Source organism: Puntigrus tetrazona, chromosome 5, assembly GCF_018831695.1.
Source record: "Puntigrus tetrazona isolate hp1 chromosome 5, ASM1883169v1, whole genome shotgun sequence".
Taxonomy (NCBI): Eukaryota; Metazoa; Chordata; class Actinopteri; order Cypriniformes; family Cyprinidae; genus Puntigrus; species Puntigrus tetrazona.
Window position 1 is genome coordinate 8,482,646 of NC_056703.1, and position 67,152 is coordinate 8,549,797.

Below are 67,152 nucleotides of genomic sequence, written 5' to 3' on the forward strand. Positions count from 1 at the left end.
AGAAAGGGAGAAAGGGGCTGATGAAGAAATGCATACTGTCTCAGTGAAATCAAACTGACTGATGCCTCTCATCCAACCAGAAAATCAGCACAGCACTGACAGAGAAAAGAAGAGGTGGTGGGGGGGTCGGATTTATGGCGTGTGCCAAAGTGGGGAAGGGGTTGGTTGTATATGGTGGTGAATATTTCAAAAGGATGCATCTTAAAGAGGGTCTCTGAGTGCATTATTCAACAGACATTTATCTTCAAAACCGCTAAAGCTGCAGGAAAACCTTTTTGGTTACATCTTCATTGAATTCTGAAAACTGTTGAATCGGTCTTTAAATCAGTGGAGACTGTGAGAGCTTTTATTCAGGGCTATTTCATCCTTTCGCTATACCACTGACATTATTATTGCACAATTATACACACAAGCGATTATTATGATTGTACCTGTGCTTTGGCGATAAATAACATAGCTTGAATTGAAATAAAAAGAAAATTGAGAGAAAAAGGGTTAGAGACAAACAGAGAGAGAGAGAGAGAGAGAGAGAGCCGAGTAGGTGGTTGCTGGGACTCAAGGGGACACAATCTACTAATTCATCTCATGCCAGTTCCTTTTCCAGGGGCTGTAAAAAAGATGTCTCAGTAAATTTTAATAATAATATAAAAGCCCCTCTGGCCTCAAACTTTGGCCTCCCTTCTCCCCTCTCTCTTTAGAGCCAGGGCTTGAGTTCAGCTCAGATTTGGAGAGAAAAAGACTTCAGGAATGCTCATTGTCTGAGGTAAGTGCCTCTCTCTGTTGCTTGCTTGCGTTCTTGCTCTCTCTAGTTCTGTTTTCCCTTGTCGCTTAACGTTTCCTTCTCTTTACCTTCTCTCTATAACACTGTAACTACCCTTTATCAGTGCCCCATCTCTCTTTTTTGGGCTCTCTCTTTCGATTTCTTTTGTCTGCGTCTCCGTCTCATCCTTCTCTCTCTTTCTCTCATTCTCTGTGTCATTCTCAGAAACGAACTCAGTTTCTCTCCATGCTCCTTTCCTCTTTAATTTACTCCGGAGGAGAGCAGAGGGGGCAGTGCCATGGTTACCTGGCGTCGTGCCATCTCATTACACCGCCAATTGATTCTGGAGCACCGCCACGTCCGTTACCCCTTTTCCCTCCCCTCCTTCGGCCCTCATTCACCACCTCCCCTCCTCTCCTCTCCCCCCAACAGTCAACCTCCCATTATGCTGCTGAGACTGTCTGCAGTGTGGTCTGAATACTGAGCACCATCTCACACAGACGCAGAAGCACATGCCCCGAAAGACGAGGCTATCGGACCACTTTTCTAATTGAAAATGTTCAAACATTGTCACGCACGTGTGGTGCCATGTACACATCTACCTGCCGCAATGCCGCACGGTGTTTGCTTCGAAACATGTTCTGCAAAGCCCATAGGCCACTTCATTTAGTCTAACGTTGGATTTTGCCGTCTCGTCCAATCAAAGAGAAGCTAACTGATCATGTGACCATTTTCTCTGTCTCAGGTACCACACAGTGTTTTGTCGGCTCTGGCAAAGCGGTATGACTAAACGGAAAATGTATTTGCAACATAAAACATTTTTTTCAGACTTATTTAAAATGTAAGCATTTTAACAATAACAATGAAATATAATAATTATGTCACACTGAAACAAGTAATTATAAATAATAATGAATATAAAAATACCTGAGAAAAAAAACACAAAAGCTAAAACATATTATATATTTATTACCCGTTGCATTGATGAAGAGACAGATAATTTATTCAACATGAGCAAAAATGCTTTATATTTTTTTACATGTATAGAAATGTATTCAGTATATAAATATTTAATATATAACAAACACTTTAAATATATAATACTATATCCAAATTTCCTAAGACTATAGATAGATAGTTTTTAATTTCTTAAGTTTAATTTAATGATTTGTTAAATAAGTAGCCACTCTAACATTCACAATCCCAAAAACACGTCTCAAAATCTTTCTGTATTGCATTGCTCCCATCAGAGGCCCTAAACTATATAACTATATTGTGGCTGCTCGGAGAGAAAGCAGTAGAGCTAAAGAGCCCGAGCTGAAGCTGAGGTGGGCCTCCCCCAGATCGTGGCCCCTTTCCTGTGCTCAGCTCGGGTTGTCTGAGGACACGGTGAACCGGGCCACCCGATATGAAGGAGAGGGCCCTGCTAAGGGGCCTATGAGGGACGCAACGCCGCATCTGGAACTCTAGGAATCCTGTTCGGTATGAAGAAAACGGGAGGGAGGAGGACGGGGCACTAGCTGGTGTCCAAAGGAGCAAGATTGGGCAGTTTGGATGGATGAAGCGGATTGGGGGGGGTGTGAGATGAGAAGGTGAAATAGAGCCGGAAAAACAATGAATTAGAAGGTAACATTACAATAAACAAGCTCATTTGAGGGTAAATAATAAAGGTACTATGTATTCCAACACATACTAAGCAGGGTACTGGGATGGCTGGATGGTAATTACACTTTTAATAGCAAGTCTGCAAAATCAGTCTGGGCTTAATTCACACCCATTTTTGCTGATTAGTCATTCATAACGGTAATATGAATGTTTGATGTTTAAGCCTCCACAATCTCAGTTTGATCCCCTGTGTCTCTCTCTCTCACTTTCCCTCCCTCCCTCTGTCTCTTTTGTCAATGCTAGGAGTATATGAATACCCTCACTGTGAGACTTTCTCTCTTTCTGTTCACACTGCTCTGCTCCGCACAGGGATGCCTGAGCGGTGAGGTAAGAGGGCACTATACCTCAGTGAGCCAGAACACACACTCACTTACACACACAAAATCGTACAATGCTTCTCATGGTAAATCACTTGCACACACAAAAAGATGTCTACATTTTCCCGTATTCAGCTCCAGGCCTATTATACATTGCGTCTAAAATGTCATCCCTGACACTTTAATAAACACCAAAACGAAACAAATTTTGGATATACATGATTGGGCATTTGAATACTATGCATGCGCGCACACACACACACACACACACAGACACAGACACACAAAGAATGAGTCATGCAGTGATGAAAAGGCAGTCTTTTCAGAATGAACCCTCTGACCCATTCTTCATGTCCAGGAGCCCATTCTCTTTTATCAGGCTCTGACAGATTTCCTTTTCAATAAAACCCATTTAGACACCCAGCACTGGCTCAACGTCCTCTATTACAATACAGCAAACTTCTTAAACGAAACTGCCTCTTTTGCGATGATCCTCGACCAGATGCCTTAACACAAATCTTAGCCTCAACCTTCAAGTTAGGCATATAAAATAAAAAGCTTAAATAAAAAAAGATTAAAAAAGACGTTGTTGCAGCAAGCAAGCTCTTGTGGTCTCATAAATGACAAGTTATGATTGACAAGTTAGTCCCAAAACAAAACATTCGACTGATTATGTGCATGTCTCGAAATCAACAGGCGCTTAAATGGAGAGAAAAGAGAAAACCCAATCATTTCATGTACTGGGGCAATGCACTGCTAACCCCAGAATAATAAACAAATTTTGACCTATTTCCAAAGAGTTTTCTCACTCACGATTAACTGGCTAAAAAGACATGCGCGAAAATGCTAACAATTCAGATCTTATCACAGCATCAAACAATGTAAATGAAATCATTTACAATGTGTTTTCCCTTTGGCAGACACACACTCTGTGTTACGGTTATTTAGCAAAGTCTCCCTGCCAGATATCGATAAATCTCTTTTAAATTTCTCTCCAGAAAAGGAAAAAAAAATTAAGAAAAGCACAAACGGAAACATCGAGTAAATGATTGAACAAATTGGAACATCTCCCAACATCTTAACAAACACCAGAGACTGTTGAAGTGCTGGAGAAAATGACCAATGCTCTCAAACATCTTAAAGGAGCCTTTCATCCAAAATGAAAATTCTGTCATTATTTACTCATCCTCGTGTCATTCCAAACCCGTATGCTGTTTTTCCATGGAGGACACAAAAGAGAGATTCATCAAGACCGCAATTGTCAAGGTTTAACAAAAAAATAAAATAAAAATACAAACGCAAAATACAATTTGCCTGTGACTCATACACTCATTAGATTAAATTTAGGCTACTGATGGTCTTGCCCTTCACAGATATCCTCATATCTCACTTCAATTAAGGAAGCACTAATGCTCTGCATGGACCAGTTGTATATTTTCATGACGTTTCATGTACTTTTCTGGATCTTGACAACCATTGAAAGGAGCTGTGTGAAGACAAAAAAATTCTCCTTTTGAGTTCAACTGAAAAACCCATGTTAAACAGCTTGTGGAAAACATGAGGGCGCATAAATAATATTTTGAAGTGAACTATCCCTTTGAAGTAGCCCTCAACATTGAGCACTACTCACAAGTGAGAGGACTTTACATCCTGAGAGGCTCAGCATTTACTACGGTAGGTGTTTTTGTGGCTCCAACGAAGAACAACTACAGAAAAGAACAAAACAGGATGACTGTATTGCACTACAAAGAGCTCAAGGAGCTACAAAGAGCAAAGAGTGAAAATAGAGGGCAGTGACACACCATTTCCCGACACTTTGGAATACATTAAGAAACCTATATTTGTAAACACATTTAACATTTCTGGGACGGTGATTAAATCACCAGTGTGGTCAGTGTTTACAGTACCACTCTGAGATCTTAGAGAGTAGGGGTGTTGACCAGAGAGAAGAGTCAACCTTAGAGTGTGTTTACACAGGCTAAAGAGCTGTAATGTTTCAGCTGAGAGCGAGCAGAAGTGCCTGCCGTTCCCCTAACGGGCCTCAGAATGATATCAGACAGAAAGGACCTAATAATGACAGAACCACGATCCCTCAGCAACAAGAAGAGGACAGGAAAAGACACGATAAAGGGGGGAACAAAAAGAACAAAAGAATTAAATAAATGGTTTTACTTATTTTATGTAAAACTTTGAATGAAACGTATTTTGCTATAAAACCTAAAAGCAGTGTGTCACCATCAATCGAAACATAAAAAGACAGAAAGCTGGTGTGCTCATTTTTTTGCTTTTGCATTGCATGGTAGAGCCTGAAACACTAATGAACTCCACTAGCTGATTCGGTTTGGGGGTGTCACACCTTCCACCATTTTTGCTGAATTCTCAGTCTCTTCTTCCAGGTCTGGCACATTCGCCAATTAAGAACGGAGGAGGGGTGACAGACTAAACAGCTGCACTAAATTGATGTACATTTTGGCAGCAAATCAACTCGAAGCTAGCTGAAATATGCAAAACGTGCATCCTGCAAAAAGTGAACAATAGATGACATTAGTTGCAATTCATGAGCAACTTTCCAGCGTAAGACTGAGTCACCAAGGGTAATGTTCTCAAACAGGTTTTCAGACCCTCCCTTCTTAAACTGGCATGGCAAACAGATAGTCCTGCCTAAAACTCGAGCCATTGACTGAGCCGTGTTGAGTCGGTCAACAAAGTCACGCTGTTTATACTTTTCAGTGAAATCAGCCCTCTGCAAACTACACTGTGAAAAGAAACAGTATGCTCTTCAGCTTTAATTAAAGGTTTCCACACTCTTTTACTAATGATTTTCTATGACTTTTTTTAACCCTGGAAAGTGCGATTTTCAAAATGCTCCGTTATTTTCATGACCATGGGAGAAAAATAACCATCATCTTTGAAAGTCTTAATAAATGTAGAAAAATCCAAAATCGTTTAGCGAGAGACATTTCACCACTTCACAGATGGCTTGTCCTGCTTTAATCTTATCTTGGCATGAATCTTATGTCTAAAAGCCACTTATGTTTCTGTTTTCAAGTGAAGTAGTCGAGAAATGTTGTAAGGTTCTACATTTTGGCACATTTTGGAACCTCAGAAAAAACTAATCCAGCCAAGAGTACTAAGTACTATTTAAACATTATCGCACATTACTATAAAGATTTATATCGCAACTGTCACCTATTTTAATGTCAGCTGTAAAATCATTTTATATAACTTTCTGAACAATGCTAGTTATAAAAAAAATGAAAAAAAGTATGCTTCATTGCAGTACTTACTGACAGTAATACCTAAAATTCTTGGCCAAATGAGAACATTTTAAACTCATGGGGCTGAAACCTAATACTAAAAATATTCTTTTTTTAATTAGTCTTTGAATAAATAACAATTTAAATATACTCGGTTCATATGTGTTTTTACAATGAAAAGGTACAAATAAAACAGTCTGCATAGATGATTAACCATATATAAACAAATGTGTCAGATACTTACTAGTTAATTACAAGTGTAATTTAAGCCCATTTAATACAAGCCCATCTGTTCCCTCCATGTATTACATTAAATTGTGGTTAGTCTCTGCATATAACAGAAGACAAGTACATGCTAAACTTTGTGAGAGAATGGTATCATTCAGAGAGAAATCTGCTCATTTTTAACCTCTGAATAATGCAAACGTTATTTGCATTATATTTAAGCTTTTGAATTGTGACAGCGTGTATGCACAATGAGGCAATGCAAATGTAAAATAAATTTGCAATCATGTCTGAATTTCGACAATATGCTAATACCTCCAGTCTTCAGACCGAGTGCTTGTTGCCCATCTGGATTTCTTTGTGTGCATCTCATCTCACGTATAGAGTCTCATCAACTGTAAATGCGAACGCTTTCTGGCAAGATATCATAAAATATAACTGAACTTAATGTTAAATAAAATTTTACGTGCATGTTTTTCCCAGATTCCTGTTATCAGATATGTTTTTTATTCTGACATTCCATCTTTCTCTTGTGAGTAAAAATGCTCTTTTATGGCTAGATTTGGGTACATATTTGCTTATTTAAATGGTCAAGTATGTCAGTAATTATCAAAAAACGTTGTCAGCTAATAGAAAAAACCCTGCTTAGTTCTGGGTTTGACACAAATGTCATAATTCAATATGGATTATATTGGATATATATCAGGTAGAGTACAGCACAAATTTTCTTAAGGAAAAAACTAACGCAGTTAAGATATGAGTCAGTTGGTACTACATTATTATAATATTGAAGGTTAAAAATGAACTTTTTTTATACAAATGCTTATTTTTTAATTACTCAGTTAAGTTACTACAATAATAAAGTAACAATTACATGATTATATATATATATATATATATATATATATATATATATATATATATATATATATATATTTATATAAACATTTAAATAGTGAATGTCATAAACACTTTACAGATTTAAAACATAAATTAAACACTCCAGTAGAGTAAATTATAATAAATGTGTTATATGGTGCATATATTTAGCAAAATGCTCGTCTCAAGATTATCGTCATTGAATTTTTCTGAGATTTTTTTAATTTCTGAGCAATTACATGAGACAGGATATGGATTTCAGTTGTATTTTCAGTTTTAAAGGTTCATGAACTGAGAAACTAAAATTCCCTAAATGTTTTGACATTTAAGTGGCCATTGTACTATAAAAACATTCTTTAAGTTTCAGAGCTCAAAACTTTGTCATTAGTCCAAAAACAGCTTTTATTACAAGCAGTCTGCCAAAATGACTTTTCTACTCTGTGATGTAACAGTGTGGATAAGCACATCCTCCAGAAGACTGACATCAGCCGGTTTAGCCCCACCCACAACCCACGCATGCAGATGAATGCACACGTCTGTGTAGAAATCAAATGATAAAGATGGCTCTAAAGACAACAAGATGCTGTGCAGTGCCGAGTTGCGGTGCCTTCCTTCTGATCCCAGCATTAGAAAAGATTGGATGAACATGACTGGATTAATAAAAAAAAAAAAAAAAAAAAAAACGGCTCATGGCTCCTTTAAAATACCTTCAGGTGTTTATACAATTATGTTCATGCAGCGCCAAAATGGGATTTATTGTTTCAATACTGTGAATTATTGAATGGTAGGCGTGCCACAATGTTCTGTACATTAACTGAAAACAGGCTAGACTAATTGATTCTTAAGATTTTACAGAACAGTACTGTTTCAGAAAAATAAAAAAGCAATTACAATTGATTAAAGATCATATAACTACATTAAACTTAAGCTTACTTTAATGTGAATAAAATGTAATAGAATAATGTTATGAATACAGTATATTACCATCTAAAACCAATGGAATAAAGAGGTTTTAAATAGTAATATTTCATAGCAATATTTTATCAACTACTTATTTAGTACAAATGCTTATTTTTTAATTACTCAGTTAAGTTACTACAATAATAAAGTAATAATTACATGATTTTATATATATATATATATATATATATATATATATATTTTTTTTTTTATATAAACATTTAAATAGTGATAGTATATTATATAGTATATATTTTTAATAGTAAATATATTTATTATAATATTTTATCAACTACTTATTTAATACAAATGCTTATTTTTAATTACTCAGTTCAGTTACAATAATAAAGTAACAATTACATGATTTTTTTATATATATATATATATATATATATATATATATATATATATATATATATATATATATATATATATATAAAACATTTAAATAGTGATAGTATAGTATATAGCATATATTTTTAAATAGTATATATTTTTATATAAACATTTAAATAGTGAATGTCATAAACACTTGAGGTCTCGGGGTTCACTAAAATAATTATATAATTATATTTTATGTATATACATAGCCAAAATGTTTTCATTACTTTGTTACAACATTTAGCATATGTTAGATATGAGTAGGTTTATGTTAGCATCTTTTGGGAATGAGTGGACCTGAACTTTAACTAACTCATTTCACAGATGAAAGAAACTATTTAGAAAAACAAACAATCACATTAGGCCTTTTCCCTCTGAATTATCTCATGTTTACAGCAAATTATCTTGCGTTCAGTGAATGACGGCCCTTGGGGTTATATTGTTTGCGTGTGTGTGTGTGTGTGCTTCCTCCTGCCTTTCTGTATGAGTCACAGAGCACTTTCGCTGCTGGCTCAGACTACTGAACAATGCGATTACTCCAGTTGTCATTAGATCGAGCGATTTACGCTGAACACCCAGTGCATGTCTCCTGAGTCACATCCTCTATTCGAACCCACACACATACCTCATGTCTGCTCATATCCGACACTGAGTCATACCTGCAGACCACACATTTTTACAAGAACCCACCCATACGATCTAAACCACGCACACATACATCGGTTAAAGAGTAACGCGATACTCGCTCACACACTTTTGCGGTATCATACCAATGTATCAAATCAGCACACACCTGTCGTTTATCACTTAAATCTCTTATCTTCCCACTCACATATGCTTGGAGTTACAGTACTGTCTCTTTCTATCAATTTCTATCACCACTTTTCCTTCGCTTTCGGTGAAAAAGAGATGGCAGAAAGTCAGTCGGAGGGATATAGCAGGGTGGAGGGTGAGGGATGTGCTGCATTCTTCAGCAGGCATTCTTCAGTGGGATAATGTGTTGGTATGAGCAGTATGTGGCAATCTGCCCGAGTGGCTTCCAGTGCTGCCTTAAAGAATCATAAAGCAATAATAAAAATGCTGATACAGATAAGAACAAAGATACAATTATATAAACATTCAGAACTATCCTAAAAAACACATGTGTGCCTAGTCCAACAGTAAATACAGTCTGCTTCGCTACTATGAATTATTGAGCATTACGTGATGACAGGAAAACAGTGCCCGGCATATAGAAGCATGACATTATAGACATACAAGATGAAACATTAAAAATATCATCAAAGGCAGTGCCTCAGCAAACCTCCACTTCCAGTAATTAAAATGTATTTTATTATTTAAAAATGTGAATACTATAACAAATTGAGATGTAAACATATAAATAGCATCTTTGTTTTGGATTTTTTTACTTTTGAAGCAAAGACAAAATCTGAATCTTTTATTTTAACAGAAAATTCTGAATTACATTTCTTTACATTTAAGACTTTATTTGTTACCTTAAGGTTGTAAATAAATCTAAACTACGAGTAGGTTATAGCTTTGCGAGCTACCGTTTTAAGGTGGCATCCCAACAGTGATATAATTTCCAAACAAAAATCAATCACTCAAATACTGAAAACAGTTACTATCAAAAACATTGCTTTTTCCTATGGTGTGTATTTTTTCCCAAGCCAAGTACTTTTACACCAACTCAATCATAAGCATCTGCTAATCCTATGATGCAGACAAACCTACTGAATTTACAGAAAGGCACACATTTTGAGTCACCTTGTTACTATGTTTTACTAAAGATTCAACATGCCATGAACTTCGTAAACTTTGACTGGAAGTTTTAGTGACGATGGTCACTAAAGACAATATGCCATGTCCATCTTAAGATCTTCTCATCATAGACAAGATGAAGATTGCAAAGTGCAATCAAAGCCTATACACAAAGCACATAACAGAAGGACAAAAATTCTGGGTTTCTCAAGAAGACAGAAAAATATTAGGCATGCTCTATGTTTAGGGGTGCAAAAACTTGTTACTGGGATGTTAACCTCAAGTGCTTTATTCACTTCTAAATGGTGCATATTAGTACCTTAAAGGCTGCATATTACTAAGGTGTCAATAAGTACGAAGTATAGAAAAGAAACAAAGGTGTACCCTTGAGGGTGCAGCTCCAGTGACAAGCTAAAGGTGCCATTCTTAATCTGTGAAACACTAGTGTACTTGACCTTCTGCTTCATATAATGTTGCACCAATAGATGCATTTGAAGTCTGTGTTCCTGAATGTTCTGTTTGTGTTCTGTCTGAGAGGACTCTTGAAGCGATGAAATAGTAGCCAGAGAGTGCAAGGAGGACAGAAGACAGAAGGATTTTGCCGTCATGAAGCAGAATGCAAAGCATTGCAGCTGAACTCATTCAATCACCCCTTCGCTTCCTCTATGGAAACAGACAGAAGGATAGATAGACTCTCAGTGTGTGTGGGAGCTCTACTCTCTGCCCATTCCTCCATCACCTCTGCTCTGCCTGGGTCATCCGTCTATTGATGGCTGAAAAAGGATGAGCGATATGAAGCGGAGGAGTCGGTCTGCTAAACTAACCAATTTCTCACTGCTGAGTGAACTTGGCGAATCTTGGCAGGAAGATGCATTGAGTGTGTCTGTCTCCTGCCCTGAGGTCCAGAAATCATAATGTGGGTGTTACTATTCAAAGAACAGTTACGATTGTTACAAAAATTGTATGTCTGCACAGCGTTTGAGTGAATCAGATAAAGGTCTCTGTGATTGTGCCAGACAAACAGCGTTTGAGAACGATCAATAAGTGCAGCAACAGTCGATACTCGTTGCTTCCTGTCTGACAAACTACATGTTCCTTTATCCCCTGACTACCTTGATTTCTATTTTTCTCCCTCGTGCCAAGTCAATCCCTCCATCTTCCGTTTCTTTTGTCTTTTGCCTTGTCTCTCTCTTTTGCACCCCCCACCCCCACCCCACCTGCTTGCTCTACTGCAGTGTGCTCTGATTGGATGAAAGCTTGCCTCGAACCACTTTAACTTTGTCCGAGTTGGTTATACCATTGGCTATCTCAACCAGGCCTGGGCGAGAGAAAAAGGGAGGGCAGGGGGCATTCCCCCTGGTCCCGTACCCACTGTGGGGAGGGCGCAGTGGGCATGACTTCGCAAGCTAGGCCCAGGCAGACTGGCGGCCTGCCTGGATAGGACTGGATGGAGCTGGACCAGCCTGTTTGGCCTGAAGGCCTTTAGCGATTAAGGTTTATTTGATCGGGCACATCCATGGACAGCTATACCACAACAAAGATGGGCCCTAAGAGGGTGCCAGGAGACCGCTGAGTCATGTTTTCTTTCTCTCGCTTCATGCACAGATGTGCCGAATCCTGACACGATTACTGTTGTCTCAGAAAGCAAATGCTTTGGCAGATTTATTAAACTCTGTCTGCAAAATATTGACTTTTTACCCCACTTTGCAAAATCTCACAATTGTAACTTCATTTTTTTTCATAAAGTCAACTTTATATGTAAAACATTTTCCTGAATACTTTGTAAATGCAACTTTCTTTGCCCCAAATTGTTTCTTGATATCACAATATGCCAAGCTGCATCTTGGCTTTCAATAACAGCAACTTTGTATTTCAAAATATTTTTTTGTTTCTACCAGTTGTGACGTTACATCACATAATGTTGGAACTGCAACTTTCCATTATATTTTGTAAAGTTACTCTGTATCTCACAATTTGCTATATCTTGCATTTTACAGTACCACAACTTTATTGCACTGTTGTTCTCCCAATGGGATGTCATCTGACATGTCTCGCAATTGTGGGACAAATAAAAACTTAAAAAAGAAAGAAAGTTGGATTTACAAAAAATATATTGTCCTATTGTGTTTTATAACATTTTATGCAATCTTGTCATCTGACTATATCTTATTTTAAATTTTTACTTTTTAGGAAACAAGCTTCCATAATATTTAGCCCATTTTTACGTACAGTAACTACATGTGCTGTGACGCCGACCTCCAAATATGTGGAGGCTTTTACATGTGGAACTCTACAATCTCACCGGACACTCAGAAATGAACAGCCGCTGTCCTTCTTCTCAAATTATGATGATGATATCTGGTTGACTCATGGATTGTGACTACAGAGGGGCGGTGCCACCAACCACTCCCTATAACACTGTTCTGCTGGGTCATGTTTTGAAGACTGTTGAACAGACAGCTATGAGATGCTGGTGTGACAGTCTGCCACCTGCAGGTTCACTTCAGCACTGCAACTATACATATGAATGGACACATCACTCTTACCTCCATGTGCGAAATATTCAATTCAGTTTTGAACGTGCAGATTCATCTGTAAGTAAAAATACAAACATACCTTAGTTGATACTACAGTCAAACCTTAAAAAGAAATGTAAAAGAAAAGTCACGCTTTAAGCAGCCTGTCTCATGTCTGAAAGCCTTCGCCTAATGTAAGCAAGTCATGATCTTTACTCTACCCCTTCCCCCAATCTCTTACTCTGCAATAATCTATCTCTATGCCTTCATTTATTTCTCTGTGTACTGTGGAATTATTCTTTTTTCTTGTTCTAAATCCACCTTAGTCCCTCCCCCTGCTTTTCTCCCTCCCACGTTGTCCTCAGATGCCCCGGCCTGGCGCCCTGTTTAGCTCATGCTGGTGCTTTTCCTGTCTGTCTGTCTGACTGTGTGTGTGTGTGTGTAAATGTTTCAGTGTTTCATTAAGCTTCATTGAATAACAAATATTTGCACATTTTCAAAGACAAAGAAAAAGTGGGTAAGGCGGTCATTATTACTCCAGAAAACATATAAAAGATAGGAAATAAGGAAGTAATATTTTCCCTCAGCTTGTAAAATGAAGGAGCAACTTCTGGTTTAATTATGTTGGACTTCTTTTCACGTACTTCATTCAACTTGTCGCAAACAGAAAAGAAATCCAGATTCGTCTCATTTCCGTTTTGTTTGCATTGTAGGCAAAGTCGAAACCTTTTATCTTGTAGAAGCCATGCTTTCTCCCCCCACTCCCCGGTTATTCCCTGCTTCCATTTTAATTAACGTTCTATCTCTCTCTCTCTCTCTCTCTTTCTCTCTATCTGATGAGGAAGGGGGTGGGAATTTGGGTGGATATCCGCATTGGTTGCCATGGCACCAGACAGCTCCATTTCTACCAATGCACATGAGTAAAGTGTGTGTGTGTGTGTGTGTTTGTGACTGTGAGACGCTGTGCAAAATTTTGTGTCTTAGACTGCCATTCAGCTCAGCTGTACTGTGGCTAATTCATGAGCTACATTTAGTTTTTTGTTTCCCAAAACAATCAAAAGTTCAGTCACAGATGCAAAATGGCAAACAAAAATTGTCAGTGCCTTGCAAGTGTGCAGAAGAGGGTGGGGAAGAGCTCAAATTTCGTGTTACTTTCCTGAAGATGGATTTCACCTATTTGGATTTCACTCTTTTGGTTGGGTGTGTTTCACTTCTATTAGAGGCTATAATAAGAGCACATCTGTTGCAAAGCTTTCTATTCCTCTTAAAGCATCTATCTGCTATTTTTCTCCTCTCTCTTTCCAGAAGAGGGCAGTATTGTTTTGCAGACTCCCCTCACCCAGAATTCTGAACTATGACCATGCATCCGAGGTCTTCAGGTTTAGCGTTATTGATCATGTGGTTTGTGTCACCGCGAGCTGAGAGTGATTATTACAGTAAGAAATGAAAAGGGTTTTTGGTTACTGACATGTGTGTTCAAGTCCTTTGCCAGAAGACACAAACAGTTTTTTGGTCTTTTGGGATGAAGAAACAAACTATGAAAAAATGTAAGAAGGTGGGCTAAAAAAAGCGGTGTTTGAAAATAACATGAAAATGAAATTGAAATGTACATGAAAAATATGCGGCATGGTTTTTTTATTGTGAGAAAATCAAATATGATCAAAACTCAGTCAAAAACTAGTCCTAGAAGCATCACGAAAGTCACATGTCTTTGCCTCAACAAATATGTGTAACTGTATAATTTGCTCAGAGATCAAAAAGAAAAGATGTTTCTCTGGTCATTCTGAAATGTTAGAGCGAATGGCTGTGTCAGAAAATGATTGCCAAACAGTTCTGAAAGGAAGCAGCCAATTTCCACAGAAGTGATGATTTTTTTTTTCTGAATGGAAACGTCTTTTCCCCACAAAATGTTTTTGCCACAATCCATTTTTTTCTGCCTAAATTAATTTCGCAACTTCCATGTAAACAGTTAATAACTGTAATAACTGAGCAGAGCCACTTCACTGCTCGCTGCTTCCTTGGAGTGTAGGCACTGAACAAACTCGCAGAGACGCATAGTAATATTCACACACACACACGTCTCATAAAAGCACATACATTGACTACACCACGGTGTAAACCTACTGTACTGTAAAGGCCTTTACTTTGAGGATGATCCTCTTCACTAAGTTAAACAAAAGGGCCTCTCCAGCAGCCTGTAAGACAAACACTCTTTCTAGAGAAAACACTGACACAGTTACACTGTAACCTATACTGCGTAAGAGGACGCCTGCGCATGTACACACACAGCTGTGCAAAGGCCCCACCGAGAGGTACAACTATGCGGATGTCTTAAGCCCAGAGCAAAATAAAGACAATAGAGCCTTTGACAGTTTGACTGTATCTGTATTTCGCTACACTCAAAATGTCTGTATTACTGTAGCTGTCCTTTTGTTTTTTCTTTGGTCTCAAACTTGCAAGTGATTCATCTTTTATAGAAGTTATTTTATACTTCATCAGTTTTCGGAACAATATGCATAGGGCAATTAGATTTAAGCTCAAAATCATTGGACAGACACTGAACAGTATTTTACTGATTCATTTGCTCGATCCTTTCAAATCCACATTAAAATAGTTTAAATAGTACGGCCACAATGCATAAACAATGGGTGTTAACATCATTTCAGTCTGAAACCTAAAAGGATATAAAAAATAAAAAGCTCAAATAAACTCAAACATCAACTAAAGGCTTTTATAAAGTTAAGCATTACCTTTTAAAATCTCAAACTATTGTTATAAGTTTCTAAATGTAAAAGTGGAATAACAGCTGAATTTTAATGTGATAATTAATTAGTGATTATTTAAAAAAAAACACTGTGATTGAAACAGCCTATTCTTTTAACTGGCCAACACAAGGAATCAAACCGCACAAAACAGCCACGGGTTGGTTTCCACCCTAAGAGGCCTCTCTGGGTAGGTGAGTGTGTTAATGTATGTCTTTCTGAATGTATGTGCATGAACACTGTAAACATACAGTGCTGCTCTGAAAACGCTGCACCCTGTGACCCTGGAAACTGCAGTGCAACAAGTTCATTCATATACATGCGTACACACATACGCTCAGCAGAGGCCTCTTTGGGAGGAAACACACATGCCTTCTTCATCTGACACCGCCAGCAAACACACACACACACGCACATGTTTGGCTCCTTCCTTTCTTTAGCGGCAGATAAATGCAGGGAAAACACTGACCCCCTGCTAATTATTGTGCTCGTAAACACATAATTTCTGTCCATTAGGATAAAGTCACATGTCCATTAACACTGATCGTGCTGTACATGGACTAGATGTGAATTTAGAACAAACGCACAAAATCATCTCAGCAAAGGATCTAAACGAAAACACATAAACAGTCCCAGACACTGCACTCGGGAATATTCATTTGGTCAAATGAGAGACATTCTGTGGCTCAAGATGACCAGTAAACAAAAAAGGAATGAAGAAAAATACCCCTCAATGAGTTGCTCAATGAATCCGAGGTCGGACTGTGGCCAGAAGTTCTGACGCTGTATCAACATACATGTTGCCTGTCAAGCTACATTCCAGACCTGTTCTTTCTCTTTCTGGCTTGAGAACGGACACCTCAGTCATTTACCTTTTCAGGGGAACTCATAGCTCTTTCATTGTTACTGGTATTCTGGCTTCTCGGTTTCCACTGAAATGGATGTCATAAGGGGAGTTGGGTTTCCAGTCACACATTTGTCTTCCTTTCCGACAAAGATACAAGCCGTTCCGAGATTTCTCTTTAACCACGCATTAAAGCTCTAAATTTGACCAGAACAGCATTTAAAGTCAATCAAAATGTTTTCTGTTTAGTGTCTTATTGCATGCTCCTGGTCTTCAATTTATCAACGCATGTTTTTCAAAAGAAAAAAGGTATGTTTTTGTAATATTTAACCAAAATGCAGCAACTTTCCACAACTCCCTTTCCGTACATGTCACTAGGGCCTAGCGGTTAATGTTAATAAACAACTTATGCAAGTCAGCTTAGGCATTGTTTTAGCAAACTTAACTGATGTAATTTGGATTCGTAACACCCACTTTTCATCATCCAGTCAATTTCGAACATACAATAATTTCCACTCCACATATTTCGGTTGAGTGTTATGTGTTTCCACACTGAAATACACGCTGTACTGAACTGTTAAAATAAACCTGAATTCTTGTTACTTCTATAATGAGACATACATTTGTAGAAGTAACATGTTGTGAACAGCACTTCATGTTGACTTTAACTGGTGAGTACAGTGTGTGTTTTGTGTGAGCGCTGGTCCATGATTTACCACACGCGTCTCTGGACTTCTACATAAGAAAGTATAATAAACACAGCGGTCACTTAGCTTTCTTCAACCGCCCTGGCCGACTTTCATACACACAGTCTCATTCTGTCATGTGTAATGTACACAGAGAGGCACTCTCATGTTTTCCTAAGACATGCTGGAAGTCTAATGATGTGTTAGGAGACATTTCTGCTGGATGAAGCGAACAAACACAAGGTGAGCGTTTCAGATCTGCAACACAAGTCCCTTCAGCTGCGTAACAAAGGGAGCACGAAAGACTTCGACAAGAATGTTATAAACAGATGTTTCTGAAAAACATTAGACCCTGATCTGACATTCAAGAGAGCGTTTACTTCATCGAAATGAATCTGTGAATTAACACTGGAATGTGATTTCTCTCTGCGGTTGGGTTTACTACTCAGAAAAACGCCTGGAACGTGTTCTGTGGCGCCTCCCTAAAGCAGTGCTGCAGGAAGCTGCAAGAAAAGTGTGTTATTTCTAATTCGGTTAGCTGCTCTCTTTTTGCGTTTTTCTCACAGGAAAGAAAAAATAAATTAGATCTCTCCGTTATGTACGTACACAGAACAGTGTATATAACAATATTACATAAGAATATAACAGATGTTTCTTATGAGACAGCAATCAGATTTAATTTTGTTGGATAAAATGTTCTCTTGATTTTACTCCTTTGAAAATACCCAGATAAACTCGTTATGAACCACTCTCATATTTTATAAAGCATAATTATCAATTATCTTCTTATTTTCCCTGAGATATAAACATGTACAGTGTACTTCTTAAATGTAAAAGTTGAGGTTTTAATGACACATCACAGATATTACAAATCTCTCTGATACGATAATAACCCTCTCGTTACAGACAATATTTTTTGGTGAAACTACCTAAAAACTATAATGAATACTTTTTAACACTACGTGTTCATTTAGACATCACATTAGACATTTAATAGTGTTTTTAAAGACAACTTTAAATGAGTGTTATACGACAGCACAGTTTATCCTAATGTTGAAACATGGAAAAATAAGCATGCATGACTCAATTATTTAAAAAATGTTAATAATTTACAAAAGTGCATTTATACCAATTGTTGTGACATTAAGTATTGAAAGGAACACAAATAAAGGGGAATGTTTTACAATACAAAATACTAATTTGCGTGACTGTCAGACTGCATTTTCATACGTGAGAATTTGCATCACTAACGCTTATAATGCACAACCATAAACATGCACAAGTTCTGTGAGCATAAGCGGTAGAGCAGAACTTGGTGTCCTTGTCACACCACTTGTCAAATGTCCCTCAAGAATCTGTGTGTACCAGAACAAGCTGCTCAGATTCTACTCCTCCAGTCTCTACTCACACATACAGTTGACCCTGCCTGACCCCTGCGACCGTGGAAACCCACTTCCTGTCATTCTTTGGATTATTCTGGGATGCACTACTCCAATCCCTGTAGCACCATTAACAACCATAAACTAGAACAATTGTCGCAGGAGCAAATCTTTTTGTCATGCTAGCAGCCCTCCTCTCCTGCTCGTATAATCTAATAAAAACCCAGCCAAAGCTATAAGAACACTGTCAAGACTCTATAGCGTAATTCACATCGCACTACTTCTGATCTATTTCTGGATGGAGAATTGTGTCCCTGTTTTGGTTGGAGGCACAGGGAGATAAACAGTATCTTTAATAGACGAGAGTGTGTGTGAGTGCATGAAGAAATAGATGGTATTTTTACACAGCTGGGTCAGACTTAGCCCTAGGCATCTCTGTCTCACTCTCTCTTTCTTCCTCTACCACACGGCTAACCGTGTCAGATTCGAATTCAGAGTCTCTCTCGCTGTTTATCTGTCCTGTTTTCTTCCGAATTCTCTTCTGATCTTACATCTGTCAGCTACTTGCGTCATTAATATTAGTCTTTAGCAAGTTATAATGAGCTCTACTTTCAGTCTAGTGCGTCAAATGCACACAGTCTGGAGATATCGTTAAAACGTTATGTTCTTATGGTAACTGATACTTAAAATGTTGTGCCAGTTTAGCTTTTGTTATAAGAATACTATTTTAGATTACCAGTACTAATTTAAGACACACTACTATTCAAAGTTAGTCAGCGCAATTTTTTATTTGCATGATTTTCTATATAGAGGAATGAATTTTTTATTTAGCAAGAATGCATAAATTGATCAGAAGTGACAGTAAAGACATTAATAATGATACAAAAGATTTCCTCTTCATGCTCTTCTTTTAAACAGTTTCCACAAAAATCTCAAGCTTTCAGTTGATCTCAACACTCATAATAAGAAAAAAAATGTTCATAATACAATGATTTCTGAAGGATTATGTAACATGGAAGACTCGAATAACGGCTGTTAAAAAATCAGCTTGCCATCACAGGAATAAATTACATTTGGAAAGATATTGAAAATTGTTTAAACTACAACAATATTAACTTCAAAAATTTACTGTTTTAATTTTTTTTATTCAATAAGTCACTTTTATGGTTTCAAGAGTCTTATTTCAAAAACATTTAACACTTTCAGCATTTAATCAACCCTAAGTTTTGAATGGTAGCGATCATATGAACATTTCGAAGCTGAACACATCTGGAAATCGTTCGTATTGGCAAATCGAAAACCAGATACAGTCCTCAATATATTTCCTGCATCGCTGCTATTCTAGCCACCACACACTATATTTAAATACAGACTGTCAGACTTCATCTAGCTCAAACAATCTTATATGCTCCTTTGCATATATCAACTGAGAACTGAATTTTAATGCTTAGGACAGTCAACTTTACACAAGCGGCTAGCTGAGCTTCAGTCGGCACATTCTTGTCTTCTGAATTTAGCATGCAAAATGCAAAGCACTTGCTAATTATGGATCGAGCAACTTGATGCTTGTTTTTTTCTTCATAAAGGCAAGTGGTAAAGCGCTTTGTATTCTTTCGCTAACATATGACAAAAGCAATTATAACGAGCAGTTTATTACTGCTATAATACAAATAAGAAAATAGCCTAATTCTACTATTATGCTACTAAACAAATTAAGAATACAGATCCTCAAGGGACTACAACAATGAATGAAAACATTAAATTGAGCTGACAATGACAAAAATGATATTTATTCTGTTTATCAAAGCAAATACAACTGGGAATACATGTGCCCACACAAAACAGCTTTGTCCACAGGTGCAATTCTTTTCTTTCTCTTCCTATAAACTAACAACAGAAAAAGAGTAAGAGAATACAAGTAAAAGTGAGAGAGGGAGGTGGGAAAAGGCACTTTCGGTCAGTTCCTATGGGGCATGACGGTTTTGGCAGTTGCTCTGGGCAACATGCCATTGTTTACATGTGGGAGGGATTATAGCAGATCTGAGCAACGCCATTGGCCGAGGTCAAGTTACACTCTATCAACAATGATTTTGAAATTTTGTGGTGAACCCAGCATTGCTTCCAATTCACCTCACAGCGACTGTGATGTAAATTAAATAACTTTACTAAATGAATGCTAGGGCCATGAAATAAACGAGTTCATACACCTCAGCAGATGTTCGTGTGTCGCTATGAAGATAGCAGCAGTTCATATATGCACCTTAGATGATTTCTCATTAATTATACACAAACGCTGTGGTCTAAATAATTTATTATTTTCAAGGCAGAGTGTGAAAACTTCAGACATTGCGTAACAGTGCAGGAAGACAGAAGTGGAGCAAAGGTAAGAAAGGGAGGAGAGCACCTACAAAAATCCCACGGACTGACTAACAACAAATAAAATGCACTCTCAAGAAACTTTCTGCAAACACACATCACTCGTTCATCAAAAAAAGGTAGGACATTCAGAGATGTGCGAGAAAAATAGTCATTCTAATCTAATCTGATGCGTTCTCTAGTTGTCATCTAATTCAGTTTACCCACCAAGAGCACAGGCTGCCCGTAATCTGAACTTTGACCTCTGAAAGACCAAAGTCCCTCATGACCTCATCGTCTCCTTTGACACGCACAATGGGAGTCATCATGACCTCTCGCTCCTCGGTTTGAGCCAGCTGAGCCAGCAGAGCAAAGACGTGAGAACTAATCAGATTAGAAAGAGGAGGAAAGGGAGGAGATCAGACTGAATCAGACACAACAAGAAACATTTTTTAATCACGGATGGCTCTTTGATTTTGGTCCACTTTTCTCATTTTGTCTTTATGAAACCAAATGAAGCTATGAACTCTTTCAGTTGGTGGTTTCATCAAGTGCTGACAAACAGGTTTGTGAGTGACACAAGTGTTGAAAGTCCACTATATGCCTAGTGGTGTGTGTGTGAGTGTGAGCGGTCAGCATGAGGGGAGGATGACGACTGGATGACCTTCACATGTGCCTGTTGTTATTTTCCATAGGGGTCAGCCACTAAGAATTCACGGCATGCAAAGACCGCATGAATCTCTTTTCCTAGTAAGCCCTTTTCTCTCCCTCATTCTCAATCTATATCACCACCTCCCTTTTCTTTCCCTCGTTTATCAGTTTCTCTGCCATGGATTCTTTCACTCTCCATAAACACAAAACTTGTGATATGAGATTGAAACCAAGTTCAAAAAGTGAGGCTATTTTGGGTGGTTTCCCCTCAGGATATCCTTTTGGACATGCTGTATTTTTTTCTAACTCTCATGCACCCTGCCACCCAAGAACTGCTAAACCTGCGCACTCTTGTGCAGAAAGTTACCTAACAACTTTTGCAGGCTGCGCACATACGACGCTAACGCAGCGTGAGCATGAACAATTCAGAGCCCTATAGCAAGTAACTGATGAGCGACTGTATGGATTAAGAGCAAAAAGAATGAATCTTACATTGCTTGGCTTATCAATCAACCGGCAGCACATGCAGACAGCTGTGAGGAACTGCTTTGATGCCGTCTGAAACTGTGTCTCTGTGTGTGTGTGTGTGTGTGTGTGTGTGTGCCCCCTCAAAACACTAGGGAGAGAAAGAGAGAAAGAAAGTCTCTATTTCGGGATGCAGTAGATGTCTGGATGTCTGAACAAAGGAGACACAGACCAGACAGAGGAAAAAGACGGCAGCTGAGTCCATCATACACTGCAGCAGTGAGCAGACCCTCCGTCAGGATTAATACAAATCCACTAACACACACAGGGATACTCCAGATGAGCATACTGACATGCACACACATGGGTGCATGCATACAGAATATTATACATACAGACATCCATACATACAAGTATTTAGTAATGCCACTGCATTGGACACAGTATTTTTCACTGGTTTTATAGCAGACATAATGTGAACAATACTTTTGTCAAATATGCATGTGCAAATCGAACACAACAGCGAAAAATGGTCCTCTAAACAGATTCTAAGCCCTGCAGAGTGGAAGATAAACATTTAAATCGACATGCATTTAGATGACGAAAACCTGTGTGCTAACTTTAGACCCTCCCATGAAGTGAAAAACTGTACTGAAAAAAACATGCTTATGGTACCCAAACTTAACCTCACAAACACTCTTGCACACACGACGCAGCCAGACTCCAAAAATCTACTTACCTACAACTCCACAACTTCAGCTGTTCATTCCGTGCAGTGACCGTTCTTTATATTCAGATAGAGATATCTAAAAAAGCATGTACAACACATACTCTGCTACGCTACTCTATTTCACTTTACTTTCTTTCTTTAAGCGTCAGTTAAATCCAGTTTCAATCTCCACCCAACAATGAGAGCGAGAGAGAGAGAGAGAGAGAGAGTGGTAAATGCTAGTGAACGCTCCAGACACGAAAGCTCAGTGAAAAGACCACTGCCACTTTTCTGCATACTCTTCCACCCCCAACCCTCCTCTGCTCCGCTCCGCTCTCCTGCCCTCCCCTCTCAGAGATTCAGTCCTGTAGCAGAGCAGAAGCCATCTGGTACGGTCCAAAGTCCACTTCAGCTCCAGCGTTTGTACGTGTGTGAAACAGAGGAAGAAATAAAAGTTACTGTTTGCACTGTATTGAGTTTGCATCTCCGCAGTGTGTCGAGTTATGTGAGTATATATCTGATATGTCTGTGTTTTTTTGATAAAGGGCCAACAGCAGTCCTGGTTTACTTGGTGCCATAGAAAAGAAAAGAAAAAAAAAAAGAAACTAAACTTTTTTTAAAATAGCTTTCATTTAATGTGCATGGGGCATGATACTTCTGCAGCTATTTATTAATCTTCTTACATGTTACATTACGTACATATTACATGTTAATCTTTTTTTCAGGCACAACTGACAGACATTAAAGTATAAAAATAGAATGGACCATTGAAAAACAGCAAAAGATCTAAAAAAGGAGAAAATCTGAGCTTTATTAAAATGAGCTTTATTCCAGTAAGACTGCTTTATTGGTTTATTCCACAAATATAAATTATATACAGTATACAACAGTCTACAGTATATACTACAGTTCATTTTAAAGTCCACTATAAAAAATCATATTCATGTTATGATTATGCTCTGCCTGACAGGATGATTTTAAATTAAACTTTCATTTAAAACTCCAAAAAGATTTACGAAAAGATTTTCAACTTTAATATATTCACAAGCAAACACAGCAACAAAAAAACAATTCTTTAAAGTTTTGGTCCGGCAGGTCACAAATGTCTGTATTACACTTTTAAATTTATGTAAGCAAAGGTAAATTTGTCAAAAGTTGTTTTTTCCCTCTTATCAAAGAAGTTCCCTTTTCAAAACAGATTTCAGACTTTTTAAAGACTTAAAGAAAAATGTTTTGTCAACATTAATAACCACAGTTATACAGAACCCATGAACCTGTGTTTTTATATTTAAGTTTTCATAAATGTTTCATACTTACCCCAATCAATCAAGGTCCATGTTGGTCATCAAATAGCATTATTATCTTCCCATCACATCCTCTCTGACCCAAATTATAATAGTTATGCCTAAACAAGAAAAACAGTCAAAAGTCTGTGTTGCTAAACATTCAATTAGTGAGAAGCAGTCATATGTTGGAGTGTTCAAGAACATTTTTTCAAAAGTTGGAACAGAGACCCCCCTCTCAAAAAATAAAAAGCTCAGAATACATGGAAACTCCTTGAATGCATTTGAAAAAAAAACATCCCAGGTGGTACCTTATGAAACTGGTTTAGCGAATGAATGTCCAGATTGCTCAAAACTTTAATTTATGCAAATTGTAGCTACTCTTAAGCAGCAAGCGCAAGCAATTCATTATACATGAAAATTATTATATTAGGTGGCTTCTCCTATTTTTCAGTTTATCAGGAAGTTATGATTTTGTTCTCTATGACACTTTGGATGGAATCAGTGCTTTCTTCACAAACGTTTAATGTGATATTAAAGTTTTGTGTATAAGTTAAATTTGATTCTTTGCATGGAAACATAGCTAGTGTGACCAATGCTTTAACTGATACTGTAGATTATTAAACTGCACCTGCACTATTATCAGGACTAAGCATCATTACACATATAGCAATGTAAGTGTGTTTCATATAGAAAATGAATGAGGGCATCCTGAACTCTGTGCGTGTGTGTGGTTGAGGGCAATCTGAATGTTCTCCGGTGTCTGTCCTAGAAATCCCTCAATCTAATATATCCCACAGCACTGACACCAAGAGCGGATCTGTCTGCACATAATCTCCTCTTTTTTTCCTGACCCACATTTACACATTTACATACTGTGCGAGTCTATATATACGCATATATAGCATACGGAGAGCAGATAAGGCACATAACATCGGATCCAGCACACAATAGAAATATTACAGCAATCTAGGATCTAAGAATCCATGCATCCCAAGACGGGCCAGCACTTCTGTATTTATAGACATATACGAAGCCATCATTGCTTTCACACATGAATGTATAGGAGCCATGGATCAGTGAGCCTCACTCAGAGAGGCACAGCTGTCCCCAGAGGCAGGCCGCCCTTAAAAACCTTGTATGTGTGTATGTGTGGCAGAAAGAAAACTACAGAGTGCTATCTGGAAATAGCTCCAGTAATCCAGTGAGCAGACAGAACATTCTGTCTGTGTTTTGTACTATGCTCTGCTGGCTTTGCTGATTCATAGCAATGAGCCGAACACTGAGGACAGCTGGGATGACACTCTATGGGTAATGCTAAAATATGGTCTAAAAAACAGTCGGCGGGACAAGCTGAGTCCATTGCGATGATTTGAGCATATATAGATGATCTATGGGTCTGTGTATGTATATGTCCACATGAACAGAATACACATCGCTGCTCAAACATTTGGGGTCAGTAAGTTCAGTTCAAGACTCTTAAGTTCAGCAAGGCTGCATTTACATGATTAAAATACAGTAAAGGTTAACAGTCTAGTAATATTTCATCATTACAGTTTAAAATAACTGTTTTGTATTTATTTTACAATGTTATTTATTCCTATAATTTTGAGCAGTCATTACTCCAGTCTTCAGTGTCACATGATCCTTCAAAAAATCATTTCATTACGCAGATTCAGAGCACATGTGACAAATCATGATATTAGTAATGTTGAAAACAGTTACTGTTTAGGATTCTTTATTCGAAATAGAAATACTTTGTAACATTACGAATGCCTTTACTGTTTTGATCAAATTAACGCATCCTTGCTGAACAAAAGTACCAAACATAAAATCAAAGAAAATATTACTATTAAATTTCAATATTATATTGATGCAAAAATAAACATAATATTGGATGACCATGTCACGCCCATTTTTTTCCCTCATAACTCACAAGAGAACATGAGGTTCATATAAGTATAGTGAAGGAAAACGAAATCCTGTCACTATGGAAAGCACTTGCTTGGTGATGTTTGCAGCCAGACAAGGTCGGATAGATCCAGGTCAGTAAGATTCTCACTTGAGGATAGTCTGTCTGCAACGTAAAACCCGCAGCCCACGCACAATGTTCCAGCCCACTAAAATGTCACTTTAATTTAAATTACAGATACTTTCATTTCTTTCCCAACAAAACATTTCTTCAGTTGCTGAATTGTTCAGAATCGTGTTTCATTTTAGACAACACAGGAAAAAGGAGATTAGTGTCAATAATTCTTTCAGGGAGTTTGCTATCTGTTCTTGCAATTTCTCTAGTTCTTTGTCAGGGTTTGTGCTTGCGAATAAGAGACATACACAGTAGGGAACACCTCTAAGACCCCAATGGGCACCCGACTGATACCTAAGGTCAGAGGTCATGAGAAACATAGCGAACAAAAGAGCTCTTGTGCGCGGTGTGAGGGAAGCAAGTGCTCCGAGATGGAGGATTGACAGAATTTCTGCACGGAGACACGGACTTAGACATGTTCCCTTCAGAAGAACAGCTGAACTAATGGAAAGTGGCAAAGAAGGACTAAGGTAAGGAACCATTTTCTGAAGGTAACTCTATCCTGCCTCCCTCAGGCCACTGACCCACAAAGAAATCACCATTTAATCATTTCCAACTCAAAAAGTGGCTGACGGAAAAAACGCTTGCGCTATATGAATAGAGATGGTCCTAGAAATGGGTCATTACTGATTAAACTTCAGGACGCATATATTATTGACTTTCGCAGCTGCAGTCCCCTTTTCACCCATAACTTTCCAAGAATCTTCCATGCATTTATGATCATTGCCCGCCAAATTGGTCTGAATAACCAATCATTTCACTATCAAATAAATCGAAATGTTTATTTTTTAAATGATCAGTGCTATTGAATTGATCATTAAAAAAATCATTTAAATTCGGGACACTAATTAATCATTCGAGCTCATCTGTGAATCAGCTCAACGTGATTTTTAGAAATAAATTCAAATCTGAATTGTGAATTATTTTTAAAAATAATAATTTCAAGGCTCAAAAGATCAACTCATTCAATAATAACAAATAAAACAGATTTTAACATTGCATTAATATTTAGATTATTACATTTTTTAAATCAACATAAACACAGATGATTTTTTTTTTCATTTTTAGTTCACGTTAATGTAGTTAGGTTGCTAAGTGTTAACAGCTTTACTATACAATTTTAGCCAATTAAATAATTTAGAGCAAATAAAAACTAGAAAATGCACATTCATACTAAAAATGTAATCATTATGAGATTTTAATAACTTTTTTTGTGTATGGGAAACACAAAAGTAGTCTCAGTGCAGCATGTTGACCCTGAGATGTCTCGAGGCAGCGGGGCTGCTTGAGCAATTGAGAGAAGTTCACCTTTGATTGGCTGAGCTACCCATAAACACAGGCGACTGCCACTGTGTCATTCACTCAGTGTTACCTGATGCTCTTGTATTGTTGAGATTTGTGTTAAGAACCTAACAGGAAGGGATTAAGTATGTCAGCCCTCTGTACCACCCCATCACCTTCACCCAGTCAATAAAGCGCTATATAAATGCCTCATTCATTCATCCATTCATTCATCCAGTTTTAGAAAGCTAACCACAAGTCCTTTTGTACTATAGCTGACCTGTATTACAGAACAACTCAACTTCCTGATGATAAAAAACAGAGTACATATACCATAAGCTTTCAATAAGATGGCCTATAAAAGCCTAAATACACATAAAGATTAACTAAAACAAGTTCTGTTAAATAGCAATTTTAGCTCTGTATTGAATGGCTTGTAAGCAGCTGCATTTTTCTACTTTTTTTCTAGCTTTATCAATCATCTTAGATGGATTTGTTTTAATGAGCTTGACTCAATGCACGGAATTAAAGAATTAAGCCGGGGGTAGTTTGTAGCATGCTAACTAATAAAAAAAAAAATCACAGGGCAAAATTTCCATCTTTGCCACTTCTTGTTTTATGTTATTAATTAGAAAGTGTCTAAAGCATACAAAATGTGTCATATCACCAGAAACTTAAAAAATATACCTGCAGAAGAAATCTAACTGGTAATTTTAGGTACCTCAGAACCTGGAGTCGCAGCGTGCCATCTAGTGGCTAAGACGGGTATTTCATTCGCCTCCAGCGTTAACGGAGGTTTGTCAAGTGGAAAATATCGCGCAAATATCTTCCATACTTTAAAACTCTATTTAATTATTTATTTGTTTGCAATTCAAATAAACATATTTAAAGAATTTTCACGCAGCCCATTCGATACAACTGCCTGTATCAAGGTGCAATAACAAAAAAAAAAAAAACACCAAAAAAAAAAAGTGTCCATGAGACCACTGTGTATATAATAGCAAGATACTGAATTAACTTTTTTTTTTTTAATAACAAGGCATTATGTATGAGTCATAGATAAAGTTGCACATTTCAGTTCAGCTTAGGTGCAAATGACAAGGCGTACATACATAATGGGTGCTGTTAGCAATACATTTCGACATTAATGCATTTCATAATCATATCATATTTATTATATTTTTGTGTATATCGTAGCACATTGTAAGAAAAGTAGGATTTACCTGTTTGATAGCGGAAGCGAATATTCGGATGCTAACCGTCGGTCAGTCGATGGCAAACCGAAAAAACTTTTCCACCATTTGCATTAATAAACTCCGAGTCGCAATAATAAACTATGCCAGCGTTATAGACTACAGCGAAAGTCCACTTTCTTGTCACGTTGTTTGTTTGACAAATTTTACACCGAAAGCTGACCGCGAACCGCCAAGTTCACGTTTGACGTTACTTCACGAACTCGCGCGCACAAACGTTGACGTTTACAGCTAACAGCCAATCACGTGTTAGAGTCCGCGATAATTATTATTTTTTTTAAATCTAAAAATAAAATATTTTAACAAAAATATGAAAAACCTTAGGAGTTGTTTTCACTCCGCACCTGTTAAAAACAAGCTACCTGTATAAAAAAAAATCAATTTTAATAGTTAGGCATATTGCTATTGTACTTAGTGATGTCATTGCAGTGAAAATTTTGCAGTGAAATGTAGTGCAGCACAAAGACAGAACTCTTCACAATGCAGGATGACAAAAGATTTATTTGCAAACATGCTTTACGAACATTACGCATTAAAATAAATTTTTAAAATAAAAGTCAACAATCGTACTTAAAAAGGTAGCTTTGTGGAGGAATGTCACATATGCTTTTGGAATCTCTATTCAAATTTTTGAGCGCTGAACTATAACATATGGTTTGTGCATTCATTTCATGTACAACTTTTCACTATGGAGGTGTTACATTTGCATTTTCTTCTTGGGCATGCAAGGATAATTTTCAAGCTGCTAAAATGCCCCCAAGGAAAAACTTGAATAACTTTAAATAAATTAGATGACCTGAATAAAAGCATAAAGTCTTATATAAACTAAACATGACTCATTTCAGGGAGGAGAAATAACAATTAAAATACAGAGTAAAAATAACAATCTGTAATACACTGGTTATATTTCTTACTGTTTTGTGTATTTATTGATTTCCCCGGTCACTGATCAGTAGGGCATATAAAACAACTCGTGATTCATTAGGACGAACACAAACCCTCATGGCCAAAACGCTAATTGTTGGTCAGAATATGCTTAAAGTACATGTATTAAAAATAATTAATTCTGCCTCTGGGGAACAAAATAATAACTAAAAAAAAAAAAAAAAAAAAAAAAAAAAAAAAAAAAAAATAAAGCACTTTGGCTCATATTCCACCCCCATTCCTTTTCAAACAATCAGAAGAAGTCGCGCACATAGCATGCTTCTGAAAACGTACAGTGACGGTGTTACCTCTCAAGGAATCAAACACAGTCATGGATCAGCTTTTGTCAAGCTGCACTCATTCAACCCTCTGCGGTAACAGATACTTATACACATGATGCTTGTGTGTTATTTGGAAGAACAAGGATCTATTCACGGTAGACATGTTGTAATAGCAGACGAGGATGATTTAATAAGGTCATTACTTTTTATGGCAGAACAGCATTTTCATCTTCTAGCACATGAGCAAACACTCAACCACACCCACACACACTTACACTGGCTTGGCTAATTAGAAATCTCCACAAAGTCGCATGTGCTGTCTCGCTTAAATTCACGAGTAGGAAGCTTTTAGAAGGTTATGTTACTGATGAGCTGGAAAATGCCAAACGAATGAAGACAGATTTGCCTCAGACTCCCCGTAATCTGAAATGTTTGAAAGGGATAGTACACCCAAAACCGAGAACTTTAGTCAAAATTTGCTCACATCAGCTCTGGTCCAAATCACGGAATGCAAAATCAGAAAGCAATTATAGTAAATAGTCACTTGATGCACAAGTATCAAAAAATAGTTTAACGTATTACTTCCCTTTGAGTGGGCTGTTAGCTATAAATGCAGTTGGATCGTTAAGTTGAAGACATTTCTAAGAACGTTTTGATCTCAAAAAAAAAAAAAAAAAAGTATAGTAGTCATACGCAGACACACAAGTTCTCATTTACTCTCAATGTATTGAAAGCGTGGCCCAAATATATACAAAATAGATTTATACCATGGCTATGGATACACAGCTTCGTCAAAATTGTGAACTGTGAAAGCAACCTAACAACATGGCTAAACCAGCTAGAGAAAAATTCTCTTCCTTCACTTCATTAGACTGTAGAAAAAAAAAAAAAAACAATTGATCTAGTGCATCTGCTGCTTTTACTTATTTATTTCTTATTGACAGTTTCATTGTCTGCTTTTTTTCTATGTCTGACATGCAATAGACAAGTTCGGAAAGACGTTTTGGGTAAAACTGTCCCTTTCATCCCCTAACAGGAACCATTTAGGCGAGAGATCAACTCTTAACCTTAACAGAAAAAAAAAAAAAAAAAAAAAAAAAAAAAAGAAAAAACATAACATTTATCTTTATGTAAATGCACTATATGAGCAAATGTTGAAAACTATAGCAAGATACCGCAGTGCATTGCACATCTCATTATGCATGCCTCCTCCTTATCATCATTAAATGTCAAACCATAGGTGGGCTAAAATAGTTATGAAGTTCAGGGAACACAGATGGCATATTACAGTAATTGTAACAGATATGCTTATGCAAGTGCTCTGAGTGTAGAGAAACACTGCATTATATAGTGATTTATATCATCATTTGCTATGGCTTGGTTTCTCTATTCCAATAACAGGAAATAACAAACGAACAAAAAAAAAAAAAAAAAAACCTGAAGCACCAACATATTCTCTTTACAACTATCTCATGAATACATAAATAAATGCAATTATATTTTTTCCATTTAAAGGTGAAACACGTCAAATGGATTTTACTTTGTTACTTAGTATATACAGACACGTTATGCGTTAATGTACAATTCTTTACATTGTTGAAGCATTCTTTCCTGTTTGGTTCGCTTTTTTCAAGTGCTCAGAAAGTAAAGCTCGCCGTTCAGCGTAAAAGCTGCACGTAACATCATTTAAGCCGCTGCTTAAGAAACTGAAACCATTTGTGGCACTGCCTTTTGATGACATCCTTACTGGGTCTATCATCTCTTATTTATCATCGATCCTACACGCGGAAAGCCTGACAGTACATCTTTAAATACTGTGTCCAAATAAGCCCTAACTAACAGTCCTCCCAAAGTGTCCTATAGTTGCAAAGTGTTTAACAGTAGCAGCATGACAGCAAGGCACAGGACGAATGTGCTGTCCACCAAATCCATTTCTAAACTACTTTAAAGCTGCTTGGTCTGAGTCTATCTGATTGCCAGATTATATTCTTGTGCTTTCAGGAGGTTGGTGAGCGGGCTTGTAGCAGGTGTAATTGGGAAAATCTTGATGCAATAGGTTGTGCATGTCTATTTGATTCACAGTGTAATAGGGAGAAGTCTCGCTCCCCTACAGAGTCTAGGAAAATGGAGTTTGCAAAGGGTTCGGAGAGACCAGCGGCATCCATTTTGGAAGTTTTGGATGATGACTCATCAACTTTGCACACTATTTCCTCCTCACTGAGGCAGGAAACCTGAGTTTATCGCTGTGTATTACATCCTGTGTTTGACGCGTGTCTTTGAAGCGCTCAGATTTTTAGTTTCGTCTGGGCTACAGTTGGATGCATGTGTTCTGCCGCAGCTTGCCTGCAGGCCGGAAAATGGCGTTATGGATTAGCTATCGCAAATATTACTGCTCTTATGCTTTATATATTAAGACGGGGTCGGTGAGGTGTACTGCAGCAGTGCAAGAACGTGGCTATGGAAGCTTGAGTCGTTTACAGTGCTATAATGCAGATCTGTGATGATGTAACTGTAAGCACGTCTCTGTTGCCTTTGGAGGAAGAGCAGAGTGGGTAGAAGTTGCTGAGGCTCTCAGTCTTGCAGCAGTGTTTCTCTCCAGTTAAAGCTGTGATTGGGCCCATGGGTGAGGGGCAGGATGGGGGGATCCACAAGCTGCCAAACACCTGTCTCGCCCATCTCCTCACAAGCACAAAAGCCTAAGTAAGGTATCTGTGAGAGAGAATATTCACAGTAGTTTGTATATATCAATAACATAAAGGACCTGCTGTACAAAAATGTGGAAAAAGGTTTATGTGAGCAACTTGTTTTTAGGCGGCATTCATTTTAGTATTAGTAATTTGCTATTATTAAATTAATTTGTTTTATTCCTGTGACGGCAGCAGCCTTCAGTGTCACATGATCATTCAGAAAACATTCTAATATGCTGATATGCTGCTCAAGTAAATGTCTCATCAATGCTGAAAAGTTTGTGTTTAGTTAGATTTGACAAATAGAAATGTCAAAATAACAGTACATATTTGAAATATTTTATAACCATGTAAAGTTCGTTACTGTCATTTTTGTTTTGTTTTTTTTTCTTGTAAAAATAGTTGAATCAGTGATCATTTTTATAGACATTACCATTTGTCATTTACTTGCATACCTTTTTATATGAATGTACAGTCTATATGTACAGTACACATACAGATTAAATTACTCAATCGCATTCCAAATGTATTAATTAAAAAAACAGCGAAAAATTGTTATTTGGAAAAGATGCACAAGAGATCTGACCTTTCTGACCACTTGCACGAAGTCTTTAGAGTTCTGTGGGGTCAGTCCCTGTATCTGCCGCGTGCAAGCCTCCAGAGAGGAAGCATGGGCCACAATCAGCACTGTATTTCCTGTTAAACACCGCATGGAAAGATGGTAAACGTAGAATGTCTTAAAATATAAAAATCTTTAAATCAGTATAGAATTAGACCAAAATAAAATGCACTAAATCAAATGGACATACCCAGGTTATTGCACTCCGACAGTATTTCACGCGTCACTTGGAAGCTGCGACTGATGTATGTTTCATAGGACTCTGACACGGCCAGTTTACTGACAGGAATATGAGGTCTAGAGATAAACAAGGTGACTCATTAATAATTTGTTTTACTGCAAGAAGATATTTGTGAAATCAAAAGGAAACATAACAAATATAAAAAAATAATAATAAATGACAAATAATGCCATCAGGCAACACAGCCAAAAACTGAAGCAAAAAGCATGTATTGTTTACTAAAGGTCTAATAATACCTGTATGTTGTATCCACACTAAGGTTTGCAGCTGCCAGGTCTGCAGGAGGAATCCAGGCAGGTAATGAGGTTCCCGACACCCATTTAGTCCACTCAAACAACCCCGGCTCAACTCTGATTTTAGTCTTCCCATCCTTTTGAAGACCTGAGACATACAATCCATAACCGAGAAAGAGGCACATGGGAAGAAATTGATTTAGGTGTGTAAATGGGCATGGCTAATGCAGTACAAACTGATTTGTGAATGAACGGAGAAAAGATGAAAGAGCAAAAGGGCCTCTGTTTTACCTTTGAGGATATTATAAGCTGTTTGCACGCAGCGCAGAGACGGAGAACAGTACACAAAGTCTACCACTGTATGACTTTCCAGGAGAGCCTCCCCTTTAAAACAAATCACACGTGCCGTAAAAACACGCTAGTGAGACAATGAAGCAGGAATGACACACTTCACATTTAATGAAATTACTTCGTGAAACCAAGAGGAATTCATGTGATCACGCTGTCACGGGGATAGTTCTCCCAAAAAGAAAAATTCGTAATTTACTCACCCTCGAACTGCTGCAAACCTGCGTGAAATTTTCAACGCAAGACGGTTGAAGGTAGCCACTGACTTTCATAGTATTGAGAACGCATACAATAGTTACCAGCATTCTTCAAAATATTTTATTTTGTGTTCAATAAAACATGAATAAAATTAGCACATTTTTTTTTAGGCAAACTATCCCTTTTTGTTGGATAATATTAGTGTTGAGGGACTAACCGACTAGACGAGCCTGTGTGGATCCGAACACAGTGATAGGACAGTCCTTATCATAGTCCCTGTACCCCCCACTCCTCGCTGGGAGACTCGCTGGCATATTGAGGTTTGACCGCACATACCGACCTGTTAAAAAAAAAAAAAAAAAAAAGGAAATATACACATCAGAAAATTAAACATCAAGACACTTCTCACACATTTGGGCCAATAAATTCCCATGACTTTCTCTGGTTAGTTTGATACAGTTACTTCAGATTTATAGCTGAAGAAATATTTTAGAGCTTAATATAACAGTTAAACTTTGAAACTTGCTGATAAATCCAGATTTGTCCCGGTCATGGGAACAACTACAAAGAGGTTAAGGAACTGATTTGGAAAGTTGAGCTCAGACCTTTGGCATCAAAGCACTGAGTGATCCAGTGTTTCCCAAACACTACATCCATTCTCTCACCATGGCGACACACAAACAACGTTCTCTTAGGCAAACGAGACTGATTGGGTCGTAGAATCTAAAAGAAAAAAATGATATTTGAATAAAACAATAGACATAAAAAAAGCTTTCTCATTCTGTCACATCAACACAATATTCCCTCCGTAGTTTTACCTGCATAGGTTGACATATAACACCAAGACTAGGGGGATCCAATGGCATGGGGTCATCAAGGAGACGACCATCCAAATGTGGATCTAGAAAAAACCCACCCATTGCACCCCTGATATTGGTTGGAGGAGTTCCATTAAGGAAAGAGAAAGACCTAAAATAAGAGGTGGAGATGAGATTTACTTCTTTTAGTTCTAACCACAGATCCATAAGAAACTCCCCATTAACATGCAAAATAAAAAATAATGTAACAGAATTTATTTGAAATATGAATCTCATGTAACCTTACAAATGTCTCTATTGTCACTTTTGATCAACGGTGAATCAGTGTTAAATAAAAGTCTTAATTTTCTTTAGTCACTTCATGAACCATCTTACCCATGATAGACCCAAGTGTCACACTCGTCTGCCCTGTTGACGTAGTTTTCTGGCAGTAGCCCTGATAACCCGGTGCTCATCGAGGTCCCGTAAACCCAGCCCTCGCTGGCAGTGGTCTGTTCTATAGATGACATGAAGATGAAGTCACCGGGCACCAGCTCCAGTTCATCATCATTCTGAGGCACATAAGGGTACATCACCCGCAGGGTCTTAAAACAGAGAGAGATGATTAATAATCCACCAAGGTCAAAAAAATAAAAAATCTGTGTATGATAAGAAAACGTATGAATAATCTTTCAGCATTATTGAAAAGAGCATTTTAATTAAATATATTCAGTGATCCATAGTAGATCCCATAGGTTAAAGGAACGCGTCATTTTTTTGAAAATAGGCTAATCTTCCAACTTCTTAGTACACAATGTCACTACAGAAGAACACAATAGTAACTATAGTTTTAAATAGGAGAAAAATCTAAAGTAATTTTTGAGCGTGATGCTACTGGTCGAATCAGATTCAATGATCTACACTAAGCTACAGCTAAAAATGTTATCGCCAGAGCAGGAGATCAGCTAAATGTATTTAAAATTGGTAAAACTCATCTGTTCAACTGCAGGGAAGTTAGAAAATTAACCTATTTCCAAAAATTGGCATGTAAAACATTGGTGCCTTTTATTTAGACTTGAGATTGCAAATATTTGGTATCAGCAATGGTAAATTATAAATGATATGAGAATTACTTAAGATAATGTAATATTTAGGATGGTGGCTATAGAAACAATAACAACAAATGGCTACCTCATGATTGGCGAATCGGATGTCCCGTGACAAGAGTACAGCCTGCCAATCACAGCCCAGGGTTATGTCTACACCTTTGGCAAGTTTTTCTAATGATGCAAGATGATTGGTTTGGAAGTGGTAGGCCAGAGTTACATGAAGCTGCTTTTTATGGGGCTCCACATGAGCATCTGGAAAGAGAGAAACATTTTATTTTACATTTAATGAGCCATTTTGGCAAAGCAAAAACCCGTTTTCTTTAACACCAGTAGAGCACACTAAAAATGATTTAAAAGAGGTAGGAAGGTGGCTCCAAAGACAGAAAATTAAGACTATTGCTCCACTGTGTCATCATCAGGTATAGAAGGCATGCCAATAACACACACACACACACACACACACACACACACACACACACACAAACCTGCTTTGGAAGCCGCCTCAGTGGCAAAGTCTGCTGCAAAGCTCTTGATCACCTCAGCTACCTTCTCTTCCACAAAGAGGCCGATGAAGTTTGAGGATGAATAAAACTCCAGGGGGAGCGGGGAGGGGAAACGACCTCTCCATTGACCCACCACTGCCTGCAGAGCTTCACAGAGGGCATCTACCTTGCCATCTGCACACTACAGTGACAGAGAGAGACTCAGTCTTACAGAGAAACAGTCCTACATGCACAACAATTCAAAAACTCTCAACTCAAAAAAAATTCTAAAAAAGAATCCTGAAAAAAAGTGCAATTTCCACCAAAGAAATTGTGCAGAACAACTGTTTTAAAATGCATTTTGAGCACCAAATCAACATATTACGATGATTTCATGTGACACTGCCAATACACTGCTATAAATACAGCTTTGCCACAGGAATAAACTAGTTAAATTAGAAAAGAATTGTAATAACATATATATGTACACAACACAACAACGCCAAAAAACAATACATAGGACTAACTTCATTGTTTTGTGCTAATTTTGTGATGTGGCTTGTTTCTGATCTTTTGTGGTTATTTTGTTGTGTTGCGTACAACTGGGTCACCATAACCATGCAAACAAAACAAAAGTCATTAAAGATACGGTTGGATGTGTTGTTGAAGTGGTCTGACCATGAAGAACTGGCAGAGGGTTATGTGAGGGAAGATGTTGTGGGCTTTGTTCTTGCCACATGTGATGCGGCTCTGCTGCCAGAAGTTGGAAAGCTGGTTGAGGAGAGGACCGCTGGGTTTTAGGTACAGCACGTACTCCCTGGGTAAAGGATCGTCCAGGAACGGGTCATCCACATGGGAGAACAACCTGCAAAATAGACATTTGTGTCATGTTCGAACGGACGCGATGAACCGCTGAGCAGTTTTCACACTTGTTTGGGATTAAAATAAAGCATAAGTTTAACTGCATATTTTTTTTGTAAGTAAGAACATCAGTAATAAATATACTTCTGACTCCCTGCCAGCAGAGGGCAGCAGGAAACCAGTAAACAAGAAGTGCACATGATTATTTGTGGGCCCATCTGATGGTGTAATGTTTCTTTTCGGTGTGCGTGTCTGTGTGAGTTAAAATGCAACGTATTATCATTTGAAATCTTAAAGAGTGTCTGTGGCTCAGCACGGTTCAACTGAAATGAACGACTGTCAGAAACGACATGGGTCACGGCGCATGTGTGGGTGTGCACACTCACCAGTCACAGGCTGCTTGTACATTTCTGCCCCCAGTCGAAACCAGAGCTTTTAGCCTGTAACAGAGAGAGAGAGAGAGAGAGAGAGAGAGAGAGAGAGAGAGAGAGAGAGAGAGAGAGAGAGATCAGCTCAATTGCTGTACTGGTCACAAAATCAATGGCCTCCTTTCCGGAGGATGTTTATCAGTACATTAGCGCTGAGAAGTTTTCTCAGAGATGTAAATTTGATATCACAAAGATGTTCCTCTATTGTTTCTATCTCTGTATGTGAAACATATCGTTTATCGTGCATGAAATCACACGTAGACCAAACAAACCGAGTGATAACGCTCTAAAATCATGCCTTGCTCCCCAGAGCATCACTGGGAAAGCTGGATAATCACTTGTTTACTGACATTTATGAATATTGAAGAGGCTTAATTCTCCGGATTAGTTTAAAGAGGGTCATGTGTGCCAAAGCCACCTACAAGAAGAGCTGAAACACATGCAGTGAGGCACAAAAGACTACACACAGAATACATTTTTTTCTGCACTATTTATAGGTCACTAATTAAGCAAATTTGTGCCATTTATTATGTGACTTAATCATTGTACAAACGGTCCAATTTCACTACCTTGTGGAGTTCGAGAAGCAAGAGTGTTCCTTTCATTAAAACAAATTAAAATACAAAAGACAATTCAACAGATACATTTGCAGGCATTTTTAACAGTGGACTCAGACTTTTGGAACCAACTTTATCTATAAAAACATAGGATTTAGCCATCTTAAATCCTATGTGATATTAGTAGTTCTGAATACTAATTAGGGAGGATGGATAGTAGGCCATACACATTGGGATGAATGGGAATGAATCCATCTGAATGGACAGTTGAATCGCTGGATCCCTCGATTCTTTCAAACACAGATTCATTCAAGGAACAGAACACTGTGTTGCTCTACGCTATTGTATAAAATTAATGGCGTGTTTGTGCTTGTGCACATGTGCTGATATTCAGAAAAGTAGCCTACATTGTGCAATGAATATGACTTTTTTTTTTTGATTTTCATTGCTGGAATTATAAGGGCATTTAACGGCACGCTTTTGGACTCTTAAGACATGTTTATATAATATAAAGTCAGCTCTAAGTGCCTCACAGTCACACAGCACTAGTACAAAACTCCAAACTTAAACGGTAGTGTATATTCCTAATGACATTTTTGCATACTTGCGCAAAGAGCGACCCCTGAATTTATCGTCATAATACGCATCTAAGAAACGCTCACCAAGTCTGACTCATTTAGCAGGTGTCTGGCTTAAAAAGATCATAGTGGAAAATAATATCATTTGGTCTGTGGTTTCAACAACTGATGAAAAAGGAAATGTGTGCCATCTCTCTCAGTTCATAAAACACTTGCCACAGCCTCCTCTCTGCCTCCACTTCTCTTTTATTCTCTTTTATTTTATCATATAGAACTAAAAGGTGTAATTATAAGCTATCGTACAATTGGTACAATCATTTAAGGTCGCAGACCCACTTATTTGTACGAGGCCATTTCTAACACAGACGCACACACTCACAGTTAGTACAGATAATTGCACATAATCTTCTCATGTGTAGGATGATATCTCCTCAGCTCGCATCCATACAGTAAAAACGACACATAATCCAATCTAAGGTCACGCTAAACTCGCCATGTCATTTCCTCATGTGTCAGCTGACATCTCTGACATCTTTTTTTTTTTTCCACAGCCCATTAAATTATCTTCTAAATTTAATTAGCGTCTTTTTATAAAAGCTCTAAAAATCGCACACTCCGAATCTAACTCTCAAGGGGGAAATGGGGTGTTGTGCAGTGGGAATCTGTACGAAACCTCACAGCAAAACTGAAAACGCAGTCTGAGGTTTAAACAAAGCAGAAAGAAAAACTGACGAAAACACTACAGAAAGGGCTATAGGAGCGCTGATCAGCGATGAGTAATTCAATTCAATTCAATCTCATGTGACCGCAGGCATTCGATTTCCACTAACTTGGAATCAGTAAAAGTCGCCCATCGACGGACGGGTGTCGTTTAATGAAACGGCACCCGTAAACCAGAGCAATATCTCATTGCAAATTTATAGAGACATGCTTCCCTCACACCTCGCTAGAAAAACCATGACAAGACACAAGAACAGAGAAGTCACGCGTCAGAGATGAGACAAATTATGCGGACGTTTCAAAGTACAGGAAGTCTTTGGCGATCGGCACTCCACAATGCGTAACAAACGATACGTGAGCAATATGAGCAAGCTAACAACAAGCGTTTACATTAATGTTCATCGCGGATGCAGAAAAGCGATGCTTAATAGATATCCTCCACCGTTTGTTACAAAAATGTATGAAGTAAAAAAAAATACTCTAAAATATAATTACAGTTTAAAATAAAAATTGAAAAGCATTTTAGAATTTAACTGGCAAAGCTGAATGTATAGCCGTGTCAAATTATTCTTTAGAAATCACTCTAGATCGCTGACTTGCGATGTTGAAAACGTAGATGAAGAGACAGCTGAATAGAACGGCATTTTAATAGCGCTGTTAAAAGATTCATTGCATCCAAAATAAAATACTTAGGCAAAACTATATTTATGTAGTAAATATATATATATATATAATATAAATATACAAATGTTTTTAAGCATATAATGTGTTTGTTTTTATGTATACATTAATAAACATAGAACACATGCAAACAAAACCTTTTATTTTGGCTGCTATTAACTGTGATTAATCATTTGACAGCACTATATTTTAATGTCATAAAAAAACTGTAATTTTAAAAAGAGATTAGTATGAAACATTAAACGATTTTCTTGTAACTACATAAAAACCTTTGTCAGACCAAATTACCCCAAATGATGTCCCAACTAGTCAAACACAGTTATCTGAACAAAGAATTCCCCTCAAGTCTCCTAAATATTTAGAAAGCATATATATATATATATATATATATATATATATATATATATATATATATTGTCCACCCAAGACAATGTTGTCTACTTACCGTCTTCCACATCTTCTTTGTCTTCTACATTCAAGATAACAAAGTGTGTTAGCCAAAATATGAAACCAAAAAACGTTTACTCAGTGACTATTGAGTGTTCAACTTGGTCCTAAGTTGAGTAAACCTAAAAAAAGCTGTGCAGCGAGTCAACTTTTAATTTTTTACAGTTTACACACATATGATTTTTATTTGTTAGTTGGTATATTTTATGTATTCATTTACCACGATTACGTTTAAATTTGAAATGTACTATAGCAGTCAATAGTACATGCATTTTTTGTGTCTATGCACAGTGCTCAATTACTCTATATTTAGTTTGCTTCCCAGAGAAAATGGTCATCATGCCAACCAACCCTTAGGGCCCAAAACCACAATGCATGCTGGGATGGGGAAGCCCACGATGCACGGCCATATGTCCATTAGTGTATAAACGTATGCACAATTACCCCGAAAGATTGCAAAGATGTATGCATGTATACATTCTCCAGCTAAACACTCACGAAGAAATGCAATCATGCATGTTGTGCCAAATTATGTTCAAAGTGTGCATACTCACACACACACACACACACACACACAAACTCCGGACACTACACACTCACCATATGGCACGGTTTATGACATCCAAGCATGGTGAGACACATTCAGACTTTCATACATGCATGATCAAATTCAGATGCCTGTTTAATCACACATACACAAATGTGTCACTCTTTTGTCATGAATATAAATTAAACAAAGACGGTTTCTTATATAGTTAAAAAAAACACTCAAGGACAAGATGTACAGTTAATGATAAAAGCCCTGTTGTATAAAAATGCACAAGCGGGTGTCAGTGCACAAGGTGTTTATTGTTGGAGCGTAAAAATCCCTATCCAGTTACAAAAGCACCACAATGAAACGTCAACCATCTGGTTCGTTTTGAAGCTAATATGTAAAAAGACGTATAACAGTAGCTTTTGTGGCAAAAATATTTTCCCACTCAACGTCGGCCCGAAAAGGGTGAACCAATCACATATAAACCTGCGTTAATCAAAAGGACTTTTTCAAGCAGCATTTGAACAAACTACACAGTTGCGCTTTGAAGACTTCTTCACACCCCAAATCTAACACTCCACCCACACACTCAAACTTTCATCACACATGATCCATAAAAACACACAAGTGAGGCCACACTCACACAGGCACACACACACACACACACACACACACACACACACACAGACTCTTATAGAGCCCATATGTTAAACAGCAGGGATATTTAGTCTTCCTAATGCACATGTGAAATCAGAAGTGAAAATCATTCTGCATCCCGGATCTCTCTCTCACACACACACACACACACACACACACACACACACAGAAACACACTTTACTTGTTTGATTATCCATCAGCTTCTATATATGTGTGTGTCTGTATTGTGTTACAGGCCATCTCCTCCTCCCTTCCCCTCTGGTCAGTGCCACAGGCAGGAACTCAATGATTTATTTATAACCTGTATTTCCTGTGCAGCATTTGAGAGGGATGAAGAGGCTGGTCCAGGGACTACATTAGTCTGGGTGTGCTTTTGTGTGTGGGTTTGGTTGACTATGACTATTCATACATGAAAAAGCATGCACACTTATCTAGATTTTTTTTTTTTTTTTTATCTTTCTGCCTGTTATTAATCAGCCCTTGTAACATTTTCTTGAGAGGTGGAGTTCAAAATGTATAACATATGTACTGAGAATTTTTTCTAAGCCAGTGTTTGTGCATATTTGCACCATCTTTTTTCACTGCTTTGGCTCAATCTCCAAACTCTATGGGGAAATAGTCACTTCCTGTTTACAGAGGAGTAAGTTAGCATGTATTCCCATTCAGCACAACACAGCGCAGCACCCTCCCACACACACACACACACAAAAGCACAAGTATAAAAGGGTGTCCTCAGTAAAAATCAGCACGTGAAACAGCGATTTTAACAATGAGGGGATTTCATAAGGCAATGTTTCAGTTTCTGGACACTTTTGTCTCTAATGTTCATATCAGTTCTGTTGACTTAAACACTCAAGGCAACCCACTTAACATTATTTTAACTGTTTATACTTTAGCAAACTAAAAAAAAAATATATATATATATATATATATATATATATATATATATATATATATATATAGAGAGAGAGAGAGAGAGAGAGAGAGAGAGAGAGAGAGAGAGAGAGAGAGAGAGAGTATGAATATATAAAATTCACAAGCATAAAACATATATTTTTTGTATGTTTTTACTGATGCTAAAAGTTTCAAACGTACAAATTGCTACATATTTTTGATTAAAAAACTTAAAATATCTTATATGCATTATATATGTTGTCAGTCACAGCATTTCAGAGAAAACACCTTTTGTGGCCTATGGCACGCAAGTTAGACATTAAATGAAGAGTAAAGGTTAAACTACTGCAGAAATGTTATTTATTTTTAGGGTTTAAAATTAAGTCTTGTTTAGGGCTATTTTTTGCTGCCAGCAGAAATCTCACAGTACAGAATGCAAATGTTATCATTTCATATTAAGTAAACAGTTTAATAATGCAGTGGCAAATAAAGACAACTAATAACAACAAAAATAATACAATTAATGCTGTGATTTCAATATGCATGAGGATCCATTTTTACATATTGCAGTCAATATGTCAGTTTTGTACGTTTAAGTCAAGTCTGCTTTATTGTCAGTTCTTCCACATATACAGTACATGCATACGGAAAAAATAAAAATTGTGTTACTCTCGAACCCACAATAAAAATATAAAAATCGAATATATATAAAGAACAACTATACAATTATATAGAGATATGGACAGTGGAGATAAATGCTGAATATATGTAAATAAGTATTTAGATGCTAATCATTTTTAGTGCCTGTAAAAATGTTTAGTGCCTGTAATAATTTTTAGTGCCTATAAAAACATAAGTAAATATACGCTTTATAGAACAACATTTTTATGTAAAATGCATACGAATTATCATGAGATCAGGGGACCAGGTTCTTACTAACATTAAAAATAAAGTTCATCCACACTTGCATACATCCAGCACTGGCCTCAGAAGGAAAGCAACGCAAACAACTTGGCATTGCGCAGCATCTTGTTGTCTTCAAATCAATCTTTATCATTTGCTTTCTGCATAGACCTGCGCATTCGCCTTTCTTGTAAACACTTGCGCGAATCGGTAGGCGGGGCCAAACAGGCAGTGACCTCGACCTTCAGAGGAGGTGCTTATGCACACTATCACATCATAGAGCGGCACATTTCTCAACTTGTCATTTTGGCAGACCAGCTTCGATATCTGCTCTTTTTAGACTAACGGGAAAAGTTTTGCGTTCTGAATCCTACAGGATGTTTTTACAGTAGGATGACCTCTTACATATGAAAAGATCTAGGGAATTTTGGCCACTCGGTTCATGACCCCTTCAAACAAGTTAAAGCAAGTTTAAACAGCAATTTTTGAGCCAAGTTGCTCGTATTAAATGGGGCGTTACGATTTTAAGTAATTTAAACAATTTGTCTGTCAGAATGGAAGTTGCATTTGGTAGGGAGTACAAAAACCACTGGCTTATTTTCCATTGAGGTAAAAGCTGCACACATCACGTCCCTCAGTGAGGGTCGGACGATCATTTCGATTTCTAAACCATGCATTTTCTCGCAGTACCAACTCAGTTAACGGCCAACTGGCGAGCAACTCTATTTCGCTTGCCAGGACCAATTTGTACTCGCATTAGGCGCTTCGAAGGGTGTTAATTCTGCATCTTACCATCACATCATCTCTCTTTATCTTCCATTCTTTTTTAGCCCTCCTCCATCCCACACAGAGAAAATGAGAGGAAAGAATAACAAATGCAGCGTGTGATGTCTCTGATTGTTCAGCTTTCTCCCTCCGCGCGCATATCCTCACGCGCAATTGTTATCCTCTGACAATAAGCCCTTCTGCCTCCGTAAGTAACAGGGCTGGCTGGCCGCAAAGATTTTTTCACGCTCGTCTCGTGTTCTCAGCCCCGCTGGTTAACAGCTTATTATGTTAAAACTACAGGGAAGACACTCACAGCTTTTGTGAGTGCACTCTCGCTCGGTTAGGGTGCATGAGACGGGGCAGATGGCGACACCGCTCATGTAGACGGACACAGAAAGTGTCCATAAAGTGGGAATGAAAAATGGGAATTATTCGTGTAACTCACGCAGTAACAGCGCCTCGCGTCGTCAAATTACTGTTGAGAAATTAAATTCGCTGAAACCGTTGGGCTAAAAAGTCGTCGAGATAAAGAGAGCGCGTGTCTGCGGCGTTTAGGTGTGACCATGGGTTTGTACATGCGTGCGCATGACTAAAACGTGATTCATTGTGACTGAACAATTAACAACAATTTCTGCCATTTGGAAATGTCAAGATAGACAGAACGAGACACGCGAAGGTCTAGATTCCACAGGCGCAATCAGAATCACGCTTGCTGCTTCTTCCGTTACAGCTCATCATCCGGAAACTTTGAGCTTGACCCTGTAGAGTTTCGGTCGCACGTTCTCAGATTTGATGTTCGGTTCGGTTCAAATATAATCAGCGCAAGGGTTTTTACCAGAAGAGATGCAACTCTAACTGGAAATAATACAAAATGCGCAGGGTCTAGCGAGAAGGAAGTTTAAATGTACTCTGGTAAGGTCACGGTGTTGAATTGCCATGCAAATTTTGTGGTACGTTTATTGAGTATACGTATATCTAACTTCAATGGTGTTTCTGTCTGATATATCACAACTCTACCATGAAAGCTGCACAATACTTATTTGTAAAGGGTTCAACACTCAATAACTATAAAATTAAACTTTGAAAACTATATAAAAACTATAAATGACACTGTAAAAAGGACATTCCCAGAGGACTCAGTGTGATATATTACATATATTTTATTTAAACAGCTTTGTTATTCATATCAGTAATGGACATTAATTATTGCATTATTTTACAGACAAATATGTGGCCCTGATTGTGTTTTGTCTACATTTTAGTACCTCAAGATTGGTATATTACAGTACAATCACATCACTTGAAGAAGTAGTTAAATATATATTTTCTTCAGTTAACGTAAGAGGGAATTTTTAGAGCGTAGTTACAGTTACTGCAGCACATATATTTTAATAATTACGCAAATTACAGCTAATACGCTAGTAAAAAGTAGTTATGGCAACTGGTTTCTGCCAAAGTACCACAGATACCGCAGTTGATTTTTTTGCTATAAAGAACTGAATAAATACGGAGTTTTAGAAGCTAAGGTACATTACGTCCCAAACATTTTTGATTATTCAAAATGATTTATTCATGTCCGCTCTATGATTTATTCAGCATTAGTTTATTCATAGCCAGAAGAGACGGGGTAAATGAGAGGAGGAACATCTTTTCACAGAACTGCAAACATTTAAACCCTTCAGTTTATTCATTTATAAACAAATGGTTAAAAAATGTGTTCGTTAATGTTATTTAATTCACCTGAGCTGGCATGAACTAATAAATATACGTGTATTTTTTATAAATGCATATATACTGTTAATGTTAGTTAACGCATTAAATAACAGGACCATATTGTCAAGTGTTTTCTGCAGCAACTATGATGTTTAGATAAGTTTAAATGTCTATTTAAGTTCACTATACGGAATTGAATAGAGAATAAATGCAAAGAATATCAAGACAATACAGAGGCAATACATGTGTTTTTGCTCATTTGTTCTATCATTGCCCAAGACACCTGACGCTACAGACTTCAATCCAATTTATGGTAATGTTCACATTTGCTGCAACTACAAGAGGAGGCCGTGTACACATCTCTAACATATCTCTTTTGATTCAGTTTCTGTGAACTTTTGCCGAGGCATTTTAGAATACGCACGCATGTACCTCAATACAGTTGAATTTTGAGCGTGCATGTGTCTTTCCACCCCCACGTCTCTGTGTCTCAGCACATATGGGTTCCTTTATGTCCCAGCAGCCACGGCGCGCTCTCTAAAGGTCACAAACCACTTCCTGAAATGGGGCACTTCCTCTTAGCGGACAAACTTTGCACTGTGAGTTTACAAGGAGTCTGCAAGCGTAGGAGTACTGTTCGTAAACATGAAATTGTAATCTAAGACATTGTATAAACTGAAAATATTTATTTATTAAATTATTTAAAATACATTTCCAAAAACTTACAGAACTGAGTGTTTATTCGGATAAATAATAAAAAAGTAAGCCCGTTTAACTAAATCAATAAAGTTACAAGTAACCTTGGTAATCCTACTAAAACCTGTACTGAGAAAAAAAAAAAAAAAAAAAAAAAAAAAAAGAGAGATCTGAGCTGTGATTTCATACATAAAAGTAAGCATTTGTTCCGGATTCAAAGAACCATAGTAAAAAGCAAAAAAATAAAATAAAATTTCAAAAGCAGTATCTATACCAAGGCTATATATTTGATTAAAAAGAAATAAATGAATAAAAACAAAAAAATAATTATATTATATATTTTTCTCTCTTTATTATATTTTAATACAGATTTTATTTTAGCAAGCAGTAATCCATGTAAGTTCCATATTATACTTAACATGGTGCAAAACCATTCTAATATGCAGATTTTATTTAAATCTTGTTATTAACAACGCTGGAAACAACTTGTGCTGCCTAATATTTTTGTCGTATCGTAATACATTTTTCCATGATTATTATAATACATTCATTTTTCATTGCTGAACACTTTATTTTGGCACTTTTAATCGATTTTTTCCTTAGTTATAACAGTAACAATTTCTTTCGGAAAATAGTTTGAGCAGCACAGTAAGCAAAAAAAAAAATATAGAAAGAGACAGAGAAAGAGAGACAGATGTAGATATAGATATAGATAAAGATTTAGCTATGCAAAAGAGGATCACAGCTAAGCTAAAATGCACACCCACACATAAAGATATATATATATATATATATATATATATATATATATATATATAAAGCAACAGATTTCAAAAATAGATTCCACTTGCTATTTTTTTAATAGCACTGGTGTGTAGGAAAAAAAACGCATGATCTCATTCGTGATTTTTCCATTTTATAGCCATGCACAAACGTTAGCCTTCATATAATACAAAAAGAAGCCTAAATCTTCATTTAGTTTTAGCATAAATACTTCACATCAGTGACTGTATTCTTAATCCAAATAAACCTAAATATTAGAGTTTGAAACTTTTTTTTTGTTCTCTTTTGGTATTGTTTGCAATAATTAGCTGGGACAGCAAGGGCCGACTGTTTTCTGTCGAGCCGAGCCTCTAGATACCACACTGTAATGGCCTTCCTACTTCCCATATTTCCTCCGAGAGAAGCTCATCATGTGATGACTCCACACACACAAAGCACAGGCTTTGTTGTCATTAAGAGACTTTGAGTCATAGATTATTACTGAATACCCAAGAATGGGCGAATATGATCACGTACTGCTATATAAAGAAGATCAGACAGCTTTGTTCAGTCAATGCAACAGAATCAAAAAAAAATGAGAGCAGATGCAAATCTACACACCCCACAGGTGATGGACAGCCAGAACACATGACTCATGTACACCAACACACGGCCAAACCCAGACACATCAAGCATTTGGCTTTTATTCTCACAAAGCTTATGAGTACGTTTCATACACGAACCATACACATGCATCAGAAATATATTGTTTGTACTACAGTCTTTTAAATATGCATCTTTTTACTTAAGTCAAATCTTAAAGGGCTGGATCACCCAAAAAAGACAAAGTAGTGACATAATTTTAAAGTTCTATCAAACCTGAATGGCTTTCATTCTTCCAAATACCACAAAAGCATACATTCTTTCTTCCATGCTCTTGTGTTTTTACAAAGAAAAGGTAATAAAGCTGTCTCGCTCCATACAAAACACTCCATATGACTTGTGATATTTTGCTCGGGATACATAATCGTGTACATAATCGTGTCAGGTTTCATCGGTGAGCTCACGAGAAGAGTAGCGACATTTGATTTGTAAATGATCGTTCTTTTTAATCACATCTTTTCAAAGAACGAGCTGATTTGCTTCACCAAAAAAGTCGATTTGTGTCAGAGTTTGGCTCATTTGGTTATTGAGTTCAACTCACAGCGCTATTGCAAATTTGGGCACAAACTTCGCAAAATGGTCATCCTCACACGGGTTTGGAATGAAATATGAAATTTAAAAACTGAGCTTAATTTAAACGCGGCTTTCTTTATCTTCAGTATCACCGATATTAAATACAACCACCTGCTTTTTGAAACCTGGCACGCTAACTGAACATTTTCCAAACACAAAGCAGCTTTGAATTTTGTCACAGTGCTGTGTTCTTTGAACTGAATGTTTCCACCTTAATACAGACTCACACTCTCCTTTAAAAACTCATTACATACCCCCCTCTCTGTTCTCCTTCTCCCTTTCTCTAGCGGAAAATTTGTGCAACTCCTGCATCATCAGGCGAAACTGGAAAGAGTCCCTAAGCAGCCGGGACACAGAAACATCAGTGTTTCCACCCTATGTATGAGAGCTTCCCACTCTAACTGACCTTAACACACACACACACACACACACACACACAAACTGACAAACCGCTGATAAGTTTGGCCTCCACAGACTCACACAGAAACCTCCAAAAAAAAAGCTGTGTTTCAAAACCTGTAAACGTTTCAACACAGTTTTAGATGCATGCAAATCTGCATCATTCTCACTGAAAACTGCATATTTGTGAACCTCAGAAACCCAGACAAAAAAAATATTACAGTTCAAATGAGATCACACCGAAAACGTAGGATTTTTTTTTTGGAAAGCAAAAAGAAAATTACACACGTAACACTTGAAAGCTAATAATTATTTCAGTTTATTACAAATAATTTAGAAACATTAAAATTCTACACTGTTATCAAAATAAAACGTAATAAATAAAAGTTACAAGTGAATTTAATCAGCATTATAACGTGAAGTATGAAAACTGAGATTTATTTGGATTTGCTCAATTAAAAAAATAAATAATAGTGTTTTTCGATTTTAACTGCCTTAAAATATTTACTTTAAGTGAGTGTTAAACTATTTATAAAGTAACAAATGATGTGAAAACTGTGAAAATGAGCATCGTCTGATATACTGTTTGATATGAAGTCAATTTGTATATATAATAATATATAATAATATATATATATATATATATATATATATATATATATATTTTTTTTTTTTTTTTTTTTTTTTTTTTTTTTTTTTTTTGGACCACACTGTATATAGATGAAATGTTAGAAAATTAAGGGGAGACAGAGCAGACAAAATCCGTTTTTTCATGCACCTGTCAAATTTGAGATTTTTGCCATCTTACCTTACTGCTTTAGCAAATGTTATAAAGAGCGTGAGAGGTGAGGGAGATGTCTTATTTTGTCTCAGTCATTTAATTTACATGCTAGCATCTCAACACATCATTTAAATTGCCAGAAACCTCCAGTCTAATTGATGCACATCACTGGGCACTGAGCATCAATGTCACATCCGAGCCCCTTGTCCAGAACAAATACTAAATTACAGAGCTAGTGCTTGTAAAACAACACTTAAGGAGCTTCAAAGTACACTTCACAGAGCACACTGCAGTACAATTTATACAGGCCTACTTACAATCAAACAGATTATTCATATGACGTGAAATACAGAATACTCAGTGTTGAAGCGTAAAGGTCAAGCATCCCGTAAAGGTAAAACTAAACTTAGTTAGATTAAACAAACGTAATAAATGGAACGTTACAGAGACAGAAAAAAGCTCTTCTACAAAAAATGTTCTAATAAAACAGCTATTCAGTGAAACATTTCACTTATCTCCCCACTGAAAACAAAGTCTTCCGCCCATCTATCTCAATGACAATTCCAGCTGGTCTACTTATGTCCAGTAAGACTGATGGGGTCTCCTGGCGTGTTTAGGCTATTACGTATCAGAGCAGGGAAAGTATGATGCAAATGTCAAATATCTGAACTCTCAGTTTGTCCTTTTGAGACCTTTCAATGCTGAAGCTGTCGTAATTGGTTATGTTTGGCCTAACTCATGTTTACAGGAAAAAAAAAAACCCTCAGTAATCACTATATCTTAACCAAATTACCGGTGTTAATTTCTCATAGTGGGTTACAGTTACATGTGGGTCGGCAATTAAGCATGAAAAGTGAGCAACGGTGGGAAAAAACTAAACAAACAAGGAATGAATATCATCTAAATCTTAATTTTGTCCCAACAGTTATGTTGCATGGTAGATGATGTATGAAAATGCAAAAAGGACACAATTCCTGAAATAAACATAACATTTACTGTTATTTATTTATTTTGGTCTACATAAATTAAACCTTTAATTGATTATACAAAAGTACATTTTAACTAAATTTAAACTTCTGAGCTTCTTGTTCCGTTGATCGCGACATTATTTTTAAATCTTCACACTTTTCTGGTCAAAAATCAGATTGTTAAATTTTAATGTCAGAATAAATGATTCTGACACCCCAAATGAAACATCATGGTAATGCAGTTACAAACCTAAAATGCAAAAACGAAAAGCAGAAAATGCTACTGGGTGAAATATCGCGATTAAAATAATGTTAATGTTAATATTACAAACAATATACGATTACCCAAAAGTAAGGGACAACCATTAAATACATATAAATGTTTTGTTTAATTAAAGTCCTATCGTATACATTTATTATAGAATTATAAAGCGTTAATAATACTATGCATTACTTATTTTCTCCTCCTCTTAAGGGCCCAGTCGACTGCTTTCCATTTATTCAAAACTATATGGCTATCTCTTAATCTATGTATATGACACTCATCACATTTAAAAGCATGTCATGCCAACCGCCCATACACATACTACTTAAAAGCTGTCAGAAGCAGTCAGATTAACCGTAGAAGGCTAGAAAACTAGCACGCCACTGCTTCCAATGTCAGCAAATGACAAATATTTGGCCAAATGCTTAGAATTCTTGTGTCAATGACCAGCTTATATATATAAAAAAAAAAAAAGCAGCAAGATTTGGTCTGCATCAAACCTGAGATTGGATCAATCCACAACACGCTTGTCCCATTCACCTTTGTTCACTCTCCCTGGATTAAACACGAACGCAACATTTGGCCCCAGCGATCCCAATCTCGACGCAAAACCGTAATAACGCGGAGCCGAGGAGGATTCCGCACAGATTATGGAAACGGCAGGATTAAGCCCAAGCTAAAAGTAAATACACGAGTGAGGGACCGGGAGAGAACAGGAGAGGGGGAAAAAAAATGCGTGTGGTTGAAAGAGGAAGAAACGAACTGTAATTTTGATGAATGAGAATCTAGCCCCTCGCTGACGGCAACCTAATGCGGCCTTCATGGTTGGTTGAAGATACCTTACTCCAGCCATCCTCCTCGACGTAGCACAGTGATGGAAGGCACAGATGTTCGGCTCTGGCAACTTCTAAATCAAGACGCTCACTGCATCGAGAAGAGGTACGGTACCACGCGCGGCACGACGTCATTTCTCATAAAGAGCCGAACTGCATCGATCTCTTTCTGAACCGCTTCCATTAAAAAGTATTACTGGAGCTTAATGACTTGCATGCTGCGCATTCTTGTGCCAATGGTGTATCGAAAGGGCAAAAAATGTCTCGCTGTTCTGAGGCACAAACGCAGCACGACAAGCCTCGGTACATTTGCCGAACAAATTACTGGTTCTTTTTACATTCACATGTGAATCGGTCGGAGAGGTTACCGAACTGATTTAACTCAATTACGCAGAAACCTGAAACGGCACTGCTATGTTTAAGAGCTCATTCATTTTTTGTTTATGTGTAGGCAGCTTCTCGAGCAGTTGCTGAAAGTGCTATTAGTATATTGTTATCGTTACTATTAGTAATAGTCAAATGTCAACTACACGACAAGGTTGGCCAGTGCAGTATTTTTGTTTATTAATAAAAAATAGAGCTGTTGAGGTCGCCTGTCAATGTGTGTCACCTTAACAGCTCTATTTTTTATTAATAAACAAAAATACTGCACTTTTAAGGCATTTGTGACCGATGGCGGTGTCAACAAACAAGCAAATAAATGAAGCGACACGAAGGTTCACTTAAGGTTTTGTTTTTCATCTGTGGTTAATTAGCAACATTAATAAACATGAAGAATAATTCTGAAGCACTTTATAAAGCTAATTTTAACATTTACTTAATTTTAATCTCTCTTGAGCATCTATTGCATTTTTTTGCAACACTTTGTGTAGAAATGTGCTATATAAATAAAATTATATTAATATTACAATCAAACGCTTGTATCTTTTAACACGGTTTATTATACCTTAACTATGCTAATAATGATTAATCAACACTGTAGCAAATAAACAGCTTATCGTGAGTTAATTTTACTTGTCGACTAACATCATGGGCCTTGTTGCGAAGTGACACCATGTGTTATTTTAAGTTTTTGCTTGTTTGGAAATGTTATATAATAATTCTAATGTGTCAAACAGCAGCTATGTGAAAAGCTATTAAAAGTCTGCGCGAACGCAACATCTGCTGGAAACTGTACTACGTTTGTTTCTGATGAAGGGACTGAGAAGTCGTTCACCGAGAACCGAAATTGCTAGATTGCCAGCACTTTGCATGCTAAAGTGCCATGATGCCAGGGAAATGATGATAATAAAAAAAACAGGCAGCAATTACGGATGCTCTGACCTCCCAGCCAACCTCATCCGCTCCAGAAAGCTCTGGTAGCAGAACATGTCCCGTCTGGACAGACACAGCCCAGAACATGTAAGACGACTTCATAAAAGCGGCTTAACGAGGCAACAGGAAAAGAAGTTTACGCTCAGTAACCCACCGGCGACCGAGCCCGTTTCGTTACGTTACGTTATGATCGATAACAACCAGAACGACGCCATTGCAAACGCGACTCGCACTGGGCTACATGTTTTAAATATATGCCGCGTTTCCGATGGGTCCTTATCGCGCGCGTTCGCGTTCTTAACGTTTGCAGCTGCGTGACGCCTGAGATCTGGGAGGACGAAACTCTGGTACTTACGCCCTGGTTTTAGGGAAGCCCATTGACAGCAAAACATCCAGACTATTTCCATGTTTGACAGTTCCCGGCCGGTTCTGCCGCTGCATCCGCGGAGCGACTTTGGCATACAGGTCCTCTTTTGCTGCCATGGTTCAGCTTTCCATTTGGCTTCGGAACGGCGATTTTACTTTTGATGCGTCCAAACGGACGGACACGACGCACGTTTAAAACATCGGGTCGAGCGCTACAGCGTCTGCGTTAAAGGCTGGTTCAAATACGCTCCATTATTCCTTCACAGTCGGGCGGACAGAAGTCTCGGCGGACGCGCTACAATGTTTCTAAACGCGAAATGATTCGAGCTTCCTGCTGGAGCGCTCATGTCATTGCAGTTCGAGAAAGGGGTCAGCAGTCGGAAGTCAGTCTCATTTGCTCCGCGTATCGACAAACACCGCCGTCGCTGTCCGCCGCGGGAGGAAACGCGACTCGCGGGAGCCACGCGCGACTCTGGGCGTAGTTAGAAACGCTGTGGCGGGCGCGTCGCGAGCGAAATCTATCGATACTTGTTACATCGGTTCCTCCCAGGCATGACTTATTTATGAATGGGGCTTGACTGAAAGCGGAAGCGGCCTATCAGCGGACGGAGCCCGCCGGGGAGCCCCGCCCACCCCCGACCCTTAAAGTCGCAGTTTTGAAAGGTGACGTTGAGCAGATGCGCTCTAATGGCAGGCAGCGCGGTCTTCATTGACGTTTGCTCGCATTCAGCCGAACGCTCGCTCTTACGTAACCGCGCGCAGGTAGAACGTGGAACGCGTCGCGTGGAGACAAGCGCTTACATTTTAAAAAATGCGAAGAGGTTGTATGCGGTCGGGCCCACAAAAGAGAATGGTACATTAAATCATATATTATGTAATTAAATTGGTGAATGAAGTGTAATCAAAGCTGCCTTGTGTGCGTCACAGCTGGCATACACTTTGTTTTCTGATGGTTGTATTAAACATTTTACTATGAGTCTTTCCTTCTTTTTTTTACATTTTGTTATAATACAAATATATTAATATCGAGATTAGGTTTTGGGATAAAGAGAAAATACCTGTATGAAAAAAAAAATCCCGACCTTGTGGCATTTAAGTTACACTGTAGATGTAATTATTCTTTTATGGGAAATAATGCAATACAAATAATTTATTTCATGACAATTTAAAGATTTCAACCGCGTTGCAAGCTGTGCAAAATGTACTGTCCTACACCGCCGCCTAGCGGTCATATTTGCTTCAAAACAAAACCAGAGGAACGTGAGCAAGCTTATATATTACTCAAGTTGGTCAGTAAATTCCATTTATTGAAAGAATGAGATCAGGTCACACATTAAAAGTTTGATCAAACAAAAGAAATATAAAGGTTTCGTAATTTGTTCCTAGATTAATAATTCCGAGGTCAATTAAGCATTATGTAAAATCCTAAAACACATCCAAAAGACAGATCTATTTACATATTATAAAGTATAAAATACACACAAGGCACACTATCATTAAAAATGCAGGTAAAGTAAACAAACAAAATATCAATGATTACGACGAACAGCGGGAGGGGACATTATTTCCTGAATGGGGAACATTCATATCGTCTTCTTTTCCCCAAGAAGTTTCTATCTCATAGTGCAGTTAGGTAAAAATAGCATATATATATATATATTAGTTCACACAAAACTAAACAGCTGCTTATAATCAGGGCAAATTCTATTGATAGGGAATTTATATCAAACCCCTTAGGTTACCGCTCACAGATTTATAATAGTTCAATAAATTACATTTCTATTCATTTCTACAAAACCGGCTTAGATTCCAAAAACTAAATCTGTAATCTGTGGCTGCTTTAAAGTTTTTGGGCATTTCTCGACACACCCACACACACGCACTGGTGCTAATTGTATGAACAAAAAACAAAAAAAAACATTGATCTAGGCACTGAATCTTGACATTTCATCCAGAGTAGCACAGACTACACAACAAAAGATGACTTCTGTCTGAATTCCCCCTGAAACAGACACACAAAACGGCGTGAATAATTATGTTATTACCACTGCTCTGTTGAAAAGGAAACTCAAAACCAACTACAGAAAAGAGCGAATCACGATTAATATCATGTGCGCAACTGAGCAAGATGTATTGTACTCACATCTCCGTCATCTATATCATCTGTTCTGGGCTGCGTATAAACAGCTTGCTTTGGCTTGCTGCAAAAGATCATTTATATACATTTATTACATTACAGAATATTTTGTAGTATCATATGTCATATATGAGGTTGTATGTGGCACAGGAAAAAAAAAAACAATTCTTACCTTTCTGCTTTTTCTGTGGAAAATATAAGAAACATAAGTCAAATAATTTTTAATTTCTCTTCATTATTTTTTATCTCTTTCTTTCTCTCTCAAACACACACACACACGTGAGAACTTACTTGGCAGATATCCCTTTCTACTGGCATACCATAGACCAAAGAGGAGCAATCCTACTGCCAGCAAAGCCACGATAACCCCCGCAACAATGCCACCAACATTCAGATCCTCTATAAAATCAAAGAAAAATAACAAACAGAGGTAAATACCAAAAATCATACTTGATGCTCTCTCTTTACAAAGTCATCATAAAGCATCAAACTGAAGCAAAGAGTGTGAATTAAGGCTTATTTGCACCAAGAATAAAAAGGTAATTACATCAGCATTCATACAAATGTACAATAATGTTTATTGTAACTATGCTCTGCAGTTATGTCTGATGCTTTAAATGCTTAAGTGAAAGTCTGTCAATGCTCTTGTTGTTCCTCAGCTGAAGAAAATGTGTATTTTCATAAAATGAGAACAACTAACTGATAAGTTGTGGTTTCCTATTAAGAACACAGCATCAAGAATTATTAATTGAGCTTCTTGTGTAATGTCAGACAGACTTCTACCGTATGGGACTAACACTTCCGCCTTGAGAAAGGTGCTTCAAAAACATGCTGTAAACTGAAACCGCCTATGGTCTTCACAGAATAGGAGCAGTAGTCTGGTAACATTTTTCATACCCCTTTCCTTGTTTCATTTTCCCATGCTTATCCAGAACCTTGAAACGCTAAAAGTGAAATGTTACACCATGTAAGAATGCTGACTTACGGACATCCATGCGCACAGCATCCCCACGCTGAGGAGAGCCTTCTCCATTACTGGCCTCACAGAAATATGAACCAGTATCCAACTTAGACACACTCACGAACTCCTGATCACACAAAGAAAACAATTTCACAAATATAAATCTTTTAAAAGACCATAAAACAACGACAAGTTCATTAGAAATATATAGATCTGAAATTTTTTTGTAGTGAATATATATATTACGGAAGACCATTTCTACCACAGGACATAAAAAAATAAAAAGGCAATTGCGGCTTTTCTACCAAGTAATTTTTTTGTGTTTAAATTATTTTTCATTTCGTAGTTTAAATCTCTTAATTAAGACTTTTTATCTTGCAATTCCATTCCAAAAGTCAGAATAGCAAGAGTAATGCCCGGATTCATAGACAGGGTTTAGCCTATGCCAGGATTAGGGCATGTAAGTATTTTTTACATGTCTTAGAAGAAAAAAAAAAACATTACGGGTGTGCACCTTAACCTGTCTGCTGCATTTTTGTGATTTTTCTACTGATTTCTTGATATCCTTTTTGTTTTTTTTTTTTGAAATTTAATTGTAGGGAGGCAAAGAGTCCTCTAGGGGGCTCTATTTTTGTGAATTTGGCAAAAAGCTTTTGTTGATTATTTTTCCGCTAAATAACGAATTATGCAGAATCTCAAAACAAATGCAACATGTTATTAATTTTGCATTGTATTCAGCGATCATGGAATCGCGAAAAACTAGAGGAACTGCCTAGTGCTGAATTTGTGTGGCTGACTTTGACAGATAATTAATAATATTTAAAAATGATTTATCTGAGTCTAATATGATCCAGCGGGTTGTGAGCGGAGTTCATGAGGTTAAGACTAAACAAGGCCAGTGACATGTTTTAAGATAAGTCAGTGTGAGATTCGTTCAGATTTACGACATATAAATTATCCTTTCATAATTTCTTACTTGGCAGAAACAGCTTTTATAAAGTATAGGCACACTCTTTATATATTCTATTGAGTTTTTTCTAATATTGCAGACAGATACTCACCAGGTTACCATTGAAAATGTTCATCTTGTAGGTGAGGTTCTTAAAACTGGGGAACTTGGTTGGATCCTCGGGGAGGGGAGCGTTTTCTTTGTACCACTTATAGGTGGATGGAGGAGAGCCATCGGTGTCGAAGCAGGTCAGACGGACGTTACTGCCTGTTGTGACCGATGAAGGAATTCTGGATACAGGCTTGGAAGGAGGCACTGGAGTGGAGGGGGTTACAGGGGAAATGACAAAGCTGTTCCGTGCGTCACTTGATTTTATTAAAGCAATATTCCATACATGTTATCTAGTGTTAAATAAAAACAACTCCAAACCCTGATTGACTTTTATAGTATATATTATTTTTTCAAAACATCTTGTGTTCTACAAAAGCAAACAAGTTTGGAACGACATGAGGATGAGACAGAGGTTTTTGCAAGAGTTGAGATTTCTGATGTATATCTGTGACAGTTCTATATAAAAATAAATGATTTACCAAGAACTGTGAGTTTGATGGTATTCTCGCCATATCCACCATTGCCAGACACCTCACAGTCATAGTCTCCGGTATCCGCTCGTGTCACCTTGTTAAACCTCAGTCCACCGCTATACATGGTAATGCGGCCTGCATATTGACCTAACGGAAGAAAAAATAACGCACATTGCAATATTCGCCATTCACATTTCACACATCAACAAACAGTACGAAAATATTACTGCAAGGTTATATCAATAAACAGGATGACAACAGTAAAGCTTTTATCCTAACCGGTTGGTTTGTTGTCAAAGTAGATCAACGTTTGAGAGCCTTTGAGATCCTTGAACTTCCACTCTACTCTGGGTGTTGCCCCGAAGTCAGCAGTGTAGGAACATTTCAAGTCAACTCCTGAAAAAATAAATAAATAAATAATTTAAACCTATGTAGGTAGGCATATTATATTTTCATCGCCTATAGAGCAAGTTTGGCTGCTTACTGACACATAGAAACAATTATAATATAAAAACAAACAAACAAACAAGCAGAAAAATAAAAATGATGCTTACCCTCATTCTCTTTCACTTTTACAGAGGAGCTACCAACACTAACTGTAAAATCGGCATGCAGGCCTGTAGACAGAAGAGAGGCACTCAACACATCAGAATTCTTAAAAAACACATTAAACACATCATAATTTGCATTAATTTGCATCTGCATCCAGGGTGGAATGATGCTAAGACATCATCGTCATCTTGGCCCGACCACACAAAAACAATCAAAATTATGCAACAGGTCACCAAGAACCTTGTTCAATAAACAACCCAGAAAAAGAAAAGAAAGTCATTTGTCAATTTATGCACATTTTTAGATCTTTTCAAATTAGAAAATGGAAATGAAATACATTTGTGCTTTACTTAACCTTTTCAAATAGCTGGTTTTACGAACAAAACATTTTGCAATCATATGAGCAAAGGACTTGCGCTCAAGCTGGGCAACCATGAACAAGAAGACAAATGATTATAGGTCCATTTTTAAAAAAGCCACCAGGCAAAAAAAAAAAAATGACAATGACACTGGAATACATCAGTGTAAGATGTTTTGAGTTTTCTTCAAAAACTGAACCACTTTATTCTAAACGTTATGACATTAGGGCAGTCACAACTGCTTTTCAAACTGCTATTATGTGTTTTAAAAAAAATTATAAACAACCCTAGGTTGTCCGAATACACCACGATTTCACATTCATCGACAAATATCCCTTGTCGCTCTAACAATTGCTTCAATCATCGTTATTAGGTTTCCCAGACTTGCCATTCTGAACGTTTTTCCCATGCGAACTTGAGGGAAATAGCTATAAACAAACGCACCACTCAAATACTCTGAATTCACGATGACACGGTTTCTCTGTCTGCTCAATAATAGGTCGTGTGTTTGTTCGCGCCCCGCGCGCGCTCGGTGCGTTCAACAATTAGCCTGCATGTTTCAGCGTCACTGTAACATTTAATAATTAAAAAGTACAACACTTAAAACGTCTAAATGTCGCGGCTTCGCTGTTATTTCTTTCTTTCTTTCTCGCGAGTCCTTTCAGCTGTCACAATTTCCTGGTGGAGCTCGCTCGGGTTTCGGATGGGGGATGGGCAAGGTGGAAATACAGGTTCTCCAGGTGATACCGTCTTTCGCATTTAAACAGAACTACAATTATTTTTTAAAATGCGGTTTCTTTTCGACCCAAATACAAAACGTATGATAATTAGGTACCGCAACAAAGCAGATATGCCCGATTTTGCTACGCATTAAGCGCTTTTTCGAATCATATTTCGAACTGCTCTTAATTGACTCGGTTCACTGATTCACTCGAGTTATTCCTTAAATAAGTGAATATGATCACACTAAAGTCAAAACCAGTGGTTTTACACATTTGATCGATGGACGGTAAAGTTTTATCTTTTTGCCGGCCTATACTAAATAAACTTTAACGTAAACGCTACTTTACGAAAAATAACAATGCGTTTTTAATTTAGTAAAAAGAAAATCGCTGATGATATCTTTTAGCAATACAGATTTAAGAGTTATATATTTGATATAATGACGTGGCATAATAAAATGTAAACACGATTCAAACACTGAAAACATGGATTCCTTCCTACCTGTGACAGAGATAGAGAGGCACACAAACACGAAGGTCAACATATCCACTTTGAAATGCACCGGTGTCTTCCAAAATGTAACTTTTTTAAAAAAAAAGATAAAAATAAATAAAAAAAATCAAGTTCGAATCAGGTTAAGCTAACTTCCAAGGAGTTCTCGCTTTGCCCTCGCAAAGCTCAGCTGAGTCAAGATAAGCTGAAAGGTTGAAACCAAACGCCCTTCCGAGTGATACTGTGTTACCTGGAGCGCGTGCGATTGGTTGACCGCCCCCGCGGGGGTGACGTCATCAAAGTAAACCCGGGTTCAAGAAAGACGGGCGACTTCTCGGAATAAACCCGGTTCGGGAGTTCAAACCGTAGCGCACACATCCTTATTGTGCGTCCTGCGTGCATACATAGTATGATTTTCAGGAACATCCCGCTCAGGGGAGAGTTTAGAGTCATATAGTGCCACTTTGCTAATGCATTAAAATAATAGTCAAGACTTGACACACTTTGTTGAAATGATATTCGTTATCGTGAACCGTGGAGTTTTATGGCATTACGGGATATGACTAAACATGATCTTGTTTAGCTGAGAGCAATTTAGCCGGAACTCATGAAGAAAACATAAAAAAATACGCTAGGAATGGAACTTGAGATTATTTATATGAGAGTCTTGCATGGCGTCTCTTGGGGAAAACCTGTGGAGCCAGAGAGAGCGAAGTTCTCTGTCAGTGAATGTTTTGTCAAATTCACAGGTCACTTTTGTTAACTGTTAAAAAAGCTGAAAGGTTTCACAGCTGTGGATCAGAACAGCATGACACCGGCTGCACTCTGCTCCCTGACAAAAACTGACTAACCACTGTATGTAAATGTGGTTTAGCCTTTCTCATGAGGGTAGGTTGAGATATTATCAAATAAGTGTGTGGAGACTGGTTATCATGTAACCAAACACAGCAGTTGAGTCTGTGTTGGGCTTTAGATGTGTTTTTTACACTAAAAACAAAGACAAAGAGATAATTGAGCACATATTGTAAGCATTCACTTCAGCAATACACAAATTAGTATGTTTTAATAATCCTTATTTTGCATAAATACATTTTATATTCATATACAAAGACATGGACAAACTATAACAAAATACTCTCCAAATACCTACGGAGGCCTACACTATAAGGATGTTCATGTAGGTATGTTTATGCATATTGTAGATTGTCTATTCTGACACTTGACTTTCTTCACTTGTTGAACAGTATAGGCTAATACATACTCAAAAAGTCAATCCACTGAAGGAACAATATTCATCCTGTGCATCATGTGTTAAAGGAGGAACGTGTTATTCTTAATTATATGCCATCAAAACGTAATAAAAGCTTCATGTGTTTAAGAATAATAGTTTCTGTCTTACTTCCTCCTCCCTCGTGTAAATGTTGGTGTTCATATATAACATGTTTGACTTTGTGATGACAGACATTTAACCATTTTGGAACAAGCTTGTTGCAGGATAGTTTGCTTTTTGGGCTGAGGAGGAAGTTTTTATTTATGATGTTTGAACAGTTTGTATTTTTAATTATCATAGAATATAACCCTGATTTATCTTGGAATATTTCTCTTGTTTTTACTGCAGTTCAGGTGAGGAGGGAGCTGTGGATCTACTTAACCGATAGTTTTCATCATTGCCAGACACCTCACGGACCATAATCTCTAGTATCTGTTTGAGTCACCTTGGTAAACCTCAGTCTTCCATTACACGGCGATATAGCCTTCATATTGAGCCAATGAAAGAAAAAAAGATGACATACCCCAACATCAAAACTGTAAAATGAAATACTACTTATACAGTATGTCATTAGAGTCTCATTACTTATTATAGTCAATGCTTCTGCAGTTATAATGATAAACTGGAAGACAGAATTATTCCCAGCAGTATAGTTTTAATCCATAATTCAAATGTTTTGAGGTAAAGATCTTGCATCGGGCAGTTTCAGACCCAGAGGTGCTTGAAGAGTCAGCTTTAATGTTTAGAAGCAGGAGATGATGATTTGTTTTGACAAATGATTAAAAAAAAACATGAAAATACTGAGCATAGCACTAAAATCCAAGATTTTCACATCTCCAACTATTTTCCTTGTTTTACAGTTTGTTTTTTGTTTGTATCGTTTGCTCATAGATTGTAATCTTCGTCTGTTTCCTCCAGCTTCTTTTCAACATTACACAACAACTCACCTTTAGGATCTTGCAGGTCTTCTCCTGCACCGGGGTAAGCATTCCCTCGTGCATCACACCTGCGAGTTTTTGGACTTTCCTCACAATTCACTCCTTACCTTCCGGATTCAATGCAGCAATTAAAATCACAACTGCTTATTTATGGTCCTCGAGGGACCTTCTGCTAACGTGTGGAGCTCGCTCTCTAACTCAGCGGATCCTCCTTCACTGTGGGGGAAGTGGAGGAGGGTCCAACATGGCTACTCCAGAACACCCTAAACATTTTTTAGAGGGAGCTATGCTCCTTAAACTCAAGCTCTTCTGCTCCACCTGTGCTGCTGTGGTAATCTCCAGCTCCGCATTTGCCACCTTGGAGGTCTTCTGCTCTGCCTGCTCCGCCCTGGTCTTCAGCTCCACCCAGGTCACCTGATCTGCCAGCTTCGCCCTGGTCTGTGTGAGGTGAGGAGGGAGCTCTGTTTTGCTGTCAAACGCACACTTTTTGGATCTTTTTAAGCAATGTTTCTCCACGGCCAGACACCTCACAGCTAAAATATCTCTAGCATCTGCTTGTGCCACCTTGTAAACCTTAGACCTCAATTACACAGTGATAAGGCTGATGTGACATTGAGCTGATGAAAGAAAGCAGGTACAATCCCATGCCACCCCCAACATCAAAATTAAATAATGTGGAATATTAATAGCTACCTCACATACAGAATGCCTGTTGTTTACAAGTTAATGTTATTAATTATTTTGAAGTGCTTTGGAGACAAGTTGTGCAACATAATCTGTGCATGCATTGTTCTGCACCATATGGCAAAATAAAAAATACAATATGTCTGTCAATTTCTGTTGTAGGTAGCAGCTTCCAAATACCATTCTTTAAATACTCTTTAAATTTAAATGCTTTACAGGAATAGTTACAGGAAAATGCATTCAAAATTCAAGAAAATAATGTGGAAATCAATTCCTACAGATTTTGAGCTACTTGAGGGTGAGTTACAGACAGAATTAAAATTTTTGGGTGAATTATTCTTTTAATGTACTTGGAGGAAGAACAAGTGCTTCGAGAACCAGTTTGGGAATTCATAGGCAAAAGAAAATAGATCTAAATGTCTGATAAATGGATAAAATCAATGACTGACTAAAAGAGTAAACTGAAACAACTACTAGTCTAAAAATGTTAACGTGTGTGTGTGCATAAAATGGAAAATACTGAACATGGTACATGTTGAACATTTTTATTTAATTTAACTAATTAGTAAAATAAAACATTTGATATAATGACGTGAAATAAAGTCCTGGATTCAGAGCAGCAATGTTGAGTAGTATTTAAGGTTCCTGTCCAGGTTTTTGCAGCTCCAACTTTAACTTGGTTATTTCTAATTCCAGCTTTTGAATCTCTAGTTTTAGTTTAATCTCTTGCAACATGAATACACCATACTGTTTTTCCAGCATGAGGTTCACGGTGATCTGGCTTGGGACATTCTGGGTCTCCATGCTCAAGCTGCCCCTCACAGCTGGGGCTTGGATGTTGTCCTCATCGCCTATAGAACAAAAACAAATTTAAAGTATCTAGAAAAACTAGCAGAAAAAAACCAACACTCTACTTAAAGATAGAAGCAGAGCTGCACTCTTTACTTCCTGCATCATTTTTATAAAATCTTTAACAGTGTGTTACTTAAAATGGCCTTATTTTCTTCTAAAATGCAAGTGTATTTAGATGAATGCCTATCTGTGCAACCAGACCCATATATATATATATATATATATATATATATATATATATATATATATATATATATATATATATATATATATTATATATTTTTTTATTTATTTTTTTTTAATATATATATATATATTTTTTTTTTTTTATGTAAAAAACTAATTAAGGAGATAGATCTGATCAAATGTGAGAATACTGAAGAAGTTATCTTAAGTCATATATCTTATAGTGCAATGACAACTGAAGTGAAGTGAAGTAGTGTGATTTCAAAAATAAAATGTTATTATTTACAAATATTAGGTTGGTAATATATTGAAAGCACATCCTCTAGTGGGGCCCTATAACTGCCACAATGTTACTTACGGACTTCCATTAGCACTGCATCTCCACGCTGAGGAATGCCTTCTCCATTACTGGCCTCACAGAAATATGAACCAGCATCCAGTTTAGACACAATCGGGAACTCCTGATAATACAAAGAATCCAGTTTTACAAATATAATTGATCTTTGAATATAATGAGGACAGAAGGTATATACAAAAAAGTATATACTAATTAGTCAGTGTTGTTTCTAATGCTAAAACATGAATATTTGAATGAGCTGTTTTACAAGAAAAGGCAGAAAAACAGTAAAGCACTTCATTATTTGTTTTATTCGGATGCATAATTACAGTCAATAACAACAGAGACTGTGGAAAAGTGAATAAAAGAAAAGCCAACAAGAATGCAAGTTGTTATAGAGGCTATCATTTTCTCGTTGTTACATGCATATATTCATGTATTTTCTTTGCAGACGAAAACTCTTTATATACTCTATTGAGTTTTTTCTAATATTGCAGATAGATACTCACCAGGTTACCACTGAAAATGTTCATCTTGTAGGTGAGGTTTTTAAAACTGGGGAACTTGGTTGGGTCCTCAGGGAGGGGAGCATTGTCTTTGTACCACTTATAGGCGGATGGTGGAGAGCCATCGGTGTCGAAGCAGGTCAGACGGACGTTACTGCCTGTTGTGACCGATGAAGGAATACTGGATACAGGCTTGGAAGGAGGTACTGGAGTGGAGGGGATTACAGGGGAAATTACAAGGCTGTTCCGTGTGTTACATTATTTAATCAAAGCAGTAATCTTTGCAAAATGACATTTTTCCTAATTACAGATTTACCAAGAACCGTAAGCTTGATGGTCTTCTCATCGTATCCACCATTGCCGGAAACCTCACAGTCATAGTCTCCACTGTCTGCTCGGGTCACCTTGTTAAATCTCAGTCCTCCATTATACATAGTGATACGGCCTTCATATTCAGCTACAGCATAACAACATCTTTTTACGTTTTGCGTTCATTACAATAAGACACACAATAAGGAAATGCTAATGCCAGGCTACAATAATGACCTTGGATGACAACGATAAAGTCTCATACCAGTTATCGTTCCAGCAAAGAAGATGAAAAACTGATAGCCCTTGAGATCCTTGAACTTCCATTCTATTCTGGGTGTTGCTCCAAAATCAGCAGTGTAGGAACATTTCAAGTCAACTCCTGAAAAATATAACGTATATAATACTGTGCATAAATGTATTTCACATCAAAAAATGAATCCTCGAATCAACCCAAACTGCTATTATTCTATAGTATCCTCTACAGACACATCCAAGTTTCTCCTTTATTTTTATTGATCTGATTACTGCCACAAAGAACCAATTAGGCTGTAACTGAACGTATAAACAGAAAAAAAAAAGAAAAATAACTTACCCTCATTCTCTTTGACTTTTACTGAGGGACTACCAACAGCAACCACAAAAGCGGCATGCAGGCCTAGACAGAAAGAGAGCTTTTCAAGCCTTAATAAATACATCAAGAATGAATTCTTCGTCTAAGAAAGAACTAACTTCATCTAGCCTAGCCACTTATTTTTCTATTTAATAGAAACTTCGAGACAACAAGAGTCTTACTAAAGCAACATGCCTGTTACCATGCTATAAATATATAATCACTAAAACAATGCAAATAATTTTTTCAACACTTGAGTAAACAGCAGTGTTGAAACAATATTTTATCTAATATTTTTTTTATGAATACTTTCATTTCATATGCAATAGTAAACATTTGTGAACAGTGCAAAGTGAAGATATTTTTGGTTATTGTACACTTTTCATCCAAATAAAATAATAGATTATACTACACTCTTTGGTAAATTATTAATTCAATTTAAAAAACTTACAGTCGATGACACAAAATATATCGTGCAACCAAATACTGAAAACATGGAGCAACATACCTGCAACTGAGATAGAGAGGCACGCAATAACTAAGGTCAACATATCCACCCTATTCTTCCAAAATATTTATCTTTTTAATTGTTTTAGCTGAACTTTATTGCAGTTGTTTATTTGTTATGCCCTACGAAACCAGATAAGCCGAAAGGCTAATGGGTTACTGTTACCTGTACCAAAGAGTAGAAGCCAGTGCGAACGCTCGCGTCTGATTGGCTGGGGACGCGACACTGTGACGCTCCCGCCGCGTGACGCAACGAAAGTAAACAGATTCAAGGCTGGACGATTGGAAATCGTTCTCGGAATGAACCCTGTTTAGGAGTCCAGAGCGTTCTATATAGGTCTTTGTTCTCTATATATAGCCTACTGTACTTAGTAAGTTACCCGCATGATAAAGACAGAAACAAACACGTCAAAGCAAGCGAGTCAAAAAAAAAAAA

At 37.3% G+C, this 67,152-nt stretch overlaps 3 protein-coding genes across 4 annotated transcripts; all 3 read right to left on the reverse strand.

Moving 5' to 3' along the window:
- Positions 1-28,956: 28,956 nt before the first annotated feature.
- On the reverse strand, positions 28,957-54,382 carry ubash3ba (ubiquitin associated and SH3 domain containing Ba). The gene is made up of 14 exons (XM_043239106.1): positions 53,747-54,382; positions 37,642-37,695; positions 37,073-37,259; positions 36,398-36,596; positions 35,995-36,164; positions 35,200-35,408; positions 34,825-34,975; positions 34,612-34,729; positions 34,224-34,346; positions 33,752-33,844; positions 33,464-33,608; positions 33,177-33,283; positions 32,954-33,063; positions 28,957-32,389 (listed from the first exon to the last, which is right to left on the reverse strand). The coding sequence occupies exons 1-14, from the start codon at positions 53,872-53,874 to the stop codon at positions 32,252-32,254; spliced, it is 1,932 nt and encodes a 643-aa protein (XP_043095041.1). The 5' UTR covers positions 53,875-54,382; the 3' UTR covers positions 28,957-32,251.
- Positions 54,383-55,046: 664 nt separating this feature from the next.
- On the reverse strand, positions 55,047-60,740 carry f11r.1 (F11 receptor, tandem duplicate 1). 2 transcript variants are annotated; one of them, XM_043239108.1, is made up of 10 exons: positions 60,524-60,740; positions 58,943-59,005; positions 58,668-58,784; positions 58,395-58,535; positions 57,917-58,119; positions 56,880-56,982; positions 56,182-56,293; positions 56,067-56,079; positions 55,901-55,958; positions 55,047-55,759 (listed from the first exon to the last, which is right to left on the reverse strand). In XM_043239108.1, the coding sequence occupies exons 1-9, from the start codon at positions 60,564-60,566 to the stop codon at positions 55,917-55,919; spliced, it is 837 nt and encodes a 278-aa protein (XP_043095043.1). In that variant the 5' UTR covers positions 60,567-60,740; the 3' UTR covers positions 55,047-55,759; positions 55,901-55,916. The 2 variants fall into 2 exon arrangements, with proteins under 2 accessions (XP_043095043.1, XP_043095042.1); XM_043239107.1 differs by having other exon boundaries at positions 56,186-56,293; positions 60,524-60,738.
- Positions 60,741-63,935: 3,195 nt separating this feature from the next.
- On the reverse strand, positions 63,936-66,888 carry f11r.2 (F11 receptor, tandem duplicate 2). Its single transcript, XM_043238509.1, has 7 exons — positions 66,718-66,888; positions 66,192-66,254; positions 65,862-65,978; positions 65,604-65,744; positions 65,291-65,493; positions 64,803-64,905; positions 63,936-64,257 (listed from the first exon to the last, which is right to left on the reverse strand). The coding sequence occupies exons 1-7, from the start codon at positions 66,758-66,760 to the stop codon at positions 64,043-64,045; spliced, it is 885 nt and encodes a 294-aa protein (XP_043094444.1). The 5' UTR covers positions 66,761-66,888; the 3' UTR covers positions 63,936-64,042.
- Positions 66,889-67,152: the final 264 nt, after the last annotated feature.

What these genes read in the sequence shown, in the direction of transcription:
- ubash3ba (XM_043239106.1), bottom strand. Translation starts at nt 53,874, where the DNA reads ATGGCAGCAAAAGAGGACCTGTATGCCAAAGTCGCTCCGCGGATGCAG. An exon ending in TTATATGTCAACCTATGCAG is followed by an intron (nt 34,730 to 34,824) that starts GTAAAACTACGG and finishes TTTTTCTTTTAG; the next exon opens with ATTCTACGACCCAATCAGTC. An exon ending in CACACAGGCTCGTCTAGTCG is followed by an intron (nt 33,845 to 34,223) that starts GTTAGTCCCTCA and finishes TTTGTTTTAAAG; the next exon opens with GGGAGGCTCTCCTGGAAAGT.
- f11r.1 (XM_043239107.1), bottom strand. Translation starts at nt 60,566, where the DNA reads ATGTTGACCTTCGTGTTTGTGTGCCTCTCTATCTCTGTCACAG. An exon ending in CCTCTCTATCTCTGTCACAG is followed by an intron (nt 59,006 to 60,523) that starts GTAGGAAGGAAT and finishes TTCTGTCTACAG; the next exon opens with GCCTGCATGCCGATTTTACA. An exon ending in CTTTGACAACAAACCAACCG is followed by an intron (nt 58,536 to 58,667) that starts GTTAGGATAAAA and finishes TTCTTCCGTTAG; the next exon opens with GTCAATATGCAGGCCGCATT.
- f11r.2 (XM_043238509.1), bottom strand. Translation starts at nt 66,760, where the DNA reads ATGTTGACCTTAGTTATTGCGTGCCTCTCTATCTCAGTTGCAG. An exon ending in CCTCTCTATCTCAGTTGCAG is followed by an intron (nt 66,255 to 66,717) that starts GTATGTTGCTCC and finishes CTTTCTGTCTAG; the next exon opens with GCCTGCATGCCGCTTTTGTG. An exon ending in ACATTTTCAGTGGTAACCTG is followed by an intron (nt 64,906 to 65,290) that starts GTGAGTATCTAT and finishes TTGTATTATCAG; the next exon opens with GAGTTCCCGATTGTGTCTAA.